General features: G+C 38.3%; 2 protein-coding genes and 1 long non-coding RNA gene across 3 annotated transcripts; all 3 read right to left on the bottom strand.

Moving 5' to 3' along the window:
• Window positions 1-29,107: 29,107 nt before the first annotated feature.
• LOC128526388 (uncharacterized) lies at window positions 29,108-32,336 on the bottom strand. Its single transcript, XM_053498192.1, is given in 3 exon segments — window positions 29,108-30,650; window positions 30,804-31,854; window positions 32,276-32,336. Coding segments are annotated over 3 exon segments (2,655 nt in total).
• Window positions 32,337-46,309: 13,973 nt separating this feature from the next.
• On the bottom strand, window positions 46,310-49,071 carry LOC128526387 (putative protein TPRXL; the record flags this gene model as incomplete). Its single annotated transcript, XM_053498191.1, has 3 exons — window positions 49,011-49,071; window positions 47,765-47,866; window positions 46,310-46,362 (listed from the first exon to the last, which is right to left on the bottom strand). Coding segments are annotated over exons 1-3 (216 nt in total), but the record flags the coding sequence as incomplete, so codon positions are not given.
• Window positions 49,072-54,262: 5,191 nt separating this feature from the next.
• Window positions 54,263-58,362, bottom strand: LOC128526915 (uncharacterized). The gene is made up of 4 exons (XR_008360824.1): window positions 58,099-58,362; window positions 57,882-57,986; window positions 56,824-56,876; window positions 54,263-56,728 (listed from the first exon to the last, which is right to left on the bottom strand). It is a non-coding gene; the product is annotated as an uncharacterized LOC128526915 (long non-coding RNA).
• Between the last annotated feature and the right edge of the window lie 13,727 nt (window positions 58,363-72,089).

Raw genomic sequence — 72,089 nt, 5'->3', positions numbered from 1 at the left:
CTGTTATCACCCAAATGAGGATGGGTTCCCTGTTGAGTCTGGTTCCTCTCATGGTTTCTTCCTATTGCCATCTCAGAAAGTTTTTCCTTGCCACTGTCGCCGTCACCTTGCCTTGCTCATCAAAGAGATTTCATTAATTCATCTCATTATTATCTAGACACATTTTTCTCACACATACACAGGGGCAGTGGTGGCTCAGTGTGTTAACACTAGAAGCGCCGAGCAGCGGTCATTTGACCGCAAGGGGGTAAAAAAAAAAAAAAATACTTCACACTCGATCAAATTCCAGGACCCTCCTTCCATGACTTTTCCTAGTTCTGTGAGCTTAATCACCCTGTATGCTTACATTTTTAAAATCGCACCAGTAAAAGCCAGTATAAAGCTATTTTGCTCTTATTTACGTGAAATCGCTGACAGCTGCGCGCCGGTCATGCCGTTTCCTGCCTTTTCCAACCTGCGATTCTCATTTCTCTCAGCAGATGGCACAAGGAATCGCGCATACTATCTATGCGTCATTCAGTGCGTATATGTAACTGTCTCAGGTTTCATTCCATATATGCAGTTTATTATATATATATATGCTTCCATGAAATATCGACAATTCACCATTAATTCTGGCGTTGATATTTTATCAACGATATCAGCGATATTTTATAAGGACATTTAGGGGATTTCGCTTTACTTAATTTTATAACGTTTTGAGAAATTTCATTAGTCTGTTTATTCTGTTAGAAGGCTCCGTGAAATTATCTCTAAAACAATATTGTTTTACTTATTACATAAGTAATGACCTCTCCTGAGGATATAAAGCCTCATTATTAAATTTGAATAAATCAGATCTACCACAGCAGATAATAAACTATGCTATGTCATAACCGAAGCAAACACCACGATTATGCCTCCTTTCGTTCAGTGTTGCTAGGCAACAGACCACGCGCCTAATCGGCGGGAACACTTTGCCGCGGTGTATTATAAACCTGCGAATTGTTTCACTGCTTATGCTTATGTAATAAAAGCGAGGGAATGTGGAAGTGATGTGTGGCCACTGAATAAGAGCTAAATCAAGGATTTTGGTAACTACACTGAGTGTAACATCTGCATAGTGACACTAAACAGCTGAACAACTTCACTTTTCCATTTACCTCTGAGAAAAAAAAAGCTGTATTTTGTTTGTTTATATTTAGAATGTTTATAAAAGTACACGAAGTAGGCGCGCACGCGCACACACACACACCTCCCCTGAGCCCTCGGTCAACATCTAATTACCGTCGGTATGCAAATGAGTCAAGACGTAGCCTAACGTGGTGTCGTGTCGGATTTCAGCGGTCACGGAGTGGAAAGACTTTGAAGCAGTTGCGGCTTTTTTTTCAGTTACAACAAGCACAGCGATGAGTCCACGTTGTTTCACTGTTTATGACATATTGACACTAAACAGCTGAACAACTTCACTTTTCGTTTACCTCTGAAAAAAAAAAGCTGTATTTTGTTGGTTTATATCCAGAGTAACACCTTCCAACCACCTCTCATAGTCTATTGTTAGTTTTAATGATTTGGCAGAAACTAATCACTACATAAGTACCCCAACACCATTGATCATGAGTTTCAGCTGAAACTAATTCTATACATGCAACAGAAAATGTAGATGCAGATTCCAAATGTATAAAGATGCACTCTCTCTCTCTCTCTCTCTCTCTCTCTATATATATATATATATATATATATATATGGTCTGTATTAGCAATCACGGAGTAAAAAGACTTTGAAGCAGTTTATATATTAATCTAAGCTTGAACTTATCAACATTGTTTCGTTTAGATTCCGCTTCAGTGTGTTTCCGATTTTATTTGGATATATATATTTCCAAATAAAATCGCTATTAATTGACCCTGAAGTTTAGTTTAGCACACAAAAAACTGCATATGTAGTTTATTTACAGCAATTCATTAAAAATGAATATATATATTGTATAGTACAAGGTAAACACGAGAAAGATTACAAAATAAAAAAACAAACAGTGTCTTCTTTATAAACAGCTTATACTGTGCGTCGAGATGCTGAAATCCCTTGCATGTTGCCCCTCAATTTTGTGCTTCCATTTCAAGTGAAGAGATATTTGACCGACAGCTTAGAACAAAAGAACTGTAGGTGTGATCACAACCCCCTCCGAACGACCGTGCCATAAATCACTGACCACCTCAGAAGTTCCCTCCAATGTATGCTGATGTTTTGCAAGTATTTTTGCAAAAATATGGCACTCTCTTGAGAGGTGGTTGGAATGTGTTATTCATTTATTTATTCTATACAAGGGCACTAACTACACAGACCAAACTGTTATTGTATTCTTATACTCATCGCTGTGCTTGTTGTAACTGAAAAACGCTGCAACTGCTTCAGGGGAGGTGTGTGTGTGTGTGTGTGTGCGCGGGCGCTGCAGCCTGTAAATGAATACGCACAGCCGAGAACAGAGACATGAGGGACATCTAATACCGTATCGTGTAGTGTCCCTTTTTCAGCTGATTTTTCTGCTACCGCAGATCAGTTTATCAACTTGTAATATATTAATTTTAGGAATATATTAACATGTGCAGACATTTAGTTGAGAGGGGGGTTCCCCTCTTGCCCCTGAATAGAGCCAGCCTCGATCACACACACACAGACACACATATATATAGCATGCATCTTTATACATTTGGAATCTGCATCTACATTTTCTGTTGCATGTATAGAATTAGTTTTAGCTGAAACTCATGATCAATGGTGTTGGGGTACTTACGTAGTGATAATTAGTTTCTGCCAAATCGACTATGAGAGGTGGTTGGAAGGTGTTACTCTGAATATAAACCAACAAAATACAGTTGTTTTTTTCAGAGGTAAACGAAAAGTGAAGTTGTTCAGCTGTTTAGTGTCACTATGTCATAAACAGTGAAACAACGTGGACTCATCGCTGTGCTTGTTGTAACTAAAAAAACGCTGCAACTGCTTCAAAGTCTTTCCACTCCGTGACCGCTGAAATCCGACACGACACCACGTTAGGCTACGTCTTGACTCATTTGCATACCGACGGTAATTAGATGTTGACCGAGGGCTCAGGGGAGGTGTGTGCGTGTGCGCGCCTACTTCGTGTACTTATATAAACATTCTAAATATGAACAAACAAAATACAGCTTTTTTTTCTCAGAGGTAAATGGAAAAGTGAAGTTGTTCAGCTGTTTAGTGTCACTATGCAGATGTTACACTCAGTGTAGTTACCAAAATCCTTGATTTAGCTCTTATTCAGTGGCCACACATCACTTCCACATTCCCTCGCTTTTATTACATAAGCATAAGCAGTGAAACAATTCGCAAGTTTATAATACACCGCGGCAAAGTGTTCCCGCCGATTAGGCTCGTGGTCTGTTGCCTAGCAACACTGAACGAAAGGAGGCATAATCGTGGTGTTTGCTTCGGTTATGACATAGCATAGTTTATTATCTGCTGTGGTAGATCTGATTTATTCAAATTGAATATTGTTTTAGCGATAATTTCACGGAAGCGAGTTCAGAACTAAATCGCTGCTCCGAGACGTTCAGAAGCTTCGAATAGAATGAACAAACTAATAATTTTTCTTCATACGATATAAAATTAAGTAGAGCTTTCCTTTTTGTTATAGTACGAAGCCCCTAGATGGACAAAGGAGGAGAAAAAACAGCAGAAAAATGTCATGCCAAAAACTTTGGGTTATAATGCAAAACATGACTTTATTTTGTTCTGCCATTTTTCCCCTTTTCCTTTGTCCCCTTAGAGACTCTGTAGTAGGTTTTCTCAGTTGAATATGAAAAAAGATACCGCTGATTATCCACGCGGGAATGAATGGCGCATTGTCCAAGTGCAAGTTGATCTTGAAGCTAAAATATTTGCTTTGGGTGAAAGCGCCATCTAGCGATCATTGTGTGTCAGCAGCAGCTTCCCATTCAAAACAATAGGCGGTCATATGACCGCTGAACCGCGTTATTAGTAGGTGACACTGGCGCGGCGCTTCTAGTGTTAAGGCTCTGAGTTACGGATCGGAAGATCTGCGGTTCGAGCCCCAGCTCTGCCAGGTTGCCGCTGTTGGGCCCTTGAGCAAGGCCCTTAACCCTGTCTGCTCCAGGGGTGCCGTAAAAATGGCTGACCCTGCGCTCTGACCTCTGCCTACTTAAGAAGCTGGGATATGTGAAGAATAAAGAATTTTACTGTGCAGTAATGTATGTGTGACGAATAAAGGCTTAACTTAAAAAAAAAACTTAACTTAAACTTAACTTATTATTATTTTTATTTATTTATTTTTTTAATTTTATTATTTTTTTATGAATTTCTTTCATTTTTGTGAAGCAGCTTTGAGACAATGACCAAGCGCTATATAAATAAAATTGAATTGAATTGATCACTTTATAGTCAAGTAGAAATGTAATTGAAGGACTTGTGCATTTACTTGAGTAATATTTTACTTATGTACAGGATATATGTACAGTGGAACCTTGGGTTACAAGCATAATTTGTTCTGGAAGCGGGCTCGTTTAAAACACACATAAAACCAAATTTAATTTTCCCATAAGAAATAATAGAAACTCAAATTATTCATTCCACAGCCCACCCAAAAAATAAATACATAAAAATAATTAACACAACATAAAAAGTAAAAATAAAACAAATTAACCTGCACTTTACCTTTTTTACATTTACCTACCTTCTTGTCTTACACAGACCCTTCCTCCACTCTTTTTACCCACACAATGGAAACACTGTTTTATCGAGAAAAATAAACAAGAAGTCTCTCTAATGACACTTAATTGAGCAACACACAAACAGAATCACTGCTGTAAAGTAAAAATAAATTAACCTGCACTTTACCTTGGAAAAGAATCGCGAAAGAGCAGTGTTTCTGTGTAGAGCAGAGAGAAAGAGAGAGTGTGTGTGTGTGTGTGTGTGTGGCACGGTGTCCACAGACACACAGAGCAGGCAAAGAGCAGGCTGAGCCTTAAACAGAAAGAGAAAATTGATTTTTAACCTCTCTAATGAGACTTGCTTTTGCTTTGAATAGTAAACAGTACAGGTGTACATGAATGTTGATTATACCAGTAAGAGATGCGCACTAAGACCCAGCAGGGGAGACAATTACCCACAATTCCGCACCGCAAGAGAGAGAAAAACCGTTGGCTCAGTTGTGTTCAGGTGACGCTCAGCATCAAAACAAGAAGAGCATGCGTGATACAGTGGTTACTCATGCGGTAGTCTGGTTTTACCGCCACGCCTCACGGTGGCGACATTTGGGTTTGTGTGTTTGCTAGCTTTTACCACTGACTACAGACTGACGCCTCGGACATCAGTCAATTCTCTCAATAATGAGTCGCGCTCCTTTAGAGCGGCACGTAGTAGCGAATAAAATCAAGTGAAACATTGTAGTTAAATAAATTTATAATCACAGTGCTTAAATTACAGTACAAATGTAAAATTCAAATTAAATTAAATCTTATTATGATCGAATTTAAGCCACAGGTGTTGTCAGATTAATGGGCAAAAATTCTATAATAAAACTATATAAGATACATAGCCTTTATAAGACTCTACTTTTATTTGAGTACACGCACAATGAAGACACAACGTTGTGATGTAAAATAATGAAAGCAAACAGGAATACAGCGCTATTCTGTATCGGTTTCGGTGAACTTGAGCGCGTCAGAAAATGAACCGAAACTCCACATCAATTAATTATTAAAATGGCCAGAGTAAGTTTCCTTGATGTTTTCCCCGACACATTCATAACTTCTGCCGATGCGGTGTTTCTTAGCCTCACCCCCGTTAAAACGGCGTATGCAGGGGCTCGCCCACGAGAGGTTGTGCGCGCGGTCCACTTCAAAAGCGTGTTAGTATATCCTGCACAGCGCCGCGAAGACGGCACTTATTTAACGCGTATAAAATTTGTTATAATGGATATTATTGTGTTTGTTGTATTTCTGGGAAAGAGAAATCTCTTATAACTCTCTCCTATCGACGCGTGCTTTCATCTGACTTTAGATCAAAACTCGGCAAAGTGAAAGAGCGCACACGCGCCGCGGGTTTACGCGAACATTTTACATTCACTAAAAGGTTTATTCACAACCACATTTCAGCCATTCACACACATGCATTGTGCTATGTTGTTGGTACACACTTCATCTATCATAAATCTATCACTAAATCTATCATAAAGAGAGGCGACATATACTTGCTGATTAAACACTGCATTTTTAAAAGTGAATGCGAGAAGTGAAAGCGCGCGATGTGAGCAGCTTTAGGCACCATAAGTATTATTTTTTTGATTATTAATTTTATGTTCTTTTGATGTTTGGTCTCAGCATTGAATGATTATTTGAAACTGAAGCGCTTTGTAATTAATGCCAAGAGTCATTTTATCATATAAAGATTATTACGTTGTGTTTGGGCCACTGGGCTTCTGCAGATTCCAAAATTGACAAAATTTTTACCGTAAAAAAAAATATGTTTTTACAAGTTCTTGAGCTGTTCTTTGTGCTGTTTTCTTTAATAATAACAATAGACAGATAGAAACAGAGTCTGTCTAAACAAAATAAATTGCAGCCGTTTTGCAAATGTCCCTTTGCGCCACCTGGCGGTCATTTTACAAATTACTTTAAATTGCAACTGATTTATTTTGGCTGTTGCCGTTTGGCACTGATACTCGGTACTTGTAAACCAAGACTTGTTCGTTTTCCAAGTCAAACTTTATTAAAGATCTTTGCTCGTCTTGCGGAACACAAACCGTGTTACTCGCAATCCGATGTTTCACTGTATTATTATTATTATTATTATTATTTCTCCTTTGCATAACTGATCAGATATTATCTCAGACATTGCTTGCAGGTTTCCAGCATTTAGCTTATTTGGTCTGTTGCAGTAGGAAGTAGGAAAAAAGAGAATTTAAACATTATTTTGGTTTGACCCTGTTCCTGTTCTCATTGCTCTAGTTCTACTAAGCCTGTGATATGTTTAGTTACACCACACACTTGAATGATGTTGCTGAAGATGGTGATGGTGGTGATGACAATGATGATGAGGGTGTTAAGGATAGTGGTGATGAAGTGGGTAATGATGATATTTATTAAGTGACAAATGCCTCAACTTATTATATAACAGATAGCAGATGGGATGCAAATTCAAATGTGAGTAATTCAGAAATACTTAATGCTTTTAAAACATCTGATAAATCTCGGAAAACTTTAGTATGGGAAGAAGAGAAAAAAACATGAATCACACTCTAAAAAAATCTGGAAACACTAATCAGCCTTTACTGCATGTCTTTGGACTATAGAGGAAGTACCTGGAGGACAAGCACAACAAGGAATGTGTTTCCATGTTCTCCCTGTGCCTCCAAGCACAGAGAAAAGTGCAACCGCTACTGCTTTGTCATTGCAGTATTTTAACGGGTTCGACCCTATGTGCACGGGCGGCGCCATGAAGCACGGACACGAAATTACTTACTCACAGGTCTGGGGTTCCATGGCCCTTTTATAGGAAGTGTGAGACAGAAGAATGGTGAGCAATAATCAGCATCCAGGCCAGGTGAGTTAGGGCGCCCCTTTCAGCACTCACAGAAGCCCCTGAATGTGCTGAATGCTGTAGGTGCCCTGGTTGTAGGGTTCAAGCGTGGAGTTGTCTGATGCATGAAGGCACTGCCTTTTAGCCCGCCATCACAACAGTTAGGAAACTTATCATAAATAGGATAAAACATTTTTAGCCATTATCTCAACGTTTGTGTTTTGTGTATATTTTGTATCAAACTTGTACTTAAGTAACCTCACAAGTACTGAAATGACTGAAGGAAATACTTTGCATTTTTACACCTGCTAATAATGCTAGAGCTTTGGGAAAACAATCAGAAGGCAGTAGCTAAAGACCCACATTTTGTTACCTTGAGTGTTCAACTGCCTGAACTCAAACAGAGTGCTACAGTGTGCTTTTAGTGTTACTTCCCAAACTCATCAGATCCTAATATGATTAAGCACAAAAAAAAAAGTATGTTAAGTATATTAAATCCTAGCATGCCAAAGCATACTTAAATGTACTTGCAGCCAGACTAATGACTAGTAAACTTGAAGTTTGCTATTTTGGAACAACTAATTTTGTACTAAGTGTATTTAAGTTGTAATTAAATTGTACAAAAGCACAATTTTAAGTGTATTAAGTATACTTTTGTGTGGTAAACTGGAACAACTTTAAGTATACTTAGTACACTTAAAGTATATGGCTGTGTGTGTACTAACGTACATACCTGACAGTAATTAATGAAATGTAAGTATATATTTAATGCATTACAGCTATTTTTACTGTGTTACAAATACATGATTAATATACTATGAGTATATTCTTATTGCAGCAGTAGCATGCTGTTATACTTCTGGTCAATTACAAATACTAAAAATGTACACTTCGTGGTTAATACAAATATACTTTATTATATCATACACTACACACAACCTTCTATACTACAGTATTGCAAATGTGTTACCAGTACACTAAAAGTGTTCATATAGTGTTTTGTTACACTATAACATGTTTTTGAAAAGCATTACGTCAGTAATTAGGAGGCAGATTTTATTCATGAGTTCAACAGATTTAATTTGCACAAGGTTACAAAAAAGCACTACTATAGTTTAGTCAAGTTGTCTTACAAACACACAACCTAAAATATAAACTGTAGTCTCTACACTGACAGACATTAGTATTAAAGTATACAGGTACAGTATTAGTTCAAACCTGGTGTGTTGATTCTAGCTGTTACACAGAGACTGAAAACAGGTTGAGAGCTACTGAGCCATTATACCACAAGCAAAGTACATAAGATTTAGCAACAACACATTAGACAATACATTCTATAGTTTAAACTATGTACTTAATTAAAAATTACTTAACAAAAAACATGAAATTTACCTTATGATGATGAAAATAATATAATAACAATACGAACTAACGCACGCAATGACGCAGCTTCCAGTTGTTAATTCAAACTAGAAACAGTCCGAATCTACCCGCCTTCAGTTTCTGACTGGCTGGTGTCGCGCCGATTCTAGTCTCTGGTTGGCAGGAATAGTTGCAGACTTATAACGCTGCTGCAGTTTGTGCAAGTTTAGCTTTATGACAGTGAGCGGACATAAGAGTGAGAAAGTGCAAACATAATTTATCTTGAACGGGCAAAAGTGATTTTCAGCACGCAAAAACAAGTTTAGGAGCACGTGCGCACGCGAGAGAGAGATTCAGCATGTAAAAACGAGTCTAAAAGCGTGCGGTCACGAGAGAGTAGTGCACTAAATATAAGTACATATGAATAAGTACATTTAAATTTAACTGATAATATACAGAGACTACCGTATATTAAAATTGTATTTTAATGTATACTTCCTGTACATTTCTACAATGATTATTTCAAGCATATATATTTTTCGAGCATATATATTTTTTTAATATACCAAAAATACATTTAAACAAAGTTTAAATAAGTATACTTTGGAAATTAGACTAACCTTTCACTTAAAGTATATTATCCAATAATATATTTTTGGAGTGTACTAAAATACAATTCTTTGGAAGTATATTTAAAGTTTAATTCCAAAATTTGGTAAAAGCATGATGTTAGTATACTTTTAATATATTTACTGATGGTACAATTTTTTGTTAGTATATTTGCAATGTACTATTGAAGATTTCAATATATTTGTAATACAATAATGTGTTCCAGCCCCCCCCCCCCAGCTGTAAAAAGTGTTAACAACCCAAACCACATGGAATCTGATCTTTTTTTATTTTTAATCAGACACATATCACATTTTTTGCAATGTGACCTGAGTCTGAACAGTCAAAATAAGAATTCATGTTATCATACTATCAATACAATTCAATTCAATTTCAATTTTATTTATATAGCGCTTTTAACAATGGTCATTGTCTCAAAGCAGCTTCACAAAGATGAAAGAAATTCACAAAAAAAAAAAAATAATAATAATAATAATAATAAATTGTGTATGTGTGAGAAAAGTGTCTCTAGATAATAACGAGATAAATGAATGAAATTTCTCTGATGAGCAAGCCAACGGTGACGGCGACAGTGGCAAGGAAAAACTCCCTGAGATGGCAATAGGAAGAAACCTTGAGAGGAACCAGACTCAACAGGGAACCCATCCTCATCTGGGTGATAACAGATAGAGATACTATAACACCATGTGTGTTATGCAGCTGAGAGTACAATATAAACAGAAATTATTTAAATTAGAGAGCACAGGAGCAGGATGTGTAGCTCCAATCATAATAAGGCAGAATTCAGCTGGAGCTGGTCCTTCTCTGGATGCCTCAGGATCCTCACAGGTTTGGCCTTTATCTACTGAAGCTGGTACAATCTCCAGAAACTGATGTCATGAATGCATGAACTAGCTTTTTTGCATCAGATACGGATAGGATACTCCTAAGTTTGGCAATATTTCTAAGATGGAAAAAGGCTGTTTTTGTGATATTGGAAATATGATTTTCAAAGGACAAGTTACTGTCTAATATTACGCCCAGGTCTTTTACTGTTGAGCTAGTAGTAACAGTACATCATTCTAAACGCAGTCTGAATTGTGAAAGCTGTTGTGTGCGGGTTTTTGGGCCGATGAGTAATATCTCTGTCTTGTCTGAGTTTAGTAAAAGGAACACGATACTTAACACAATCACAAAAGAAATCAGATTTGGTCAGTAAATTGGATATGGGCAACTTTTGCCTGTAGTGTGAATGTAATTTAAGATTCATAAATCATGAACAATATCTCATAATCCGAATCTAAGTCAGCACTACAGTAGGAAGTACATGCTTGAACCGTTTGTAACAATGAGCAGTCAAATGGTGATGCTATATCACGACTGTAAATCTGATAGAGATATCTTTACTGAGTATGTTCAGGCCGTGATTCAGTGATTGCTCCATGTAGTGTGTGGATGTACAGAGGTGGAGGAGAAAAATATGAGTGAGAAAGACTACACAAACACAGTTGACAAACTTGTGATGCAAGTTGTGAGTCTTGCTGATGATAATCTAGAAATCATTCCTTATCAATGATTATCTTTGGGACTGTAGAATTCGAGCTGGTGGCTTTAGTGCTGGATCTCACTGCTGCATAAACAGGACCTGTAACAGATTCTCCACCTGACTGCTGAGCAGCACTGACTGAGGACGCTGGGAGATCTGTAGGTAACTGAGCTGTGGTGCTGATGTCCTGATCAAGGAGGATTGTGGGAAATTCAGCATTATGATAAACAGTGGAAACACAGGGGCTTGTGGGTAACAGTGTGTTGTCATAAACATTTTGAGAAGCATCAGAGGTGGTTGTAGGTTGTTGCGCAGGGGAAATGGTGAAAATATCAACATCTGATGCACAAAGTCGCCTGGTGTCTTTATTCTCTTCATTCTTACAGGGAAGAAAGCGTAAAAAGAAATACAAAATAATGTAAATGTTTATTAGCTTTTTCTCCTAAAAACACATACACACACTCGTGAAGGTAGTTACCTCCTGGTTGTTTCCTGAGCACTGGACACAACACTTGCCAACAGAAGCCATACCTGCTGAAATAAATAGACAGAATGATTGATTGTGTCCATCCAAGTAAATAAAACAGTGCAGGTGGACAATTGTTCATGAATCATTTGTTCATTAATCTATCTGTTATGTAGAGTAGCTAGACAACGGGAAAGCCTATTACCGCTGTGCTCACCGCCGGTGGCAAAACAACAGCAGACAAAATAAAACAGCCGTATTTCAAAGTCATTCGTGAAATTACCACCAGGTGGTGCAAAGTGACATTTTCATTCTCCAGTTTTACATATCATCCTTAAAAAGTCATAATATGTTGTATCAAAGAAATACTACAGTGATGATAATTTCCACATCATGTACTTTATACAACAAACATGAAAAATCAGTACAATATACAATATTATATTGTATAATATAATATATATTGTACAAATACAGTACAATAATGAGTTAAAAAACAAACATTGGTTAAAAGTTGTTCAGACAGATGATCAAGTTCACTAGCTGACATTTTTATTTGTACTAAAACAAACTGTTATATAGCCTATCTCTGTTTGTATATTTTTATTGTTATTGTTTAAAAAATATTACATTTAAAAACATCAAACTTAAATTACAGGAATAACTGGACAAATAGACTTTCAGAATTGAACATTAAAATAACTAAAAGAATACACTCTAAAAAATTCTATGTTATTTTTGTAAACACATTGTAAGGTTGTTCATGCTGGATCAAAATTCTGGGTTATTTTCGGTCCTTTAAACACTCAAAAGCTCAAAATCTTTATCGTTTATTAAAGATAGCCTGTATTTAAAAAATGCCCCAACTTTGTGTAGATTTAAGGTTCAGGAAATCCCCAGCCGCCCCCTCTATTAAAATAAATAGTTAAGATGGCGAATGTTTGATGTCATGTGGGCATTATAAGATTTGTATTGAAACTTCTAAATAAAAAGTGGCCTAAAATAGATGCAGCCTAATTAATTGTGGGCTATTGTTGTTGTTTTTTTGTTTTTTTTTTTACAATATTTGTTAAGTTAATTTAAATGAGGGTTGGGCTCGGGGTGTTGAGCTCTTTAATTTCCTACGTAGTCTAATCAGCGCTCAACCACACACAAAGTTTTCCAGAGTGCAAAAGAATTTTATTGTACTAAATAATATTTATTCAGTATAATCAGGGCCTCTTATTCTTATTTATTGTGGGTTGTTGTTGTTTTACTGTTACTGTGTGTGTTTTACAATGTCAGACAACATTTAAATGCAAATAATTCACCCTCCCCAGTGAATCAGCTGTTCTCACCTTTACATTCAGAGAAACTGAAATGCACCTCTCCACACTTTAAGAGCCTTTTGGATCTGAAGTCTTTCTGAAGACCTCTTTTTAAATTTGTGTAAATTTCATCTTCTGGATTCTCAAATCTAAAATTGACAAATCTAAAATTTTTAATCCCTGGATTGGAAGAAATTGAGATTTTTCTTATCAAAACATAAATTGTATTGTTGTTAATCACTCTATACACAAAACATTTTCTTAGGTATTTTTGTAGAATATAAAAATTTTATATATAATAAATAAACCGAAGAAAATAAATGAACCAAAGAAAATTTTTATTTTAAATTGTATTGGCGACACAGAGGTGTAGTGGTAAGCACTGTCGCCTTGCATCTCCAGGGTCCGGGTTTGATTCCCGGACAGGTCCGATTCCCGTTTCTGTGTGCATGGAGTTTGCATGTTCTCCCAGTGCTTGGTGGGTTTTCACTGGGTACTCCGGTTTCCTCACACAGTCCAAAGACATGTAGGTTAGGTTAATTGGCATACTCTGCTCTAAGACTCCTGGGATCGACTCCAACCCCCCCGTGACCCCGAATACAGGGTTAAGCAGTTTAGAAAATAAGTGACAGTGTAAATTGTATTTGGAAATTAGCATAACAATCATGGGTTGTGTATAGAGTAATTAAAAACAATACAATGAATGTTATGATTAGTAAATGGGTTTATCCATCTTTTCCATTCCAGTGATTGAAAAACAATAACAATGTCAATTTTGAAATCCGCAGAAGCTCAGTCGTCCACGAACAACCTCTTGTGGGCGAGCCTTTCTCTAAATATGCCATTTTCACGGGGTTGGGGCTAAGAAACACGCATCTCGGTCTATTAATTCTCAAGCTGATTTTTATTAATCCTCATGCCCAGTTTAGGTTTAGTGTTTAGTTTGTTCGGTTGGTATATTTGTTATGCTACAACTATTATAACATTTAGAAAAAACTTTTATTTGGAATAAAGTGACTGATGTGCTGTAGGAAATATTTAATTCTTAGTGTGTTTCATGATATTCTGTGTGCGTGAGAACAGATTGTCTTTTCTTTACCATGACACAAGCTGCACTTTCAATAAACAGATTCTATAGTAGTTTATGTTAAAGGTCGTAAAACTGTTGAACGCTCGTAAATGCAGAGCTACTCCTAAATTTATGTTCTTCCTTACCTTATCTTTTAAAAGCATTCCAGACTGGATGTAAACATTCCCACATTCACCTTTTCTTTGGTTCTTTGTGTGTGTGCGTATATATACTCCTGTCTCCCACAATAAACTTTGAACGTCTCACTGAACACTGACTTGTGTGCTTCATTGAGGGGTTCCCTGAGCTCAGGCGGGACAGCAGAATACAGGCGGAGCACTGAGTAGACCAAAGGGGGTCTACCAAAATTCAAGAAATCCTTACAATTTGGGGGCTCTGTCCGGGATACCTCTAATCAGGTGAGTGCTGCTTTAAGATTTTTTTCTCTATAAGCATAGAGCAAGCACACTTCCTGGGTTTTTGGTATCTGGACCATATACAGTACGGGGGATGATTGTCTTGGGGCTTTTACGCCTGTTTAGCGCGCGCTCGCTTCTGAAAGGTTCCTTGAACTGAAGCATAAGTGTGGAAGCTGTATTCTGTTGCCTGCTACTTGTCTTTGTGTGTTGTTTGTTGAAGATATTGGTTGTTTCTGTCGCGGGTTAATTCACATTTATAAAATGGGTAATAAGACCACAACTATTTATCTGAAATCCTTTTGTGAGTTGCTCATCTGTGCCTGTCTTCCCCGTACCCACAAAACCGTGCTCACCTTCGTCGGAAGTGTGTGCCTCAGGAAAGGGAAAGACTCCCAAGAAGGTGTCAGGACGAACTTCTGACAGCCCTCTATCGGATGATCCCGAGGATACTGATTGTGAGGATGATGATAATTTGGACGATGAAGGTCCGGATAAGAGGTCTCGCCCCAAACCTCGACAAGAAAGCACTGCGTTTGTTTTCTCTATGGGACCAAAGGGTCCAAAAAATCCTTCCACCATCCGTAAGCACGCTGAAGGACATTATTAAGATGCTCCCTTCTCCCAACAAAGCTTTGAATTTTGTTGATATGCTGATAAAGGCTTCTAGGCACTGTCAGCCCGTGGGTGTGGATTATCGCTTTATTTTGCAATCGGTTTTGGGAGATGGGTACGATGAGGCTGATTTGATAAAAATGGTAAAATGCTTAGACTCTAAAACAGACAAATTGGCTGTAGTGGAAAAATAATGAATTTGACTTTCTTTGAGGTAATTTTAATGAGGCTATGAAACTCTTAAAAGATGAGCTAACTACTTATCTTCTTGCATGTCAGCAAGCTAGTCAAGATCTGTCACAGGTAACTAATTGTAGACAAGAAAAGAAAAAGTTTCTTGAGAGGTATTGAGAGACCTGGACGCTTTTGGGTGGTATGCCCCTGCCTGAAGCAAACTCTAACTCACTTTTCCTTACCACCTTCTTGAATAATTGTCGACCAGAAATCATGAAAATTTTAAAGTTTCAATTGTCAGATGGTTCTACAATGTATATTAAAAAAATTAGGTGAGCATGTGAGAACAAATAAAGGAGATGGTATTTTAGAAAATAAACATGTTTGTCTGTGGAGAGTGAAGGATACAGAGGTAGAGGAGGTCTGCAGGGTCAGAGTACACCCCGTAGGTCTGGTAATTTTTATTATTGTCATAAATAAGGTCATTGGGCTTGTGAATGTCGCATGAAGGCCTGAGATAAGGAACGTAGTGGACAAAATATGTATATTCGATTGAATGATGGTCAGTGGCATGATGCTAATGAGGTGTTTTCTCCTAATCCTTCCCAGCAGCCGCCATAGAGAGTGCAAAAACAACAGCAATATAGACCCAATCCCTTCTCAGGGATGCAGGTAGGAGCATATGATGCATAGGGATGCCCTCAGAGTTCCAGCCCCGCGATGTTACTTCGTACTTTCGAGTTACCTCAGGAATAGATAAAATTTTAAGCTCACTGCTCAAGCAGGGTGTTGTTAAACCATGTGTAAGTTCTTATAACACACCTGTTAATCCAGTACTGAAACCTGATGGTACGTGGAGATTTACAAAAGATCTGAGAAAAATAAATGGCATAATTATCCTTGTTGCACCTGTTGTGCCTGATGTGCTGTCCATTGTTTTCTCTAGACCTTGTCATCATTTGCATTTTTCTGTTATTAACCTTTGTTCTGCCTTCTTCAGTGTTCCTGTGGAAGGGCAGACACAGCCATTGTTCGCCTTCACCCACAGGGGGCGTCAGTTCACCTGGTCTCGTCTTCTGCAGGGTTAATTGACTACCCAAATGTTTTTTCGGCTGTAGTAAGAGATGCACTTGGTGATCTAGCTCTCCCCACTGATTCTGTTGTCCTATTGCATGCAGATGTTTTACTGGTGTCCGCCGCTGCGAAGAAGCCACCACTTGTCTCCTGAAACACCTGGCAAAGAAGGGTTTCAAGGTATCTAAGACTAAATTACAGTTTTGCAGAGACATTGTAAAATACCTGGGCTTTGAACTCTCCCAAGGTCAAAGAAGGCTCTTAAAGGAACGAATTCAGCTTATCATCGACACTAAACGTCCGAGCACTAAACATGCTTTCATGGCTTTTCTGGGACTGGTCAACTACTGTCGTCAGTGGATTCCTGACTGCTCATTCTACGATAAATGCATCAGGAGAGTCATCTCACACAACGATCCGCTCCAACAGCCTCTGACATGGACTGCTGAACTGGAAAAGGCCCTATGTTCTGCTCCAGCGCTGGGCCTGCCTAACTATCAAAAACCGTTCCATCTAAAGGTCTGTGAGCACGGGGCACCGCTATTGCTGTATTGGCACAGGAACATGGGGGGGAGTGAGACCATGTGCTTTCTTATCTAAAACTTTAGATGCTGTGGCACAAGATTTGCCTGCCTGTCTCAGGGCTGTGGCCACCTGTGGGGTGATGGTACAAGATGCTGAGAAGATTGATCTCTCTCGTCCTTTAATTTTGTATTCTCTATATCAGGTTAAACAAGTGCTACAGAACCTTCAAACACAACATATGAAGGCTTGGGTCTGGGTATGAGATTATCCTTTGTCCTACAAGTAACTTAGAGATAAAATCCACCTCTTCTTTTGACACCCTCAGATATGCTCTTACACGCTTGATCAATGCACAGGATGGCAGGCTAGTAGAAAGAGATCATGACTGCTGCTTAGAGATTGTTCACTCCACTAGTATACGTCCTGATATGTCTTCTACATCAACAACTGGTGAATCTATGGACGTCCAAGGTAATACGCTAGCTTATAGTGTTGTTAAAGAAGCAGCCTGAAAAGAGATTTTCTTTCCTGACTCTGGTTCTGATTTGATCAATACATCCTTTCTTGCTAGCTCTTTGATTCCAGATGTAGATTTATTTTCTTTACAAGCTTCAGAATGATTCCTCTTTTTGGCAAGCTCAAGGTGCCTACGTTGCTTCTGATAGTTTATGGTATTGTGCTGATGGTCGTTTGTGCCTGCCGTCTCATTGTCTTCCGTTCCTCGTGCGTGAGTTCCATGGTGTTACACATCGCGCGCGAAGGGGGGTTAAAGAAGATATGAAAGAACTCTTTTACATAGCTAACATGCTTGAAACAATTGATTCATTAATATCTAGATGCTTGGTGTGTGCTCAGAATACGTTTAAATATCTTCTGGTTTGGGTAGACAAGTTTTCTAGGTGGGTGGAAGCTTTTCCGTGTGCTCGAGAGAAGGCAAAGGTGGAGTCCTAGTGAAAGAAATAATATCTCGTTATGGCGTGCTTTATGCTATTGACTCAGATAAAGGAACACGTTTTACATCACAGGTAACACAGAATTTGTGTAAATATCTTTCACTGTCCTGGCATTTTCACATTCCTTATCATCCACAGTGATCAGGTATAGTAGAAAGAACAAATAGGACACTAGAAAGAAAAATTGACTAAAGCAATGCAAACTATGGGGAGTAAAAACTGGGTTGATCTGTTACCTGCTGTTCTAGCTGAAATAAGAATGACACCATTAAAAGACGTGCACATGTCACCATATGAAATTATATTTGGCAGACCCTTTCCCGTGCCATGGAGGAAAGGTAAACCTGCGATAGGAACAACTGATCTTGATGTACATATTGCTGAATATTCTGCTGCTCTAATAGATACTCTAACTAAACATTATGAACAAATTGCTGATGTGACTTTAATACCCTCAACAAAACCCACACATCCTTTTAATGTGGGAGATACTGTTCTGGTAAAATCTTTGACCCCAAGAAAACTGGGAGATTGTAAATATGACGGACCAGCAGAAATAATCGCAATTACTCGTATTGCTATCCTAACTGATCTTTTTCCACAGTGGATCCATGCTACTAGGCTGAAGAGATGTCCTGTCGGCGTGAGACCAAAAGATGAATAAATGCATGTGTATTATTATCTTTCTGTCTCTGTGATTTTTGTTTCCTAGACTAAAGACGTGCTGCAGTGATGTCCAACCCATGACATGACCTTGATGGAGTGACGTGACACAGAGGGATCGCCTTGGATTGCCACGGGTCGACTTTTTACTTTTGCTATTAGTGTACCATTCCTGGTGGTGTCTTAGCGCCTCGTGAGGTGGGACGAGTGCAGATTGGGCGTGCCCGCACTCTGAGCACTGTAGCGTCAAGAAAGGCAATAGTTCACCACTAGTAGTTATTTATGAGTTTGACATTGTGAACAAGGTTTTTGACACACACGAGTTTGCACTCAACCTGTCATGTTTCTGTGTATTTTTCGCTGTGTGCAAAATTCTTTGTATGAGTATGTTTCAGGGTATGTTCCTGCGCCGTGTCCGATGGCCTATTGTCTGCCGGCGACTTCTTAAAAGCTCTGAGTTTTATTCAATGATGTTTCTTATGAATAAAAGGGGGGAATTGTAGGAAATATTTAATTCTTAGTGTGTTTCATGATATTCTGTGTGCTGAGAACAGATTGTCTTTTCTTTACCATGACACAAGCTGCACTTTCAATAAACAGATTCTATAGTAGTTTATGTTAAAGGTCGTAAAACTGTTGAACGCTCGTAAATGCAGAGCTACTCCTAAATTTATGTTCTTCCTTACCTTATCTTTTAAAAGCATTCCAGACTGGATGTAAACATTCCCACATTCACCTTTTCTTTGGTTCTTTGTGTGTGTGCGTATATATACTCCTGTCTCCCACAATAAACTTTGAACGTCTCACTGAACACTGACTTGTGTGCTTCATTGAGGGGTTCCCTGAGCTCAGGCGGGACAGCAGAATACAGGCGGAGCACTGAGTAGACCAAAGGGGGTCTACCAAAATTCAAGAAATCCTTACATGTGCCTAACTTTTTTCAGCAGAGCCTCTGTTTTTATATAAAATATATATTTTGTTCAGTATATTTTTATTTTATTTTATTTTATTTTACTTGCACAGTATATTTTACTAGTTAATTGCATTTTTAAGGTCACTGGTAGTCCAAAAAGCATTTCACTGCATATCGTACTGTGTATGACTGTGTACGTGACAAATAAAATTTGAATTTGTTTCAATGAATAATTCATGACATTTTATGAATATTTAAGACGTTTTAACACCGCACACACACACACACGCACACGCACACACAAGATCAACAGAAGCAGACCAAACGTCATCAGCACGTCCCTCCCCCCAAACAGCGCAGCAATGAGCATTTACTTACATCTGAACAGAGTCTGTTAAATCACTGATCAATAGCTCATGATACATACATTTAAACAATTTTATTCATATAGATGTACCTGTTTAAATGTGAATTTACTGGCTTGTTACTGAATAATTTACCCTGACAAAGAGGCGTATAACACAACTGGCAGCTGGCACACCTAAAATATGTGCAGGATTATTATTTATAATTTAAATAAAAATGTTCTTCTAAACATGGACTATTGTTGTTTACTTACAATATTTGTAAATTACATTTAAATGAGGTTTGGGCTCAGAATTTTGAGCCGGCATCGCGATTCTTTATCTTCCTACGTAGTTTAATCGGCGCTCAGTTTTTCAGAGCGCACTGGCATGGAGCTTATGCCAGTGAGGCATATTATTATTATTATTTATAATAATAATAATAATAATAATAATAACAACAACAACTAGATGCTATTTCACACAGCACTAGCATTTCTTTGGAAGTTGCTCATGTAAAACAGTAACCCAATTTGGTTCAGGACTCAGGACTGAACACCCAGAACACCTTGTTGGGAGAATCAGCCATGAATAATTTTTTATTTAATATAAACATGTATTGTGGGAGCTTAGAAATGCAAAACTCTAACCTGAGCTGAGTAGTGTTTTACCTGTGCCACTGTACTGCCTGAACCAACCAGTTACAGTGGAACCTTGGATTATGAGCATAATTTGTTCCAGAAGTGGCTTGTATTACAAAACACTCGTAAACCAAATCGAATCCTCCCATGAGAAATAATGGATTAAATTATTCATTCCACAGCCCGAAAACATAAATACAAAAAATAATTAACACAAAATATGAAGTAAAAATAAAACAAATTAACCTGCACTTTATATTAAAGGGGTCATACGGGCCTACATGCACTTTTTTAAGCTGTTTGGACTGAACTGTGTGTTAGGAGAGTGCGTACACAACCACTTTACGATGATAAAGAGCCGCCCAGTGATTTTCTTTTCATTTATTAAAATAACATTTCTGAAATCAGGTCAATCTCAAATGCCTTGCAATGTGACGCCACACCAAAAGAGGCCGCTCCTACTATAGTTGATTGACACTGGTGTTTTAGCAAAGACCCGCCCCGAGTGAGAAGAAGCTGTGGGCCATTGTTTTTCGCCGCTGGAGCAAAATGTCGCCTAAGCAAGTGTGGTGTACAGTTGTTGGGTGTAATAGCGAACACAGCAGTCGTCATTCACTACCGACATCTGAGCCACTGAAGACGCAATTTAAATTACATTTAAATGAGGTTTGGGCTCAGAATTTTGAGCCGGCATCGCGATTCTTTAACTTCCTACGTAGTTTAATCGGCGCTCAGTTTTTCAGAGCGCACTGGCATGGAGCTTATGCCAGTGAGGCATATTATTATTATTATTTATAATAATAATAATAATAATAATAACAACAACAACAACTAGATGCTATTTCACACAGCACTAGCATTTCTTTGGAAGTTGCTCATGTAAAACAGTAACCCAATTTGGTTCAGGACTCAGGACTGAACACCCAGAACACCTTGTTGGGAGAATCAGCCATGAATAATTTGTTTATTTAAACAATCTCAAATGCCTTGCAATGTGACGCCACACCAAAAGAGGCCGCTCCTACTATAGTTGATTGACACTGGTGTTTTAGCAAAGACCCGCCCCGAGTGAGAAGAAGCTGTGGGCCATTGTTTTTCGCCGCTGGAGCAAAATGTCGCCTAAGCAAGTGTGGTGTACAGTTGTTGGGTGTAATAGCGAACACAGCAGTCGTCATTCACTACCGACATCTGAGCCATTGAAGACGCAGTGGCTGAATTTAGTTTTTGAAGCTAACGTCCCCGCCGATTTACCTAAATGCGTTTATGTTTGCGCTAATCATTTTTTACCAGACTGCTTTATAAACGCGGGTCAATATAAAGCATTGCTACGAAGCTGCTCCTAAAAAATGGATCTGTACTAACGCTTCATGTTCCTGCTTTATCTTCACCAGGCTCAGTGAGTGTAATTTCTTTTTCTATGAATCTATGCAGATCGCCTTTTCTAATAATTACGATGAATGCGGAGTGTAAGTTAACTTATACTCTCATAGGACATGGTTATGGCTTCTTCTCTATGTACATCTGTCTCTATGTAATTCTTAATCGCCCGTTTATATGAACAAACAATGCATTAAGGTGATTGTCTAGTTGCAAACTGTGTACGTAGTCGGAAAATTATGCTTACCTTTGTAAAGCTAGATGGTAAATAACAATGTCTGTCGAGGATTAAGAAGTCATGTAAACACATCAGTAAACACATCGCATTCGTATCTCTCTCAGTAAGCTTCTCCGCTTTTGTTGTTGTTGCTCGCGGCAGCGCAACAGCCCGTTAATTCATGCCTATGCAGTAATGAGAAAGACAAATCGAGTCGATGCGTGTCCATTCTTTTAGTTTTTGCGTTGTCAGGCGATATTACAAACTTCTGCGTAGGTTCTGTACTTAAATCAAACCAAAAACTACCTAAGAAAACAGGCTCAGGCTCTATATTCCAGCGTTTTTCAGTTTGGACTGCATTACCCACAAAGCATTGCCCGCACTGCGTTGTGAGCAATGCTTTGTGGGTAATGCAGTCCAAAGCATTGCCCGCACTGGACTACACTCCCGTGGCTTTACCCCAAGTGTGTTGTGAAGACACGCCCCACAGAACTGGGGGGGCGGGCTCAGCAGAGATTATAAGCATTTAAAGGAACATGCACTGAAACAGGTTGCTGAGAACAGAGCTAGTTTTTACCAGTTAAAAGTAATGTTTTTTTACACAACCATTGAGAAATTTTTATTAAATATATTAGAAACTTTTCATTAGGACCCTAAAGATCATATTAACATTTAATGAAAAATGTGTCTGGATGACCCCTTTTAAAAAAAGTAACAATAAATCTCTACAGATTTATTTATTCCGTTTGTGCACGCAGGTGCTGTGTGTAAATCTAAAGTAAGCTCCCCTTTCCCCCTTCTCATCTTGCACAGTTACACTTCCTCCTCTCCTCTCACACAAACGCACGTACACAACGGAAACACTGTTTTATCGGAAAAATAAACAAGAAATTTCTCTAATGACACTTGATTGAGCGACACACTAACAAAATCACTGCTGTAAAGTAAAAATAAAACAAATTAACCTGCAATTTACCTTTGAAAAGAATTGCCACAGAGCAGTGTTTCCAGTACAGCAGAGAGAAAGTGTGTGTGTGTATGTGTGTGTGTGTGTGTGGGCAGGCTGAGTCTTGAGCAGAGAGAGAAAATGGATTTTTAACGTCTCTAATGAGACTTGCTTTTGCTTTACACATGCGCTGTACACACAGGCATACAAACACAAAATAAAAAATATTTATTATAACGTGGTCACAGTGTTATAGCAAACAGTACACGCGTGCACGGATGTTGATTATACCAGTAAGAGACCAGCATTAAGACCCAGCAGGGAAGACGCTTACCCACAATTCCGCAGCACAAGACAGAGAAAAACCATTGGCTAAGCTGTGATCACTTGACGCTTGGCGTCAAAACAAGAAGCGCATGCGTAATACATGATACTCGGTACTCGTAAACCAAGACTTGTTCGTTTTCCAAGTCAAAATTTATTAAAAATTTTTAGAGGTCCCACTGTACATTAAATTTACCATATTAATCATTTTGTCATGTGTGGTGTGTGTATGGGTACCTTTCACTCTGCATCTCTTTTGCAGAATCACAATAAGGAATATGAATGCAATCAGAAGCAGCAGTGGAATCACAGACACAGTGATCAAAATAGAAGCTGGAAATTCTGGAAAAGAATCAGACACTTTAACCTTCATTCTGATCATGAATAAGGGAATGGTTTAATCAAAGTTATATGGTTTGACTGATGGGGAAATGTGTGTCTGAGCAAAATCACCTGCTGGGGGAGAAGTTGATGATGATAAAGGTTGTGTTGTTTTTGATGTTGAAACTAAAACACATAAAGGTACTGTAGAGCAGTAAAGGTTTGGTTAGATAATTAATGACATTAAGAGAGTTAATCTAGTGTATGACTGATAGCAGAACATATTCAACACAATAGTATACAATCTCTATGTGTACAACTTTAGAAATACAGACAACTGTGCATTCAGTACATCTTATAAATCACAAAACACTGCTGTTTCTTAACATCATTTAACCTGAAAGGACAGAACTCAGGAGCCTGACAAATAATATTATCTACATCATTCTGACTCTGTGTTTCACACAAAACAGCTGTAATGACAAAATAGTTAATGCAATACTTAATGTCTCTACAAACTCACCAGTAACTGTCAGGTTGATCTGTGTGAAATAAACCTTGTATCCATCATCAGATTTCCAGGAATCTTCAGCTCCACACCAGTATTCACCAGAGTCTCGCTCAGTTACATTTCTAATACTCACACTCAAGTTTTTTTTTGCTCTGTCATCATACAGGGAGAATTTCCTTTTGTGTATGTTTTTTTCACTTGCATTAACAGATATTTTATAAGAACAAGCTGAAACTTGAAAACTTGTCTTGCAGAGAAACTTGGTTTTATTCGTGAGGGATTCTGGGTATTTACAGCTGACATTTAAATCTTCTCCTACATTGACAGTTTTACTGAAGGACTTATTATAGGACAGATCTGCAAAACAGAACCAATTAGACCAGTGTATATGTGTTTGTGTCCTAACTCTGTTTAACAACACTCCTAAACTTATAGAGTATATTTATATATAAATATGATCGCAACACATTTTTCTGTCTACCCACAGTCAGCAGTAGACTTGGCAGAGTGTCATTAAAAAAAAAAAAAAAAAAACAGGCGAACTATCAGGCAAACAAAATTCAGGAAAATTATACATGCAAAAAGTAAAATAGATACAATTAATAAATAAATATTGATTTGCAGAAAAACTACCTAAAGGGCTTAGTGAGCCATTAAGCAAATTCATAAATGAGTGTTGACAGGTGAGTTTGTAAGTATGTAAAAGGACAAAATAAAAATGTAAATGTAAACGTCCCCTAAAGTGATACCTAAGTGTAGCATCATTAAGGAAGTGGTGGGGGACTCACTTTTAACATTCAGCTTCACTTGTGTGTAATTGTGCATCCCTAAATCCGTCTCAACTCCACAGTGGTACATCCCGTTGTCCTGTACAGTGAGCTCTCTGATCATCACCCTGAACTCTGCTGATTCGGTGTCATCATACAGTGAGAATCTTCCTAAGTTTATCCACTGGTTTTCAGGTTCTGTCCTTATTTGGTCAGAACAGCGCTGTGTTGAACCATTACAGAAATATTTAGGGTCTTGTGTGTATTCTGTATCATACTTGCACTTGATGAGGACTTTTCCTCCTGAATATCCTGTTACTTCCTTGGAATCTCCTCCATCTAACAAAACACCAAACATCCATCTGAGCAAAACCTTCCTTCATGTAACACTGCTGCTGAGAGTGAGGATTATTCTGAAGTGCATTTCTTTACCTGAGATCAGACAGAGGGTGAAGATGAGGAGGAGGATCTTCATCCTGAGTTCACACTCACACATCTCCACACCAACTCCACTTCAGAAAGATATTAAAACTCCTGTTCTGTTACACACTCTTACTGTCTCTGTCCTGCTCTGTGAATGTGCTCTGTGTCTTTATACTCATTTTATCCAGAATCTGACGCAATAACTTCCTCTTTTGTCTTCATTAGAAAGAGCTGTACAATAAGTGGAACATATGTAAACTATATCAGCACGATGCAAAACGCTTTCAAATTTCAAACACAATAATGATGTGTCTGGTCAGGTACAGTGTGTAAACATTCTAAAAAAAAAGGCATATGAGTGTTTTAGTATTAGAATTCCTCATGTGAGTTATTTTTCCACAATTAACCTTACGGATGTCAGTGCTGCTCTCTAGAGCACAAGGTAAGTAACTATGTGTCACCTACACTGAAAAAACTAATCCTTTGAATTTACTTGATTTTAATGTGTACATTGGTCCCACATCATCAAAATGTGGTCAAATTACACAAATATTGCCTGCTAAACCAAAGTATTTCATTTATGTTAAACTGGTGTAAAAGAATCATGTTGACTTAACATAATCTTTATTATTTACTGTAATAGCAATTGATTGTGCAATTGTAATGTAATTGAATTATGTCTATGATGATACTCACATATTTACATTGAAAAGGCTAACAACTTCTTAGTGCTTACATTATTCAAATGTTTAACGTAATGTTAATTAAAAAAGTAATTAGTCTAATCAATTTTATTAAATTAATTTAACTTATTTAATACAGCTGCGAAATAAATGAATAGGGTTGGTAAAAGAAATTTTTCATTTAAATTAAGTTGATCCAACTCAAGTAAATTTAAATTTCAAGCCCTGGTCAACAGAATTCTGTGAAGGAAGAAGCATATGACAAGTGCGATAAAACGGATATTTTTATTTTATATTTAATGAAAACCCTGTTTTACACCAGCAGCAACTTACAAATGAGGTCTCAATTTGAAAAGATGTACAAAACATAAAACACAACAAATAAGTATTAATCATAGAAAAAAAGTACAAAAGTCATACACAGTACGAAATGTAGTGAAATGCTTATACGACGGCAAGTGACCTTAAAAGAGAATTAAAGCTTATAATAGGAAATAAATATAAATAAAAGAAATACGATAGAAAAATTATAACATGTTTTCGAAAAGCATTACATCAGTAATTAGGAGGCAGATTTTATTCATGAGTTCAACAGATTTAATTTGCACAAGGTTACAAAAAAGCTACTTATATACTATAGTTTATTTGTGTTCAACCAAAGTCAGGTTGTCTTACAAACACACAAACTAAAATATAAACTGTTGTCTGAACACAGACAGACATTAGTATTAAAGTATACAGGTACAGTATTAGTTTAAACCTGGTGTGTTGATTCTAGCTGTTACACAGAGACTGAAAACAGGCCGGGAGCTATAAAGCATTATACCACAAGCAAAGTACATAAGGCTTAACAATAACACATTAAACAATTCATTCTATAGCTTAAACAATGTACTTAATTTTAAACAACTAAACAAAAACCACAAAATTTACCTTATGTCGATGAAAATGCACGCAACGATACAGCTTCAAACGTTATTTCAAACTAGAAGCAGAGGCCTGGGGAGCCAATCAGACAGTCCGAATATGTCCGCCTCCCGCTTCTGATTGGCTGGTGTCACGCTGATTCTAGTCCCTGGTTGGCTGGAATAGTTGAAGAGCTATAACACTGCTGCAGTTTGGGCAAGTGTCGCTTTATGACAGTGAGTGCATAGAAGAAGGTTTAAACACAAATTATCTTGAACGTGCAAAAGTGATTTTCAGCGCACAAAAACTAATTTGAGAGGGCACGCGCGGGAGAGCGCTTCAGCGTGCAAAAACGAGTCTAAATGCGTCAAAAACTCACGCGGAGGGAGAGTGGTGCACTAAATATAAGTACATATAAATAAGTATATTTCAATTTAACTGATAATATACCGAGACAACCGTATATTAAAAATCTGATTTTAATGTGTACTTTCTGTACATTTGTACAATGAGTATTTTGAGCATATTTTTTAAAAATATACCAAAAATACATCGAAAAACAAGTTTAAATAAGTATACTTGGGAAATTAAACAAACCTTTTACTTAAAGTATATTTTCCAATAATATATTTTGGAAAGTGTACTATAATACAATTATTTTAAAGTATATTTAATGTATAATTCCAAAATTTGTTAAAAGCATGATATTAGTATATATATTAACTGATGGTACAACTTTTTGTTAGTATATTTGCAATGTACTATCGAGGATTTTAATATATTTGTAGTACACTAAATTGTGTATATATATATATATATATATATATATATATATATATATATATATATATATATATAACTACTGGGGTAGTTTCACTCTAAACTTGAAACAAAAGCAAATTTCACATTTATGGTAAAAAGAAATATTCAAATGCAGAGAATAAAATTGTTGTACATCAAAAGATTTCTGAATACAACAGCTTGATTCATGTTCACAGTTATTAGAGTAAACAGACTATTTTGCTTTAATTAAAACAAAGTAAAAAATAGGTGTATATAATTCTTCAATTTTTATAAATGGTCAGCCTTTTAGTTAGCGTGTCAGTTCCATAAAATTTAACATAGTAAACATTTTATCATGTGTTGTGTACCATTTACAATTGTGTCTGTATTGGTACCTTTGAACCTACAACCTGGGGGCTACGAGGGGATTGTCTTAACGATTATGCATCTGTACCACCATAAATTAAAATATTAAACAAAGTAAAAAAAATAATAATTTATTATGGATTAATCCAGTTTCTGATTGCGCTTCTTAACCCTATGATGTGTGCACATTACATGATGTTCAAATTTTTAAAATAACTTTATGTCTTTACTAGAACGTTTCCGGCATGTTTTTATGATCACACCACACAATTGGTGCCCTAATTATGCTAAACTAGCTACATTACATAGCATGACTAATTGAAGCATAATCACATGAGACCTCACACTCCTTAACAATTATATTTGGAACTGCATCATTAGAGCTTGTGGAGTTGGCATGAAAAGTGATTACTGCGTACAGTAATTAAGACGAATCTTCATCAGATTCGTTAGCCAAATGTTGAGCAGCACCGACTGAGGAAGCAGAGAGACCTGTGGATGTGTAAGCTGTGGCATAGATGTTGGAATAAACAGTCTCAGAACGATTGCAGGAAGCTAAAGAATCCTGAAAGAAAGAGAAACAAACAAGCATTTAATAAATAGTCTTCCTTGTTTAAAACTAGAAACCATTTCAGGCACCCTGTCCATGTTTCAGCGTGTTTATAGACCCTCGAACATGCAATACAGTAGCCAGAACTCGGGACTAGTAACTGGAAACTAAAGCTGTATGCTGGTGCAGTGGTGAGAGCTGCTGACTCACTCTACCCACGTCAGTCATATGTGGTAATGTGGTAAAACATTTTGTTGAGAACATCATGTGTTGTGTCTGATGGGTACCTTTAATCCTGCGTCTTTTTTCCAGAATCACAATAAGGAATGTGATTCCAATCAGAAGCAGCAGCAGCGGACTTACAGACACAGTAATCACAGTGAATGCTGGAAATCCTAAAAGAGAAACAGACAAACACTTTAACCTACATGCTGATTATTCATAAGAGGTTAGATTCATTAAAATTATGCAGTTAAAATGTGGGTGCGATGAGAGGAATCACCTGCTCGTGGAGAAGGTGATGCGAACCCAGATGATGATGATGATGATGATGATGGTGGAGGTGGTGGGGACAATGATGATAAGCTTGATGTGGAGGGTGATGGTGATCGTGGTAATGATGATGTTAAGGAAGATGGTGGTTGATGAAGATGGTGGTGGTGATGATGTTCTTTATGTGGAGGATGATAATGGTAATGGTGGAAATCATGAGGAGGAGGATGATGGTGGTTGTGATGCAAATGATGCAGATGATGATGATGATGATGATGATGATGGTCACAATGATGATGATGATGGTCACAATGATGATGATGATGGTGGTGTTGACAATGATGATGGTCTTGATGATGATGATGATGATGATTATGATGGTAGTAGTGACAATAAGGATAATCTGATTGTGGAGGATGATGATAAGGATGATGGTGGTTTTGATGCAAATGATGGTGGTGGTGATGATGATGATGATGGTGGTGACAATGATGATGATGATGATGATGGTGGTGACGATAATGATGATGATGGTGGTGGTGGTGGTGACAATGATGGTCTTGATGATGATGATGATGGTAACAATGATGATTGTCTTGATGTGGAGGATGATGGTGGTTGTGATGATGATGATGATGATGATGGTGACAATGATGATAGCCTTAATGTGAAGGATGATGGTAATGATGATGATGATGAGGATAATGATAATGATGGTGGTGGTAATAATGATGATGGTCTTGATGTGGAGGATGATAATTGTGATGGTGGTAATGATGATGATAAAGATTTTGATGGTTGTGATGCAAATTATGGTGGTGGTGATGGTGATGATGATGGTGGTGATGATGATGATGATGATGATGATGATGATAGTAACAATGATGATGGTCTTGATGTGGAGGATGATGGTAATGATGAGGATGATGGTGGTTGTGATGATGATGATGGTGAAAATGATGATAGTCTTGATGTGGAGGATGATGGTAATAATGATGATAAGGGAAATGGTGGTGGTGGTGATGACGATGATGATGGTGGTGCTAATGGCAATGGTAATGATGGTCTTGATGTGGAAGATGATGGTAATGATGTTGATGAGGATGATGGTGGTGGCGCTGATGAGGATGATGGTGTGGATGACGATGATGATGGTCTTGATGTGAAGGATGATTGTGATGATGATGATGAGGATGATGGTGGTTGTGATGATGATGATGATGATGATGGTGGTGGTGGTGGTAGTTGTGATGATGATGGTGGTGGTATTTGTGATGATGATGGTGGTGGTGACAATGATGATAGTCTTGATGTGGAGGATGATGATAATGATGAGGAGGAGGATAATGATGATGGTGCTGGTGACATTGATGATGGTCTTGATGTGGAGGATAATGATGATGGTGGCAATGATGGTGGTGATGATGGTGGTGGTGACGACGATGATGATGGTGATGATGATAATGATGATGATGATGATGATGTTGGTACTGGTCTTGATGTAGAAAATGATGGTAATGATGTTAATAAGAATGATGGTAATGGCGCTGATGAGGATGATGGTGTGGATGACAATAATGATGATGGTCTTGATGTGAAGGATGATAGTGATGATGATGATGATGATGGTGATGGTGTTAGTTGTGATGATGATGGTAGTGGTGACAATGATGATGGTCTTGATGTGGAGGATGATGGTAATGATGATGATGATGAGGATAATGATAATGATGGTGGTGGTAATAATGATGATGGTCTTGATGTGGAGGATGATAATTGTGATGGTGGTAATGATGATGATAAAGATTTTGATGGTTGTGATGCAAATTATGGTGGTGGTGATGGTGATGATGATGATAAGGATGATGGTGGTTGTGATGCAAATGATGGTGGTGATGGTGGTGGTGACGACGACGACGATAATGATAGTGATGGTCTTGATGTAGAAGATGATGATGAGGATGATGGTGGTTGTGATGCAAATGATGGTGCTGGTGGTGATGATGATGATGGTGGTGGTAACAATGATGATGGTCTTGATGTGGAGGATAATGATGATGATAAGGATGATGGTTGTGATGCAAATGATGGTGGTGATGACGGTGGTGATGACGACGACGATGATGATGATGGTGTTGGTACTGGTCTTGATGTAGAAGATGATGGTAATGATGGTAATAAGGATGATGGTAATGGCGCTGATGAGGATGATGGTAATGGCGCTGATGAGGATGATGGTGTGGATGACAATAATGATGATGGTCTTGATGTGAAGGATGATGATGATAATGATGATGTTAGTTGTGATGATGATGGTGGTGGTGACAATGATGATGGTCTTGATGTGGAGGATGATGGTAATGATGATGATGAGAATAATGATGATGGTGGTGGTGACATTGATGATGATGATGATATGGATGATGGTGGTTGTGATGCAAATGATGGTGGTGACGATGATGACGATAATGATAGTGATGGTCTTGATGTAGAAGAAGATGGTAATGATGATGAGGATGATGGTGGTTGTGATGCAAATGATGGTGCTGGTGGTGATGATGATGATAATGATGATGATGATGGTGGTGGTAACAATGATGATGGTCTTGATGTGGAGGATAATGATGATGATAAGGATGATGGTGGTTGTGATGCAAATGATGGTGGTGATGATGATGGTGGTGGTGACGACGACGAGGATAATGATAATGATGAGGATGAGGATGATGGTGGTTGTAATGATGATGTTGGTGACAATGATGATGGCCTTGATGTGGAGGATGATGGTGGTGGTGTTGATGGTGCTGATGACAATGATGATGATGGTCTTGATTTGGAGGATGATGGTAATGATGATGATGAGGATGATGGTGTTTGTAATGATGATGATGGTCTTGACGTGGAGGATGATGGTAATGATGATTGTAATGAGGACACTGATGATGTTGTTGATGATGATGCTGTGGATTAATTTATTTGATTTGAAATTTATAATGTTTAATTATAAAAAAAAAACACACACATTGTTGGCAAGACTAAACCTTGTAAAGACCTATTATAAAGAAACCGAAGTAACGAGGAAGTAAAAGTGGGTTAACAGGAAATAGGCAGGTGCAAAAATGGCCATTGGATTTGTTTGATATTTAAATCAATATTGTTAAAATCTGCATAAATTGTATTTCCTCAGCCATTGAAAAGAAAAGAACATCTTAAATAATCATCTTAAATTGTGTTTTGTGTGCATTTTGTATCAAACTTATACTTGGTAAAATGTTCTTCACAAGTTTGTAGTTTCTACATCTGCTAATGTAAAAAACTAAAGGCAAAACCTTCCTTTACTGCTGCTAAGAGGGAGGATTATTCTAAAGTGCAATTCTTTACCTGAGATCAGCCACAGGGTGAAGATGAGGAGGATCTTCATCTTGAGTTCAAGCTCAGACATCTCCACACCAACTCCACTTGACTCAAAATGATATTAAAGCTACTGTTCCTTTACACACTGTTACCGTCCTTGTCCTGCTCCGTAAATGTGCTCTGTGTTTTTATTTGCATCCCAACCAGGAGGTTGTGACACAATAACTTCCTACTTTACCTTTATTAGAAAGAACTGTCTGGTAAAAGAAACGAGTAAACTGCTGTACATCACCGCAATGCCAATTTTTTATTACTTTTGAGACATAATAATTAGCCTCAGGTGCAGTGTGGAAATGAACACATAAAGGTATATGGGTGTTTGATATTAGTACTGTTCACGTAAGTTACAATTTTTTCAGTCAGGGATACATTTTAACTTTACTAGAGATACTTATTACTTAATGTCAGTGTATACCGCTCTACAGCCCTTGTAACAGAAACCTGAACTACATTTTGTTTGTTTGTTTGTTTTTTACAGTTTTATAAAGTATATCATGAACTCTACAGTATCATAAGTGTGATTCTAAACAGAAAATGAGAAGAATAGTTTGTCTCTGCATTAAAGGATCACACATCTATACTGCTCTATTCTGTATACAGGGTCACGAGGGTCGGGAGCCTATGCATCACAGGGCACACACATACACACACTCACACACTATTTTGGAAGCACACAATTTGGGAACACCATTGTCATTGGACTGTGGAAGGAAACCAAAGGAATCCCACCAAGTACGGGAAGAACATCCAAACTCCATGCACACAGACCCGAGGCAGGAATCGAACCTGGAACCTGGAGGTGCAGGGTGACAGTGTTAACCACCATGCCACTACTGCAGTAAAGCTGCTCAGCATATATATATATTTTTTATCTGCTTCACGTTATACAACCCTGACATTTTGAGGTCACCTTAATGTTAGTGCTTAATGTTAGTTTGCTGTCAATCCAACATCAGACTAATGTTAAAATGTTTAACATGAACTGCGTTTTTGTACACAACTGCTTTAAACGTGCATGTTCTGTTTCAACATACTTGCACAGGACACAACGAGATATTCTCTATAATCAAAATCAATTAGAAACTAATCAGACATTCATTTATATGCCTTTTATCATTCTGTCTAATGTGTTATTGAAGATTACAGGATCACTCAGCTCATTCAATCTAACAGAAATTTTACAATTGTCTTTCTGTTTACTCAGTCTGTATTTTGAGGTGTTGCCAAAGGTGGCAAGGAAAGAAGCACAACTACCCCATTACTGTATTTAAGTATTTTTTGTTTATTTTTACTTTATTCAAGTATTTTCTGTGCGTGATACTTTTTACTTCTACTCACTGGTGAAAAAAAATATATCATGCCTGTGCTACATTCCAAGTAGGAAGGACAGAAACAATACAATTCCACCATTCCAAGCACCCCAACTATAAGTATGAGCTGGGAACTCTTATGCATTTGGTTTGTGTTTCATGCCAATAACAATTCTGTTTTTTATAACTGGCTAAAATTATTAAGTTTTGTTTGTCTTATTGTATTTTGTATGCTTGCAGCATACCCATGTTACAGTATACCTAACTGTGTGGAGGTGATGGTCTTTCGGCTGCAGGGGTGAGAGGTCACTACAGTGAACCAGTTTCTTTGGGGTACTTGAAGTACATTTTAAAACATGAATATTGTACTTCAATATGGGTTAAAATGTGAAGTGGCACTTCTTGTAGTTGGATGTGTTTTTAGGCTGGTACAGGTACCTGTACTTTTACTCAAGTGTTGAGTATTCTGCCAGTGTATCTTATAGGGATAAATAATATTTTTTTTTCTATCAGTTATAAAAGGGTTACTAGACTGCCTATAAATATATACAGTACAATGTCATGGCTGAAGATTGGATCCACTGATAAAATCTCAAACAAAAGATTTGTTGTGTGGTGCAGGTTTACATACCTCACTCTCATTTCCTTACACCTTCAGTGTTAGCATGGTTATAATGCAAAGTTTAATCAAACATAACCGTGAAATGGGAGTTGGAAAAAAACTGGCCACACTATAGCTGTTTAGCCCTGTCTATATATGGCCTTAGTTTCAGTTATATTGTATTGTAAGATTTTTATTGTTTTAGTTATGGCTTTGTCTATAATTGTCATGGTGCTGGTTCTGGTTATGATTCCTGCATGATACCCAGCTGTAAGCAAGGGAGCTTGCTATTCAGATGAACACTTTCCATGCTGCACTTCCAGGACAGTATGTGGTGGGTGGATGCAAGACCTTCAAGAATGAGCAGCAATTCTCAACATACAATTAAGTCATGCAGAGAGGAATATCAATGGGGAGACCTCCACTGCCAGATCTCCAAAATTTTCTGCTGTCAACCTTGGTACAGTAGTTGTCACGGTTAGCCCCTAGAGAGAGCTATGCGTCTGGACTCCATTTTGTTTTCATTTTGTGTGTGTGTGAGTTTGAACTGCATTTTCCAGAGTGCACCTCAGTTAGGTGATGCGAGTGCTCACCTGAACCAAGGTAGCTAATTAGTTTTGTTACAAATAGTCTTTCTAAGTTCACCTTTTTTGTCTGGCATATGTTTATTTAGGTTGTTGTAAATCTTCTATATTTCTGTGGCATTCTGTCATGTTCTGTCTTGTTAAAACTCCGGGTTTGTAAAGTTCATGTTTTGTTGTGTTAATGTACTGTTTGGTTAATCTTCTGTGAATTCATGTTTCAGCGTCATGCCATTTTTCCTAGCTCTATAGCCATGTTTAGCTCATAGCCCGGGGGTATTCCAGAAAGCAGGTTATGTGACATAAGTTTAAGAGTAAGTTAGTGAATAACCTCACCTTTTTGGGTATGTAACCATAGCAACATACTCTCTGGCCTCACTGGCTGAAAAGAACAATGAGGACTCTCAAAATCCAAACGCCGTCTTTTAGAAAGACCAGGTTTGGAATCACCTTTCTTAAAATAGGTGAACCCTTTGTCTCGTAGATAATGCATCAAAGATCCAGCTCGAACAGGACTCACGGAGGCCTGATTCATAACAGGTTCAGTCGGGTTGTAGTCCTCAGAAGGAACACGATCTGGACTGCTCTGGATGTCCGAGTCATCCAAAGGGATAAAGTCACCAATGGAGAAGTTGCAGTTAGCTATGAAATTGAACAAAATGTATAAGAAACATTGAAATGGGTAAAATAAGGCAAATAAGTAAAATAGTGCAAAGGAGATGCTTACCCATGGCTGGTCTCTTGAGAAATTAAGAACAAACCAAAGAAAAACGAGGAAAAAGCCTTGAAAATAAGCGTTACCCTATATTTTTTATAAAAAGATACGAAAAGTGTAAAGATAATAGAAAATAAATATTAAAGAAAACGATATATAATGAAAAATTGATAAGCGTAGGAGGAGTCAGATAAGCGCAGGGAGGAGTCAAAAATAACGAGGTGTAATTATAATGGAAAAATTAATTGATAGAAACTGGATTATAATGAAATAAAATTTTGATGTGGTCAACCGAGGTGAATGTACAGGGGAGCAGACTGGAGATCCCCCCTCTCAGAAACTGTATAAAAGAGCGTGCTTTTGACTGTGAAGGTAGTCCGATTTTGGCACTGCTTGGGATTTGATCCAGAGCATTGCTAGTCTGGCTCATCTGGGTTCTTATTGCTGCAATAAAAGCTCGACTTACTTCATCTAGCTCTGCGTGGCGTAATCTTCTTTAATTCTTCTTTAATTCTCTTTGTAAGTGACTTGTTAACTGAAAGATATTTTAAACTAACAGCAACATCAACAGGTGGAAGGATTTTTTCCCACAGTGCATAGCACAGTGCACAACAATTTTTTTGCATCAGGTCATTTTTTTTGTACAATGTGGGGTATTTGATGCAAAGCATATGGGAAAGGCAACTGTATGTCTGGCACTTAAACACTTCTTACACACATGTGTGCAGTTCCCTGGACATAAACCTCTGTGTGTTATTAAAGAGGAATACCACAGAGTGGCAGGTTTGTCCTTTGTAGTAAAATTGATGATGCATATTTAATATGTAGTCATACTATGTATATACATGTCTTCATCCTGCATACACATAATTAATCCTGATCCTTCCATGACTTTCTATTTCAGGGTTTCCAAATGTAATTGGGTGCATTGATGGCACCCACTTTCCTATTAAAGCTCCTTCAATACATGAGGGAGACTAATAGGAAATCTATTTATGGTAATAATGTACAGGAAACAACTTTTTGTGTCCTTAATTTTTTGCCTTGTTAAAATCATTAAAAAAACTTTTTTCCACTAACTACAGTACAGGTAATATGTGAGGCAACCCACAGCATTACTAATAATAAGGCAAAATGGCCAGGATTTGTGCATAATGCCAGAATATTCCACGAGTCATTATTATGCCAGACATTTTCAGCGGGGTATGTTTTGCTTTATACAATGTTTTTTTTTTCTTTTTACTATATTTGTATTGTACACTTGAACCATTACAGGGCAGTACAATGGGTACTTGCTGGGGGACAGAGGATACCCTTCTCTGCCCTATTTATTGACACCCTACCCTGAACCTGATCCTGGACCACAGACACGTTTAACCTGGTTCACAGCCGAACACTGGCCACGGTGGAGATGACCATAGGGATCCTCAAGTCTAGGTTTTAGTGTCTGCTTGGGCTCTGGGTCAGTCCAGAGAGTGCATGCAACATCATAGTGACTTGCGTTGTGCTTCACAACATTGCCACTATAAGAGGAGAAAGCCACCCTCCTTATATTGAAGAAGATGGCCCAGAGGAACCACTACAGATTTTTGCACAGAACAGAGATGGAATACTCTTGAGAGACAGGCTTTGTCAAAATTACTTTTATTAAATAGTTTGCACTGGTCTGCTGTGTAGTTCTTTTTTTTTTGTATTTCCTGAAAAACAATGAAAGTAAAATGAAATAAAAATTTTTTTTAATGACATTGCTTTATATACACAACACTTTTAACATGCAACGCGCAAGTTCTCACCTTAAGGCGATGCTCCAGTAATTCAATTTGTAGTGTTGCTTTTTTAATAGATAGCCTTTTCTTTTCCATTTGAAGCTGTATAAGGTCCATATCCATGTCACTTTTTCTTACTTGTTTTTGAAGATGTACCTCATACAGCTCCTTTGCTGGCAACTAGGAAGGTAACTTGGAATTATTATTAAAAAAATAATTAAATACATGAGATTCTGTCAGACAATAAAATTTAAATATGGACAACTGCACACAAATTCTTACATTGCTTAGATGTGCACTGCAGTTAAAGGACCTTCATCCAGGGAGAAATCCCCAGGTATGCACTGTAAAAGAACAATGACAGTTTGTTACTCTAATGTAAAAAGGGGGCATGCATTATAATGGTATGCATCCTTCCTCAGTGGATCTATACCAGTATTGTCCACTTCTGTCACAGCAGATGTGGTCTCTTCATCTTCATCCTTCAGTGGAAATATGCAAGTATACGTTATCTGGCAAAAAGAAAAAAGAAAAACCTAAAAGCAACTAAAGGTACCTGACAACAAAACACTTACAACTGTGACAGACTGTGTTCTTTCTGTAGGGTCCAATAATACAATCCCTCTATCAGTACAGTATCTATAAGAAAATACAACCCATACAATTCTCAATATTATCAAAGAAAAAAAACAATAAAGCAGGAAAAAACATGTCAAAGTAATACAACTAAGATCACAGTAGCCTATACATCGTATGCAGTTAAATACAGTAAGCCTGCATAAAAACAGTAAGCATGTTTAAAAAGCCTTTAAGTGTCAGAGATAGTAATTAATTAAGTCATATAATAAAAAACCAATCATAGTGGTTAACTTACTGTACATTTCACCATGTTAGTGTCAGTAGTGGCCCTTAATTAAGGGACAGAGCCAGCTAGTAATTGCGACGTAGAACACTCTCCGAAACCCTCGTCTCAGAACATTCCCCCCGTGCAGTCTTCCGGACTCTCCAGTGGTGATCAGCCGCCCGAGCCAGCGTGCAGCCAAGTTACTGCGTCGTCTAAGGCATTGCCCATAGTCGCTTTGCCTCTGCCACAACTGGACTGGGATCAGCTTGTTGCCGAGCAGGAAAAAGATCCGGTTCTGCATAAGGTACCGGGTTGGGTTAAAGTGGGCCTAAAACCGGATTACACCGCAATTGCTCATCTAGGGCTAGAAGTAAAAGCTCTCCACTTCCAGTTTACGCACCTGGCGTTGCATGAAGGTTTACTCTACCACCAGTGGGAACGGCCGTGTGGCACGGACGAATTCTTTCAGCTGCTAGTAATTCTGGTTCGGGACACTTCGGGGTGACTAAAACGCTGCGGCGGTTGCGCGCTCGGTTCTACTGGTCGGGCTTTTATACGGACAGTAAACTCTTTGTCCACCGATGCGACCTCTGCACGGCAAAGAAGGGCCCCACCCAGCGTTCGCGGGCACCGCCGCAAGACTTTCGGGTGGGGGCACCTATGGAGCATACTGTATGAGCTTGGACATTCTCGGGCCGTTTCCCTTTTCCGATCACGGGAACCGTTATGTGCTGGTGGCCATGGATTATTTCATGAAATGGCCGAAGGCTTTTGCTGTTTCTGACCAGAGCGCTTCCACCACGGCTCGAGTCCTAGTGGATGAAGTGTTTAGCCGATTCAGCGCCCCGGAGCAGTTACACAACGATCAGGGGCGCAACTTCGAGGCGGTGGTGTTTGCGGAGGTGTGCGAGCACCTCGGGGTAAAAAAAGACCCGCACCAAGCCCCTTCATCCGCAAAGTGACGGCCTCGTGGAACGGTTCAATCGGACGCTCACCACACAACTCGCCATGCTTACCAGCGATCGGCAGAATGATTGAGACGAGCATTTGCCTCTCGTGCTCTGGGCATATCGCACAGCAGTGCAGGAATCCTCACAGCTGACGCCAGCTGCTTCAATGTTCGGCCGCGAGCTGCGCACTACTGTGGACCTGGTGTTCGGACCACCTCCCCAAATGGACTTACCCACGAAGCCTGGGTTGGATTATTTTTGTTCATTAAAAGACAAACTGTTCTGTGTTCACGGGTTGGCACAGAAACACTTGGCGGTGTCAACAAATCTGTATTTTTGCACGGCTCTGTGCCTCGAGAGACCCGCATGGTTATATGATGTCTTTGAACTCTTTATTAAGCAAATTAGTTAGCTGTTTCTTTTCGATAAAGGAAAACATGTTTCATACTGAACACATATGAGCACTGGTGAAGGCAGTTACCTCCTGATTGTTTCCTGAGCACTGGACACAACACTTTCCAACAAAAGCGATACCTGCTGAAATAGACAGCATTTGTTTTTATTTTCATGGGATTCTTTGATGGTTTGAAATTCTGGAGTATATATATTCATTTGTATTGTGTAATCAGTTGACTTCTGTGTTCCTTGGTACCAAATGTCACTTTTTCTACTAATAAACATTTACAGCAATTTACTGACACACTCATGCGCACACAAAAAACACCGTAAAGTTTAAACCAAAAAGCATTCAATCCAATCACTTAAACAGAGTGAACAATTTATTCATCCATACATTAATCAGTAATTTATACCATTTATCCTGTGTAGGGTTGTGGGAAGCCCAGAGCTTATGCCAGGGAATTCAGGGCACGAGGCAAGAGCACAAGGACGTGCTGCTGTGGACGTACATATACCAACTTACAGTAAAACCACAAAAGATAGTTTCAACTAACATGAAACTGTCATGTTCGGGTGGTAATTGGCTGTTATTAATGCCGTGGGCAGTAAAGGGCAGGCACAGAGGGGTGTTTTTAAACAAAAGATTCTTTAATTTGGATATAACAAAACTGGAATCACAAAGAAACACAAACAAAGAAACGAACACTCAAATTATACAACCCATAACTGACCAATACCCAGGCTATAGGACCATACACAAAACATAAGCATTATGCTGAAATACATGCTTAACTGACAAGACAGACTCTAATACACCAAATACAAGCACTTTGTTGAAACACAGGCTTTAGGACGAACACAGACTCAAGCTAAGTATGGAGCTGAAAACGGTGACAAGACGAGAGACTCGGAGAGACTAGGGACATGGGGAGATTAGAGACAGGACTAAGGCTAAAGACATGGCAATTAGCTAAACATCAGGGGTGTGGCAAGCTTTTCCAAAGTGTGGGGGATGAATGTGGTTTGTTTGTTAAGAATAAAAATAATGAATACAATGACAGAAGAGTACAAAAGGTATTAACATACAAGATATAAAAAGCTTTCAATTTAAATGAGTGATACTAAAAACACACTCAGAACACACTTGCTAAAGATTTAGAATCAGAAATGCTTTAATAATCTCAGGGAGAAATTATTTTGTTACTTCAAATATACAGACAACATTTCATACAAACATACTGTATATTCAGATAAAAATAATATATGACCAACTATATCTCTCATTTAAAAGAACCAAAAGTGCTCTTATCAAAACTGTTTAGCAACCTTTTTTTTCTGTTTCCCCTGTCCATCTTGCCTTTATGTACACGGCACACAGCAACACTGTTGAGGCGAGTTTGGGTCAGTGAATATTGAAAAGTAATACAATGAAATAAATGCAAACAGCATCTAATGGTAATAGACTACTGTTGTTTAATGTCAACATTTTTCAACTTTCATCTCTCAACTTCACTTACAGGATTTCTCTTGAAAAAGGTGTCAATCTTCTCCTGCCTCTTTCTTTTCTGCATCTTAATGATACTGTGTGACAAAAGGACAGTGGGAAGCTTGATAGTGGCATGGGTCTGACAGGACTGGGACTGCTACATGGGTCTGACAGGACTGGGACTGCTACATTTATATCAAATATCAGATATAAGATATAAAACAAAAAAGTCCTCACAAAAAGCTTTTTTCTAAATAATAATATAAACAAAAGTATAATAATATAAATAATAGTATAAATGATTTAACAATTTACTGTTTTTAAACATTAAAATAATATACACATTAAAATAATATTCTTCCATAATCAACAGGTATGCAAACTGACACTCCAATCAAACACAACAGGAAAGTCAGCTAATGAACAAACAATGCTCAAAATATCAAAATCAATTGCACTGGCAATAATCCCATAAATACATTGCTTAACATTGTCAATTTGTCCCTCCTCATCAATTTCCTGCCTTCTTCATCAGTTACTTTATGCATTGTATGCCACAGATAACCGAATTTAGCCAGGTTAGCTACTGAACACTATCCCAATTAGCAATTACTATTAGTTTAAAAAACGAAATATAATACAGAAAAAACATTCGACATGTCAACATAATCATAAACAGACCATCTTCCCAAACATATATCAAGCTTATTTAAAAACCTTAAAAGCATAAACATTCAAAAGTACCTGGAAAACAGAGATGTAAATAATCATAACCATAAGCAGTGTTGCCAACTTGTCGGTAAGAAAAGTAGCTATTGGCTGCCGTAGAAGTCGCTAGAAGTCGCTAGATGACATAATCACATAATTTGCATAATGCACGCTGCACAGTGTGAAAAAGCACCTGCTTCTCCAATGTGATCACATGCCAGCATAGAACAGTGTTCAACGATAACTAATGCCATGGTGACTTCAGCTTTTTTTGAAGTCATTTTTTTTTTTTACCATAAATGGCCGTTTGTTTTGTGTGAAACTATTGTAAGGCTTTGCCTTTTGTGTATGTTTCTGAGTTGACATGTGTTTTTTTATATCGCAAAGTTTGGCATAAAAATCAGCAGTATGCCCGTGTATTATCCTAAATAAAAGGCTTCAACCATCCGTTGAATTCAGAATTTGATTCCCACTCCTTTCTGAATTCCTGAGAGTATAGTTTTGACTGAGACATGATAAACTAGCGGGCTATATGTTTATGCTAAAGTCACAGAGAAGCACACACAGTGGATGAGGTAAGTAATAAGGCTGTTTAAGTAAAATGCAGTGATTTATTCTTGTGTAGCAATTTGTTTTAGACAAAGAACATTTTTTTATATGCATCGGAACAGGATACTTTTTATTTACATCCCGCTTACAAGCCAGGGCGGGATCACTTAACGGCGGATTCGCGCATGGGCAATTCATTTGCAGTCGAGACTCGTAGGAGTGAGCATCTCCTGATGTAACTGCAGCTGGGGGGCGGGGGGACTCCTGCGAGAGGACAGGCCTGTCTGTGAGTGCTTTGGGACGGGGGAGGGGCCGGCGGCGGCAGCTGCTGTGGCAAGAAGAGTCAGTACAGACACATCAGAGTCTCCAAAAGTCTCCAGTAACACAAGAAAAAGTCGCCAGATTTGTCGCTAGTTGCTTTTTTAAAAAATTGTCGCTAGAGGGATTTGAAAAGTCGCTAAATATAGCGACAAAGTAGCTAAGTTGGCAACACTGACCATAAGTTCCCGCCTCCTCTGCACGAGCTGACCGATAAATCTAACACACCACGAGAGGCGGGACTTTAGGCAGAACAGCCAATCATCAGCCGGTGTCATGTTTGAGAGGGAGGGGAGAGCTGAAGCGAGCGTAGACACAGAGCGGCCAGAGAAACAGAGGAGCGAAGGCGTTTGTTTAAAACTGCAGGAAAACTGTAGAAAAAGTGTGGGTGTTAAACCCTCTCACGGGAAAAGTGTGGGTGTTAAAACACCCACATCCCCCACGGGTGCGACACCCCTGCTAAACATACATCTAGCTAAACATCTCTTTAGCCTAACATGCTAAAGCTTGGCCACACTTACCAAATAGCTACCACAATACTAGAGGCTAGGGACGCACAGAGCTAACTACTTACCTAGTCTCTAACACACAACACAACATGACTCAACACTGAATCAGCTCCACACACACTAGAACACCATAAACACATTTAGCCTGGGAACATGCTTAGTAGTTATGGGATAGCATGAACTACAACATAATATAAAATAAAGAAAAACAAAACAAAAATGCCCACTTAACTAACAGTACATACAAACGTTCAATGCTCGACCCAGTTTCCCAGACTAATCAGCAATTTATCGATGATTTAACGACCTATCACGCATCACCTGACCGAGGTGCCTTCTGGGAAACTAAGTCTGCAAAACAAAAACTACAACAGACAAAACGGTGCCCTCTAGTGGCGATTCCTTACAGAAACAAATGCAAATTTTACATCTATGGTCAAAATATATTCAAATCCAGAGAATAAAACTGTTGTACATCTTTAGATCTCTGTATACAACAGCATGATCCATGTTCACAGTTATTAAATTAAACAGACTACTTTGCTTTAGTTAAAACAAAGCAAAAAATATAATTCTCCTATTTTCTTAGAACTGGGTCTTAAATAAATGGTCAGCCTTTTAGTTAGTGGGTCAGTTCCATAAAATTTAACATAGTAAACATTTTATCATGTGTTGTGTGTGTGTGTATTGGTACCTTCAAACCTTTAACCTTGGGGCTACGAGGGGATTGTCTTAACGATTATGCATCTGTACCACCATAAATTAAAATATTAAACAAAGTGAAAAAATATAATTTTATTATGGATTAATCCAGTTCCTGATCTCATTGCGCATCTTAACCCTATGATGTGTGCACATTACATGATATTTAAAATTTTTAAATAACGGTATGTCTTTACTAGAACTTTTCCGGCATGTTTTTATTATCACACCACACAATTGGTGCCCTAATTATGCTAAACTAGCTACATTACATAGCATGAGTAATTGAAGCATAATCACATGAGACCTCACACTCCTTAACAATTATATTTGGAACTGCATCATTAGAGCTTGTGGAGTTGGCATGAAAAGTGATTACTGCGTAATTCAGATCTTCATCAGATTCGTTAGCCAAATGTTCAGCAGCACTGCAGGAAGCAGAGAGACCTGTGGATGTGTAAGCTGTGGCATAGATGTTATGATCAGGAGGGATTGTAGGAAGTTGATCAGTAGCATAAATTGCAGAATTACAAGTGGTTGTAGAAAACACAGTGTTGGAATAAACAGTCTCAGAAGGATTGCAGGAAGCAAAAGAATCCTGAAAGAAAAAGAAACAAACAAGCATTTAATAAATATACTACATTTTGGTACTGAAGAAACACCTGCAGTGATAAAGACAATTACCTTTTTGTTGCTTCCTGTGCTTTGAACAAAAGGTCTACCAAACGAAGCTTTACCTGCTGAAATACACACATACACGCGCGCACACACACACACACACTTCACTTCACTTGCTAGAAACCATTTTAGGCACCCTGTCCATGTTTCAGCGTGTTTATAGACCCTCGAACATGCAATACAGTAACCAGAACTCAGGACTAGTAAATGGAAACTAAAGCTGTATGCTGGTGCAGTGGTGAGAGCTGCTGACTCACTCTACCCCTGTCAGTCATATGTGGTAATGTGATAAAACATTTTGTTGAGAACATCATGTGTTGTGTCTGATGGGTACCTTTAATCCTGCGTCTTTTTTCCAGAATCACAATAAGGAATGTGATTCCAATCAGGAGCAGCAGCAGCAGACTTACAGATACAGTAATCACAGTGGATGCTGGAAATCCTAAAGGAGAAACAGACAGACACTTTAGCCTACATGTTGATTATTTATAAGAGATCAGATTCATTAAAGTCATGCAGTTAGAATGTGGGTGCGATAAGAAGAATCACCTGCTCCTGGAAAAGGTGATGCAAGCTTAGATGATGATGATGATAATTGTGGTGGTGGTGACAATGATGATGGTCTTGATGTGGAGGATGATGATGGTGATGGTGTTTTATATGTGGAGGATGATGGTGATGAGGATGGTGGTGGTGGTGGTGCTGCTGCTGCTGCTGATGAGGATGATGGTGGTTGTGATGATGATGATGATGATAAGGATGATGATGAGGATGATGGTGATTGTGCTGCTGCTGCTGATGATGATGATGATGAGCATGATGGTGGTGCTGACGACAATGATGATGATGGTTTTGATGTGGAGGATGATGGTGATAATGATGATGGTGTTGGTGATGATGATGATAATAATGATGAGGATGAGGATGATGGGCTTGATGTAAAGGATGATGGTGATGATGATGAGGATGATGGTGGTTGTGATGATGATAATAATGATGAGGATGATGGTGGTTGTGATGATGATGTTGAGGAGGAGGAGGATGGTGGTTGTGCTGCTGCTGCTGATGATGATGAGTATAATAGTAGTGGTGCTGATGACAGTAATGATGATGGTCTTGATGTGGAGGATGATGTTGAGGATGATGGTGGTTTTTTTGCTGCTGCTGATGATGATAATGAGGATAAGGATGATGGGCTTGATGTAAAGGATGATGGTGATGATGATGAGGATGATGGTGGTGGTGGTGATGATGATGATAATGATGAGGATGATGATGATGGTCGTTGTAATGATGATGATGTTGAGGAGGATGATGATGGTGGTTGTGCTGCTGCTGCTGATGATGATGATGATGAGTATAATGGTGGTGGTGCTGATGACGATGATGCTGGTGCTGATGACAGTGATGATGATGGTCTTGATGTGGAGGATAATGTTGAGGATGATGGTGGTTTTGTTGCTGCTGCTGATGATGATAATGAGGATGATGGTAGTTGTGCTGCTGCTGCTGCTGATGATGATGATGATGAGTATAACGGTGGGGATGCCGATGCCGATGATGATGCTGGTGCTGATGACACTGACGATGATGGTCTTGATGTGGAGGATGGTGGTTGTGCTGCTGCTGCTGATGATGATGATGATGATGAGTATGCTGCTGTTGATGATGATGAAAATAATGATGATGATGATGATGATGATGAGTATGCTGATGATGGTCTTGATGTGAAGGATGATGGTGATGATGATGGTGGTTGTGATGATGATGATGATGCTGGTGCTGATGACAGTGATGATGATCTTGATGTGGAGGATGGTGATGATGAGGATGATGGTGGTTGTGATGATGATGATGATGATGATGATGATGATGATGGTCTTGATGTGGAGAATGATGGTCTTGATGTGGAGGATGATGGTAATGATGATGATGATGATGGTCGTGGTTGTGCTGCTGCTGCTGCTGCTGATGATGATGATGAGTATAATGGTGGTGGTGCTGATGACGATGATGCTGGTGCTGATGACAGTGATGATGATGGTCTTGATGTGGAGGATAATGTTGAGGATGATGGTGGTTTTGTTGCTGCTGCTGCTGATGATAATTCAATTCAATTCAATTCAATTTTATTTGTATAGCGCTTTTAGCAATTTTCATTGCCGCAAAGCAGCTTTACATAGTCAAAAGAATTATTTAGGTTTGTATGAAATGTGAATTTGTATGAATCAAAATGGTCAGTTTGTCCCTGGTGAGCAAGCCGAGGGCGACAGTGGCAAGGAAAAACTCCCTGAGATGGTAAGAGGAAGAAACCTTGAGAGGAACCAGACTCAACAGGGAACCCATCCTCATTTGGGTGAAACAAAAAGCAGTAAATGATCTGCATTTATACAGTGTGTAGGGTGGGAGGCAGTTCAGCTATAATAGCTGATGTTAATTGATGTTAATATGGAGTCCAGGTAGTTATTGAAGACCCAGGTAGACTTGTAAGAAGTTCCAGTCATGAACTATCGAACTGTCAAGTCCCCAGAGAAACAGTTGCCAACACCAGTCAAGGCCAGAACCATTTTCTAGGTAGAGAGAATCATTCCCAGACACCAGACGCATCCCAGAGAGACACACGGGGCATCCATGTGACGAGATCTTCAGCCAGAAGCGGGGCACCAGGATGGGTCAGACAGGTCCGGAGGGCAGAGGGAGTCTGGATCACTGGCAGCTCAGGAACGACATAATGAGGATGATGGTAGTTGTGCTGCTGCTGCTGCTGCTGCTGATGATGATGAGTATAACGGTGGGGATGCCGATGCCGATGATGATGCTGGTGCTGATGACACTGACGATGATGGTCTTGATGTGGAGGATGGTGGTTGTGCTGCTGCTGATGATGATGATGATGATGAGTATGCTGCTGTTGATGATGATGATGATGATGATGAGTATGCTGATGATGGTCTTGATGTGAAGGATGATGGTGATGATGATGGTGGTTGTGATGATGATGATGATGCTGGTGCTGATGACAGTGATGATGATCTTGATGTGGAGGATGGTGATGATGAGGATGATGGTGGTTGTGATGATGATGATGATGATGATGATGGTCTTGATGTGGAGAATGATGGTCTTGATGTGGAGGATGATGGTAATGATGATGATGATGATGGTCGTGGTTGTGCTGCTGCTGCTGCTGATGATGATAATGAGTATGATGGTGGTGGTGGTGCTGATGATGACGCTGGTGCTGATGACAGTGATGATGATGGTCTTGATGTGGAGGATGGTGATGATGATGAGGATGATGGTGGTTGTGATGACGATGATGATGATGACGATGATGGACTTGATGTGGAGGATGGTAAGGGTGATGATGAGGATGATGGTGTTTGTGATGATGATGATGATGATGGGCTTGATGTAAAGGATGATGGTGATGATGATGAGGATGATGGTGGTGGTGATGATGATGATAATGATGAGGATGATGATGATGGTCGTTGTAATGATGATGATGTTGAGGAGGAGGATGATGGTGGTTGTGCTGCTGCTGCTGATGATGATGATGAGTATAATGGTGGTGGTGCTGATGACGATGATGCTGGTGCTGATGACAGTGATGATGATGGTCTTGTTGTGGAGGATGATGTTGAGGATGATGGTGGTTTTGTTGCTGCTGCTGATGATGATAATGAGGATGATGGTGGTTGTGCTGCTGCTGCTGCTGATGATGATGATGATAAGTATAACGGTGGGGATGCCGATGATGATGCTGGTGCTGATGACACTGACGATGATGGTCTTGATGTGGACGATGGTGGTTGTGCTGCTGCTGATGATGATAATGATGCTGCTGTTGATGATGATGATGATAATGATGATGATGATGATGATGAGTATGCTGATGATGGTCTTGATGTGAAGGATGATGGTGATGATGATGGTGGTTGTGATGATGATGATGATGATGATGATGATGACGATGATGATGCTGGTGCTGATGACAGTGATGATGATCTTGATGTGGAGGATGGTGATGATGATGAGGATGATGGTGGTTGTGATGATGATGATGACGATGATGGTCTTGATGTGGAGGATGATGGTCTTGATGTGGAGGATGATAATCCTAATGGTGATGATGGTAATGGTGATGATGATGATGGTCGTGGTTGTGCTGCTGCTGCTGATGATGATGATAATGAGTATGATGGTGGTGGTGCTGATGATGATGCTGGTGCTGATGACAGTGATGATGATGGTCTTGATGTGGAGGATGGTGATGATGATGAGGATGATGACGATGATGGTCTTGATGTGGAGGATGGTAAGGGTGATGATGAGGATGAATCAACATATTTTTCCCTTAAAATGATACATTTTCTCAGTTTAAACTTTTGTTCTGTGATTTATGTTCTATTCTGAATAAAATATTAGAAGTTGGCACCTCCACATCATTGCATTCAGTTTTTATTCACGATTTGTATAGTGTCCCAACTTTTTTGGAATCCGGTTTGTACAAAACTAACAGAAGGCAAACCTTCCTTTACTGCTGCTGAGAGTGAGGATTATTCTAAAATGCAATTCTTTACCTGAGATCAGCCACAGGATGAAGATGAGGAGGATCTTCATCTTGAGTTTAAGCTCAGACATCTCCACACCAACTCCACTTGACTCAAAATGATATCAAAGCTACCGTTCTGTTACACACTGTTACCGTCCTTGTCCTGCTCTGTGAATGTGCTTTGTGTTTTTATTTGCATCCCAACCAGGAGGTTGTGACACAATAACTTCCTACTTTACCTTTATTAGAAAGAACTGTCTGGTAAAAGAAACGAGTAAACTACTGTACATCACTGCAATGCCAATTTTTTATTACTTTTGAGACATAATAATTAGCCTCAGGTGCAGTGTGGAAATGAACACATAAAGGTATATGGGTGTTTGATATTAGTACTGTTCACGTAAGTTACAATTTTTTCAGTCAGGGATACATTTTAACTTTACTAGAGATACTTATTACTTAATGTCAGTGTATACCGCTCTACAGCCCTTGTGACACAAACCTGAACTACAGTTTGTTTGTTTGTTTGTTTTTTACAGTTTTATAAAGTATATCATGAACTTTACAGTATCATAAGTGTGATTCTAAACAGAAAATGAGAAGAATAGTTTGTCTCTGCATTAAAGGATCACACATCTATACTGCTCTATTCTGTATACAGGGTCACGAGGGTCGGGAGCCTATCCATCACAGGGCACACACATACACACTATTTTGGGAACACCATTGTCATTGGACTGTGGAAGGAAACCAGAGGAATCCCACCAAGTATGGGAAGAACTTCGAAACTCCATGCACACAGACCCGAGGCAGGAATTGAACCTGGAACCTGAAGGTGCAAGGTGACAGTGTTAACCACCATGCCACTACTGCAGTAAAGCTGCTCAGCATATTCATATTTTTTTATCTGCTTCTCGTTATACAACCCTGACATTTTGAGGTCACCTTAATGTTAGTGCTTAATGTTAATCCAACCTCAAAATGTTTAACATGAACTGTGTTTTTGTACACAACTGTTTTAAAGGTGCATGTTCTGATTCAACACACCTGCACAGAACACAACGAGATATTCTCTATAATCAAAATCAATTAGAAACTAATCAGACATTCATTTATATGCCTTTTATCATTCTGTCTAATGTGGTATTGAAAATTACAGGATCACTCAGCTCATTCAATCTAACAGAAATTTTACAATTGTCTTTCTGTTTACTCAGTCTGTATTTTGAGGTGTTGCCAAAGGTGGCAAGGAAAGAAGCACAACTACCCCATTACTGTATTTAAGTATTTTTTGTTTATTTTTACTTTATTCAAGTATTTTCTGTGCGTGATACTTTTTACTTCTACTCACTGGTGAAAAAAAATATATATCATGCCTTTGCTACATTCCATGTAGGAAGGACAGGAATAATACAATTCCACCATTCCAAGCACCCCAACTACTGTATAAGTATAAGCTGTGAACTCTTATGCATTTGATTTGTGTTTCATGCCAATAACAATTCTGTTTTTTATAACTGGCTAAAATTATTAAGTTTTGTTTATCTTATTGTATTTTGTATGCTTGCAGCATACCCATGTTACATTACAGTATACCTAACTGTGTGGAGGTGATGGTCTTTCGGCTGCAGGAGTGAGGGGTCACTACAGTGAACCAGTTTTTTTGGGGTACTTGAAGTACATTTTAAAACATGAATATTGTACTTCAATATGGGTTAAAATGTGAAGTGGCACTTCTTGTAGTTGGATGTGTTTTTAGGCTGGTACAGGTACCTGTACTTTTACTTAAGTGTTGAGTATTCTGCCAGTGTATCTTATAGGGCTAGATGATTTTTTTTTCCTATCAGTTATAAAAGGGTTACTAGACTGCCTATAGATATATACAGTACAATGTCATGGCTGAAGATTGGATCCACTGATAAAATTTCAAACAAAAGATTTGTTGTCTGGTGCAGGTTTACATACCTCGCTCTCATTACTTTACACCTTCAGTGTTAGCATGGTTATTATGCAAAGTTTAATCAAACATAACCGTGAAATGGGAGTTTAAAAAAAAAAAAGGTTGTTGTGAATCTTCTATATTTTTGCATCATGCTGTCATGTTCTGTCAGGTTCTGTCTTGTTAAAACTCCAGGTTGGTAAAGTTTATGTTCTGTTGTGTGAATTCTCTATGCCTCTGTGTCATACCATTTTTTCTAGCTCTCTAGCCATGTTTAGCTCATAGCCAGGTTTACCTCCTTGTCTTGTTTTGCTCCTTGTCTTGCTTAGCTCCTTAGCTTGTGTAACATCTTTCCCATGTTATGTTTAGCTCTATGTTATGCTTAGTTTTGTTAGGTTTAGCTCTATGCTATGCTTAGCTTTATTGTTATGTTAGACTTCAAGGTGGTTCTGTTCTGTTTTACTTTGCTTGTTGTTGAGTATCCTTATTAAAGACTTTCTAAATTATTCCCATCTAATTGTATGCCTTACCTAAAGCCCACGCACAGTACCCGTAACAGTAGTCCTTTTAACCCTGCAAAAAATGTTTTTGAATCTCTTTATGCTTCCTGATTGCCCTGGTAACCCCTTTAAGATTCCTGAGAGTCCAGTTATTGTCCCTGATAATCCTGTTAACAATTTGTTAGTTTATTTAAAGTTATGTTGCCTGAAAGTCCAGTTACTTTTCCTGAAAGTTCATTTAGGGTTCCTGAAAGTCTAGTTATCATATCTGAGAACCCTAATATGCTTCCAGAGAGCTACCTGAGCACTGATATGCTTCCTGTTGGTCCTGTAGATGCCGAGACACCCCCTCTCAGCCCTGTACCCGAGCTACGCCCTGCACCACCTGAGCCATCCACTTCCCTATCTCAGTCAGGCACTGCACCATCTCCAATTAGCCTAGCAGTGTCTTCTGGTGCTAAGGACATACTGCTTTTTCCACCAGCTGAGATAACAGGAATTGATCTGCAGTCATACTGTGTGTTAGGAGGCTGGTAGTGTTTAAGTTAATATACAGTAGTTACCCAATCGGAATGGTTATTACCGTCGCGCTCACCGCCGTGTAAAAAACGTTAGCGGCCAAAATAAATCAGTTGCATTTCAAAGTCATTTGTAAAGTGGCCGGCAGGTGGCGCAAAAAGTGACATTTTCGCTTGTTGCAGTAAATACAATAGTGACTGTTATATAGGGTATCTCTGTATCTGTTTATTGTTATTTAAGTTCTGGATTATTTCAGGTACCTTAAACACTTTGTTGTGTTGCTCATGTTGGCTCATATGAGATGTAGTTTACAAATAAACACCTGTTTGGGTTATTTTGACCCAACAATTGGTTTATTCATTATTCTTCCGTTTCTCCAAATGTCAGCCTGCAAAATGTTGCACATGTACAACCATTCTTTTCATTCTCCTTCCTTTAACACTTTCCTTCCTCATTTTACCTAAATAAATTACCCTTTTCCCTATAAGACCTCGCCTTGTGTCCGAGGTTACGGGGCTGAATGACCGACATCAGCTGACGCAGTAGAACGTCCTGACAATGTTATAATTTTATGGTCATTTATTTTAGTTAATAAATTTAAAGAACACAAGATATAAGACGACACAAAACCCTACACGCGTCTTTTCTAATTACACATGATAAAATCTAAAGACTTACTGTGTTAACATTTATTTTGTTAAAATTTTATCCTAATAAGATTTAATTTAATTTGAATTCTACATTTGTACTGTAATTTTAGTTCTGTGATTATGAATTTGTTTAACTACAATGTTTTACTTGATTTTATCCGCTACTACGTGCAGTTCTAAAGCAGCGTGTCTCATTAATCCAGCAGAGAATGAACTAAGGCATGAGGCGTCAGTCTGTAGTTAAATAGCGCCACTCAGCAATAAAAGCCAGCAAACGCACAAAGCCGAATGCTACCGCCGAGCGCCGTGACGGTAGAACCAACATTCCGATTAGGTAACCACTGTGGAGGCTCAGGTAGACTGTAGATCTTGATCTCAGTCCTTGTTTAAAGCTCCATCTCTGTCTTTACAACACTTGAACACGCCTCATGTTCGAGCTCAGCCCAGCTCTCATATCTTCAGTTTTTTCTGCAGGTATGCAGTGACTTCATACTCCATCCATTCACATGAAGGTCAAAATGGTGTGTCTACAAGACCAACATTGTATGTTATGTGTTCTAAGGCTTTAATAAGGTTACTGTTACAGGTCGTAGACTCAATACTGCCACATAAAGGTTCACTTTTAGTGAAATACCCTAAAGCTGAGCACTGAGACTGATTTCCCTTTGACATCAGGTTGTAGTCTTTGCTTGTAATACATTTTGCTACATCTTAACAATGCACAGTAGCTAATTTAGCCTGAAAAAGCCACAAGAAATCAGTCTTATTTATAGCTTTATTGAACTTTCAGAATAAAAAGAAAGAACATTTTATTAAAAAGAATAGAATATAATTTATATAACTATGTAAATTATAACATTTAGCGGCTGAACAAAATAATGTACATTTACACCTCTCAACCAAAATTACAGCCTGTGTGCTGTCCTTTATTTATTTATTTATTTTTTTAATAAGAGCCAGTCCAGTGTGATCTGTTATTTTGACTCAAACCTGTGATAGAAACTGAACAATGTCTCAGTCTCACTAGCTCACATACAGTACTACATTAACATTAAGAAATGTTTAGACTTAACAAAAAAAATTAACGCAACGTTTTGCATTAGTCTTTTTGAGTTATGACAACTTCATTTGAAATTATTTTGAACCAACAAGCTTTTTTGCGTTGGGGGAATTAGCTTTTCCTCTTCAGTCAAAGACTATTTTAATTACCCCTTACTTATTAACTGTTAGACAAAAGGCAAGTTTTTAAGTTGATAACTCGTATAAATTATGTTGCTTCAAATGGCTTTACCATATTGTTTTAAAGAAATTTTATATGTTGTTTAATTACTATGATAATTTATACAAAATTTCAAATAGCAACCATTTAAAAAATTAAGTGACTCCAAATAGATTTTTTTTTCAGGTTTCTTTTTATGTAAGGTTTTTTGGTTTTTGTTAATGTAGTATATATAAAGAAAGACATTAGTTCAACCATTATTTTTGTGCAATTAGCTTTTATTTTCAACTGCAGTTGAGTATGTGAACAAATTATATATAAACTCAATATATATATATATAATAAAAAAATAAAAAAAATAAAAAAAAATATATATATATATATATATATATATATATATATATATATATATATATATATATATATATAAACTCAAAATTCAACTGGCCCTCATTAAGAATAACTAAGCATAATAAATTATGCTATCACAACAAAGTTAGGCAAATCTCAATAAATATTACAGTCAAAAGCCAAGTAGCATGTCATAGAACATTCCAAAAGACTAAGCTCTGAATGACACCAGTCATTTCCAATGAGAGAGATACATTTACAGTTTGCACTTACAGCCCATTTTTTAAAACAATATTGTCAAACTTAACAACACACTAATCTATTTAGATTGATAATGTCTATTGAATAACTATTGATGCAAAATATTAATTTCAGGTGGACACATACACCTGAGTGATACTGTCAGAATCACAATGCCAACATTTTACATACCCTTTAATGTTATGAAAAATACCACAAAACCCAGACAAATATTAACTTTGAATTGTATTACAAAAGTAACTAAAATACAAGCAAACTAAAATAAAAGAAACACTCTGCTTTTACTTCTTTGCTACTACAATTTGTCTACAGTGGAAGCACACAGCCATCTATGTGAATGAACAAAAGACTTTTAAAAACTGTGGCTGTGACTGAAATTAGTTAACATTATGTAGCTTACAGTCAAATGGTCAAATTAGCAAAACTTGAATAATGTTTTTCCAAACAGCTCTCTTGCTGAGCAGATATCTCAATGAAACAAGTGCAAATTCATTACTTTAGTAGAACTATTAGATGTAAATTGAAGTGTTACTCACCATGAAATTTTGTTTATATTGAGTTTGGTTAGCCTATAAGTCTGCTAACACACAATCTTACCACTGGAACACGTCCAGGCATAGGGGGTAGGATATAACTTTAAAAAATTTACTTATTATGCCAACTTTTTAAAGTTAAGACAACTTAAATTTTGTTTTCAACCCATTAACAATTAATGTTGAGTTTAAATTACATGCAAAATTAAGTTAATATAATTACCAGCATTATTATTTGATCACAACTTATAAAAATAAAGTTTGCAACTTAGAAAGTTCATCTAAATCAATTAATTAGAATGTTTAACTTGCATCCATGTATTAAATCAAGTAGTGGTAAAAGGTCCTCTGAGTTAGTTTTTAGAGTGTAGGACTGCTTCCATCTTACAGTATCACATCTCATCAGTCTGGCTCACATGTATAAATGAACACATAAAGGTAAAGTGTTTATTGTGACTGTGACTGATATTTAATACTTTCTGGAGATTATGGCTAGCTGACAGAGCTCCATCATATACCAAATGACACCACAGGACTGTTGAAATGTGACCAAACATGAACTGCACTTATCATCCTTAAAGAAGAAACAACAGGCTCCAGCATTAAAGTGGATATGAAACTAAAGGCCCAGCACACTGTAAACCCTAATGCTTAAAGTAATTAACCATATTGAGTAATGTTAACTTAAATAATTACAATTAGTTCAAATTAATAGAACTTTATGAGTATTTAGAACTTTTTGGTATTTATGAGTTTGTAGAAATGACACTTTTCAAGTTAGCTGAACCAATTTTATTTTAAGTATGTTTTAAGTAGTTAAGTAACGGTAACTGTCACCTTAAAGTTCCACCAACTTAAAATATTTCAGACTAGCGATTTTGTGTCTGACGTCATCAAGGCAATGGGGCACTGGTGGCTCAGTGGTAGGTGTTTCGCCCGCCATGTGAAAGGCCCGGGTTCGATTCCCAACAACTGGATGAAGTGCCTGTCTCAAGCCCAGATAAAATGGAAGGGTTGTGTCAGGAAGGGCATCTGGCATAAAACCTGTGCTCAGCTTGTGTGCGGGACGGATTGTCTGATGTAGCGACCGATTGCCGGGAGCAGCCGAAAGACCAACAACAATTTATTTGATTTGCAACAACTAAAAAAAAATTGTACAACAAACTCAAAAACTCATAGTTCCATTTACTTAAAACTGGAAAAATCATTACTTAAAAAAATTGATGTAATTGATTACCTAAAATTTTTTGAGTTTTGCCAACTTATTCGGGTTTACAGTGCAGTGATCAGATAATTTAGGCTAAAACTTTGGCCCTTTTTATCATGCAATAGCTGTGGGTTTAACCCAAAGCAAAATAAAATTGTAAAGAATAAGAATAAGGTTTCTTCAATGCATAATAATAAAAGAGAGGTATTTGTGTATGTTACTGAAATGGCAGTTGGTGAAAATGTTGTCCTGAGACAGATAGGGAGATTAATCAGATGAAGTAATGTGACTGACTGAAGTGTAGTCAGCGTAGTCTTCCCTAATCTTTGGAACTGCATCATTAGGGCTGGTGGCATTTGTGTGAAAACTCAGTGCTGCGTAAGTCAGACCTTCAGCAGATTTCTCAGCTGATTGACCTGTGGGTAACTGAGCTGTGAAGTAGATGTCCTGATCAGAGGGGATTGTGGGTAGTTGAACAGTAGAGTAAACTGCAGAAGTTTCACGCTCTGAGGCGTGAAGGCGTCTGGTGTCTTTAATCTCCTCATACTCACAAACAGTAAGAGGAACCTGAGAGCACAGAGAAACAACGAAATATTACAAATGATTTCCACTATTTAGTTTTTTTTTTAAATACATTTTGGCACTAATTACATTAGAATTACCTCTTGGTTATTTCCTGAGTTTAGGACAGAACACTGGACAGTAGAAGCTCTACCTGATAAAAAAAAAACAAAAAAAAAACAGCACATACAGTAGCCTTTAGTAAACAGTATATTACTGTTATTAGTTTTTAAATTTCAGTTACAATTACTTGATAAGTACTGCTTGGCAAATGTTCAGCTTTTTTTTAAGATTGTCTTGACAATTGTCTTGCATTTTTTATTTTCCATGTTTTTCATATACGAAATGACACCACAGGACTGTTGAAATGTGACCAAACATGAACTGCACTTATCACCCTTGAACAACAGGCTGCAGCATTAAAGTGGATATGAGGCTGAAGGCCCAGCAGTGATCAGATAATTTAGGCTAAAAATGTTGGCCCTTTTTTGTCATGCAAAAGCTGTGGGTTTAACCCAAAGCAAAATAATATAGATGGGTGCATATATTAATAAATCATACATAAAGTGAGTTGTGCACCATGTAAACACTGGTATGTAGCAGCAGCATTAGAGTCACGGCAGAGTGGAAGAGATTATAGAATAGGGGTTTCATCTTTAGTTGATGCTGGGGCTTTAATCAGGCAATCATGGCACGCAATAAAAAACCAAATCAACAAATCAATGTTTTCAGAAGAAGAAGATAAATGTTTTGGAATAAACCTTGGAAGTCATTCAAGTCAAACCAAGACTTTTGGTCGGGCATAAAAACACACTCGTGAGAGAAAATGTCTCTTTCTTTCACTACATAATAATCTTTATCATCTTTTATTTAGAGATCTTTATTGATATTATACATCTGTGGAATTATTTTAAGTTACTTTAAAGAGGAGATTCCTTACAGACATTAAGGGTCTGGAGCATTAAAGTAATTATAATATAATGTACATTTTTCTTTTTCTAAAGAATCATCTGAACAGGCTAGTTGAAAAATCAATCCTGAATATTTTTTATTTAGACATACAGTGCGTGCAGATGCAGTGCGTTCAACACATCTTACTATAAGCATGATCGTGTTAAATGTTTTAAGTGTGTGTGTGTGTGTGTGTATGTGTGGTTACCTTCAATTTTGCGTCTCTTTTGTAAAGTCAAAGTGATTAATGTAATTCCAATTAGAAGCAGCAGCACAATTAAAGACACAGTGATCACAGTGGAAGCTGAAAATCCTGGAGGAAAATAACAGAGACCCTTTAACTTACATACTGATTATTCATAAGCAGTCTGATTAATCATGGAGTTGGATAATGGGCGTGATGTGAAGAATCTGAGCAGAATGACCTGCTGATGGAGAAGCTGGTATAAACTGTGGATGATGATGATGATGATGATGATGATGAAGAAGGTGTTGCTGGTTTCAATGTTGAACCTGGCAGAAGTGTATGTAAAGCAATGAAAGTTTAGTTAGATAACAAATGACATTAAATGAGTGAATCTAGTGTATGACTGTTAGCAGAACAGATGCAACACAATACAGTGTACATTTAGCATGCGTGCAACTGACTGCCATTTATACTTCTGCTATCTCACAGGAAGTGTAGTGAAGCAAAAATACACAACTGCACAAGAAGAACAGGGAAATGACTTTTAGCCTAATATACACCTTAAAATTACATTGTTTAGTCTGTGGACAGAAGTCTGAACAATAATATCAGCTACATCACTTCAATTCCATGTGTTAACACACACACACACAAAAACCTTCAGTAGCGTTGAAATCGTTAATGTTATAAAGGTATAGCATTGGGTTATAAAGTAAAAAGGTAATAGTGTTTCTGTGTCTCTACAAACTCACCAGTAACTGTCAGGTTGATCTGTGTGATATAAACCTTGTATCCATCACCATATTTCCAGGAATCTTCAGCTCCACACCAGTATTCACCAGAGTCTCGCTCAGTTACATTTCTAATACTCACACTCAAGATTTGTCTTTCTCTGTCATCATACAGGAAAAATTCTCTTTTTGTTTTTTGTTTTTTTTTAAGTTTATTGACATTATTAACAGATACTTTATGAGAACAGGTTGCAGTTTGCAGTCTCTTGCAGAGAAACTTGGTCTTATTTGTGATCGATACTGGATATTTACAGCTGATGTTTAAATCTCCTCCTACATGGACAGTCTCACTGATGGACTTCCCATAGGACAGATCTGCAAATCACAACCAATCAGATCAGATTATTTCTATAGTGACCTGGGAAATACCATCACATGGGTAAAATTTGGACAGCTACAGGCTTTCTAGGACTGAAATCAGTTTCACTTGTACATTTCTTTATGGAATGATCTGATGGATACATTCACAGCTCCAGAGACATCAGATCAAGCGTAATGTTACAGTCTGTGTGGAGTTTTACATGCTCTTCCAGTGTGTAAACAGGTTTCATTTGGGTTCTCTGGGTTCCCCTCCCACTTCAATCAAATGCTGAATTGTCATTATACAAAAATCCTCCTGCATTGTAAACAGTGTTCATGTTCAGGATAAACTGCTTACTTAAGATGGCTGACTTGATGAATGGATCAATTGGTGGATCAATGAATTGATGAATTAGGCACAAGTAAAGTTATGTCATTTTTAAAATGCATTTGTATATATTTCTGGTACTCTCCAACAATTAAAATGCAAAAATGCATGTAAAGAATGCATTTTTCTAACCATAACAGTTTAGCATTTTGTATTTGTTTACAAACTGGTTAGGTATACATACACACACACACACACACTAACACACATAGTAACACAATACAGTGGAACCTCGGATTGCGAATAACCCGGTTTGCAAGCGTTCTGCAAGACAAGCAAAATTTTTTCATAAACTTTGTATTGAAAAACAAACGTGCCTTGATTACGAGTATCATTAAGTATCATGTATCACACGTGCGCTTCTTGTTTTGCCCCACCATCACGTTATCACAACTGAGACAACGTTTTTTTTCTCTCTCACGCTACGGAATTGTTGGTAATCATCTCCCCTGCTCGGTCTTGGTTCGCGTCCCTTACTCCTATAGTCACTATCTGTGCACGTGTGTACTGTTTACTATAACACTTTAAGTGTGCATGCATTTAAAGCAAAAGCAAGTCTCATTAGACCTGCGCGCACACACACACACACACACACACACACACACACATACACAAATACAAACAGAAGCATTTATCTGTCAGGATTTATTTTTACTTTTTTTAAAGGTTAAGGTTGCATGTTTTATTTTTACTTTTTATTTTGTATTAATTATTTTTATATTTTTTTGGGTTGTAAAACAAATAATCAGAGTTTTAATTTTTTTTCTTATGGGGGAAATTTGCATGCTTCTGGAATGAATTATGCTCATAATCCAAGGTTCCACTGTTCCATCATCTTCTGTCAATATAGTAATCACAGAGGAACATGATTAATTAACTTCCTTCTGCTGCTAATTAACTTCCTTCTGCTAAATCCGGATAAGACAGAAGTTCTAGTCATAGGACCGCATACAGCTAGGAGTAAAATTTTAGATCACACCGTAACTTTAGATGGCCTTTCTGTTCCATCAAATGCAACAGTGAAAGACCTTGGTGTGATTATTGATTCCAGCCTTTCATTTGAAGCACATGTAGATAATATTACCAGGATAGCATTCTTTCACATCAGAAATATTGCCAGAATAAGAAATTTATTGTCGCTAAACGACGCAGAAAAACTAGTTCATGCTTTTATCACCTCTAGGTTGGACTATTGTAATGCCTTACTGTCTGGTTGTTCAGCTAGATGCATAAATAAGCTTCAGCTAGTCCAGAATGCAGCAGCGAGAGTCCTCACCAGAACCAGAAGATATGAGCACATCACCCCTATCTTATCTTCACTCCATTGGCTCCCTGTGAAATTTCGCATTGATTTTAAAATACTACTCTTGACATATAAAGCATTAAATGGTCTCGCGCCGCAGTACCTGAGCGAAATGCTAGTGTCTTACGATCCGCCACGCCTACTTCGATCAAAGGATGCAGGCTGCTTGTCAGTACCGCGTATTATGAAAAATACAGCAGGGGGCAGAGCTTTTTCTTATAAAGCCCCAAAGTTATGGAATAGTCTTCCAAATAGTGTTCGGGACTCAGACACAGTCTCAGTGTTTAAGTCCAGGCTAAAAACCTATTTATTTAGCCAAGCATTTTTATAAATAGATTTGCCATAGGTAAAGGAGCAGATCTGGGGGACTCATGGACGTAGAGTATTATGGTGAACTGGTATGTTTGGATGCTGTCTTCCTCACTCTCATTGATCACTCAGGTTTGCTGACGGTGAGGTGATTGTTTGCTTTACATGTCAGGAAGCCCTCATGTTTGTGTTTCCTTCTGGCTCTCCCTTTTAGTTATGCTGTCATAGTTAGTCCTGCCGGAGTCTCTGCTTGCACTCTACAGTTAATATACATTCACATTATACATTGTGTGACTGTGACCATACCTAACTGCCATCTAACTGCCATCTCTCCTCTTCTTCTCTTTCCCCCCCTCTTTCTTTTTCCTCTCTCCTCCTGTCCCCCCCTTTCACTCTTTCTCTGTCTCTCTGTCGAGCTACACATGTCGTTCCTGAGCTGCCAGTGATCCAGACTCCCTCTGCCCTCCGGACCTGTCTGACCCATCCTGGTGCCCCGCTTCTGGCTGAAGATCTCGTCACATGGATGCCCCGTGTGTCTCTCTGGGATGCGTCTGGTGTCTGGGAATGATTCTCTCTACCTAGAAAATGGTTCTGGCCTTGACTGGTGTTGGCAACTGTTTCTCTGGGGACTTGACAGTTCGATAGTTCATGACTGGAACTTCTTACAAGTCTACCTGGGTCTTCAATAACTACCTGGACTCCATATTAACATCAATTAACATCAGCTATTATAGCTGAACTGCCTCCCACCCTACACACTGTATAAATGCAGATCATTTACTGCTTTCTGTTTCACCCAAATGAGGATGGGTTCCCTGTTGAGTCTGGTTCCTCTCAAGGTTTCTTCCTATTACCATCTCAGGGAGTTTTTCCTTGCCACTGTCGCCCTCGGCTTGCTCACCAGGGACAAACTGACCATTTTGATTCATACAAATTCACATTTCATACAAACTTAAATAATTCTTTTGACTATGTAAAGCTGCTTTGCGGCAATGAAAATTGCTAAAAGCGCTATACAAATAAAATTGAATTGAATTGAATTGAATTAATGATCACAGCTGAGTCTTTACAAGACAGTTTGCAGTTTAGCTTTACCTTTTACTCTTATAAACAGCAACTCAACAACTATTAAGTTAGTATATTTGCATATATCATTACAACATGTTTCTTCTGTTGAAAAAAACATAATTACAGTTACTCACCTTTTCTAACATCCAGCTTTACTACAGTGTAGGTCTGTATTTCATTAGACACAGCAACAGCACACATGTATGTTCCAGTGTCCTCCGTAACCAGCTCTCTGATAAACACCCTAAGGAGTCCTGCACTTCTGTTATCATGAACTGAGAATCTGCCATCATGTGACCATTCACTGATCAGTTGTGGTCGTTTATTATTAAAACACCACTGAACTGTTCCATTCTTACAGAAAGCTTTAGGTTTCTCTTTATATCCATCCTCATATTTGCACTTGATGTTGACTCTTCCACCTGCATATGCAGTCACTTCCCTGAAGCCCAGGGCTCCTGTTAAATGCAAGTTCAAATCATGTTAACTTATTTAAATAGAAGTAGCCAGTAAAAATTACATTATACTTCGTTATATTTATCGTGATCTCTTTTTAAAGATAATATTGTGCCGTTTGGATTCCAAGCCCAGCAGAATTAAGCTTACTTGTTTTTTATTTCTTTTTTGTTATAAATGTTCCAACGAAGCAATCCCTTATGCCTGGAAACCAACAGACCCTGATGTCCAACGACCAGCCAATACCAGTCAAAAGTTTGTACACCCCTTCTTCTTCCATGGGTTTTACAGATTTTTATTTTTTTTTTTACATTGAAAAAAACAATACTGAAGGCGACCAAAATACACAAGACTCTATTTTGAACTGTCGATATTGAGATGCTACTTATACTCTGTAAATCCTTTATAATGGCTCTAATCTGAGGTGCTGTTTGTTAGTTGGTGATTTCTAAAGCTGGTACCTCTAAATGAAGATAAATTTTGGTCTTCATGAGAGACAGTTTCATAATGATGCTTGATGGGTTTTGCAAACGCCCTTGACAATATTGTTCTTACAAGAACTATTTCAGAAAGGCTTACCATCACGTCTTAAAATAACAACTGACTGTTGTTGCTTATTTACCTAATGCCATATGTTATTGCCCTTACTTACTCATCATCTATACCACTTTATCCTGTGTACAGGGTCGCAGGAGGGCTGGTGTCTGTCCCAGGAAACTTAGCGCACAAGGCAGAGTACACCCAGGTGCCAATCGACTGCAGGGCACACATACACATTCTGTACTCACACACTCATTTGCACACTATGGGCAATTTAGGATCGCCAATCAGCCTAATCTGCATGTCTTTAAACTGTGAGAGTAAACCAGAGTACCCGGAGGTAACCCACTAAACACTGTGAGAACATGCAAACTCCATGCACACAGACCCAAGGCAGGAATCGATCCCCAACCTTGGAGGTGCAAGGTGACAGTGCTAAACTATGCTACCTACCCCCATGTCACTTCATTGTTTTAAGCAAATGAGTATTGTTCTAGAATGTAAAAAGTACAGTTAAACCTTGTATTGCAAGCACAATTCATTCCGGAAGTGTGCTTGTAATTCAAAGCACTTGTATTTCAAAACAAATTTCCCCTCAAGATATAACAGAAACTCTGATGATTTGTTCAACAATCAAAACATATTAAGATTAAAAATTTATATAAAATATAAAGTAAAAATAAATTACAAATTAACCTTCACTACCTTTAAAAAGAATAATGGCTGGTTTAAGACAGGAAGGAGGCTACTGTGCACACACACACACACACTCACTGCTCTCTGACAGAGAGTCTCTGTAGGCATACTGGAATCTCTAACAAGGAATATCTTTAATCACATTTGCTTTTGCCTCTTTTTTAACAATTTCACGCAAATGTGATGTTGCATAAATATACATATAAAAATAAAAAGCACTTGATAAGGACTCCTCCTCCTGAATATCCTGTTACTGCATTGGAATCTCCTCCATCTAACAAAACACCAAACATCCATCTGAGCAAAACCTTCCTTCATGTAACACTGCTGCTGAGAGTGAGGATTATTCTGAAGTGCATTTCTTTACCTGAGATCAGACAGAGGGTGAAGATGAGGAGGAGGATCTTCATCCTGAGTTCACACTCACACATCTCCACACCAACTCCACTTCAGAAAGATATTAAAGCTCCTGTTCTGTTACACACTCTTACTGTCTCTGTCCTGCTCTGTGAATGGAAAGTGTCTCTATATGTGTCTTAACCAGACATACTGTAAGGCAGCGCCCACTTCCTTTTCTAACAGTGACAAAAGTCTGTATGTGTAAACTAATAGTGCAGTGCAAGTGCTTTTAGATGAACAACACATAGTAATGAGCCTCTGCTCAGTTACAGTGTTTATATAATCATATGAAGGTGTATAAGTGTTTAGTATCAGCATTATGTATGTGAGTACAGTATCTTTCTCCATGTCAGGTATTTTCACTTTCAGTGCTCCAAGACTTCAATAAGAAATAGTTATTACTATCACTGCTTTACTGCCCTCTACATTACACAATGATTTTAATAAGATAGTAGGATTTTGTTTGAATTGTAGCAGTTTCTTGTGTGTTGTAGATCTGAAAAAACATTCACATCTTCTGTTCTCAGATCAGCTTCTTGGACAACATTAGACTTTACTGAGTAGAGTCATTATTCCATTATTAGAGTCACAGTCTACGTCTCCTGATCTACCCTTAGTATCTCTACTGCCCCCTAGAGCACATGGTGTGTAATAGCATCAGTTTGAACTGAAAATTAAAAGTAGTTGTTAAATAATAAAGATTTATAAGGGTTTATGAAAGCTTGTGATTGTTTGACATGGTTATTATGCAAACCTAATTGAAGAAAAATTGAAATGGTTTAGAAAAAAAGTGTTAATTCAGTGTAAAGGTCACAAATGTTCCCTATGTGACAGTCACAATGGTGTGTCTAAAAGGACATTATGTGTTATGTTTCCTCAGGCTTTCATGAGTTACTAGTAAAGGTTTGAGGATCAATACTCCCATCTAGAGGAGTTTTTAGTGAAAGTATAATTTTTTACAAGACAGGGGTAGCTGCAGCTCGGAGTAATGGGCGTGTCGAAAGGTTGGGGCGTGCCGAAAGGTACAGTAGGGGGCTTGCCGAAAGCTCTTCATGATTGGTTGCACAAGTTGCCTGTTTAAAGGCTATGTTATGACCTCTATCGGAATCATAACAGGCTAATATTAAACGCTATTGTTCTTTCTAATGCGTTTAAGTAATGCAGCCAACATAATCCTCCATTTTAAAATTCCATTATTTTCCTGTAAAATATCAATATTACAAATATTCCTTACTAAACATTCTACTGCGTTGCCACGGGTTACTGACGTCATCCTTGCGCGTTTGAGTCATGGTCGTGGCTAAAAGAGATATATAGCTCAGACTGGAAACTAACAATGAAATGAATTGTTATACCTATTGTATTATTTTTCACATCTAAAACTAATGCTTTCTGTAATACAAAAAGTTTTATTGTTGTATAGTGAGAGAGAAAAAAAAAACGTTAGATTGATGTGCGCATGCCCAATAGAGCTCGAGCTGTATTCCTTCTAGCCTTAACTGTATCAAACCCATAATCAAAATCAAATTACAATTATTTAAAAGAATATAGTACCACAAGCTGTTCATAAATTTTTTTATTTAATTTTAATATTTTTGGAATACTATTAACTTTGTATTGGTTAAACAAGACCAAAAAAAGTTACAGAATTAGTCATTCAAAATGTTTTAAACTGACAGTTGTTTTTCTGTAATTTTACTAAAACTGCATAAAAACTAAAAACATTCTTGTTTATACTGGTTTGTTCACCATTTTTATACTGTTTTATATTGCTCTTTAAAATGTCACTTTAATCAACTAAAATAAGCACACTTGCACTGTTCTTATTGCACTGTTCCGTTTTTCCCCATATCAGCCTTCTTTGTTGTAAACTGTCCCTTTTTGCAGAAAAGTAACTCAATTATCTTACCTCTGTTGTTCTCCAAGTTCTCCAGTGTTATTTAAGTTTTTTTTAGTGTTATTTGTGACAAGGGTTGGGAGAAATGTAATTTCAATTCTCTATATGTATGCACTGTACATGTAGCAGAATTGACAATAACGTTGACTTTGACATTGCCTGATAAGGACAAATATTAGATTAGATTAGATTAGATTAGATTAGATTAGATTCAACTTAATTGTCATTACACGTGTACAAGTGCAAGGCAACGAAATGCAGTTTAGGTCTAACTAGAAGTGCAATTAGTAGAAAGTGCAGGATAAAGGTATAAAGTCTTAGTACACTTAAGAGGGACATGTGCAGGGAGAAGCTATGGGTAACTATTACAGAAGGATATTATACAGATTGCTGGTAACTATACTTATAAATTTACAATGGATGAGCCGTATATACAGGTTGTTATTAACTGTAGTCAGAAATTTGCTAATAAATATGAACATAATGTGCAGGATATTATGTAAGCATAGTATACATATTGCAAGTAACTATAATTATAAATTTACAGTGGGTGGTCAATATATACAAGTTGTTATTAACTGTAGACAGGAATTTATAAATAGATATGAGCGTAATGTATAATGTAATAGTTCATAAAACACCACAATAAAGAGGAGGAGGAGTACAGTTTAGTGACGACCCATGTGTATGTCTCACCGTTGGATTAAACTGCTCCGCCTCCTAATTGGGTTGATCAAGGACACCTGTGGCTGGGTTCCTTTTTGGCTTTTTTAAAAGGCAGTATTACAACTGGCCAGGAACTTGGGAGCTGCTTGTGGGACTTGATTTTGTTTGGTCTTTGGTTACTTTTGCTTTACTTCATGCATCCAACACTTTTACAGTTCATTACATTTTCATGCATTCACCTAACTCTACACTGCTGATTCTTGACTGTCTCATTCCATATTGTTTTGTTTCTATTATGTTAATAAACTTTATGTAGTATTTGCACTTTCTCATGTGTCCCTGTTGTTGTTGCGCCCTTTTTGAGCCATGGGGTGTAACACCTTAGAAGTGGCACTTATTCAGTAAACAGTAAACAGACAATTTTAGCCAATAAAACATTTTATTTAGAAGCAGAGCTGCTCTGTTTAAGAGTGTACTCCACCCAACCTGTACACTTAATCTGCTCATTCATTCGTTTATGCTGTAGTAGCAGACCATGGAACAGAATCCTTCAAACTCTTGGTCAGAATAAAATGACGAGGCCTAAAACATTTCACGAGGCCTAAAAACATCTGTAGCGCAAAACTGACACCGATACAAACTGCCCACCCTTACTTCGAGGGAAAACCTGTCTGTGTTTCGTCTCACAGTAATATGTGTCTGTCGACAACAATTAAACAAACAATTAATTGACAAAAATTAAGAAAAAAAAAAAATTTTATATTGACTAACCACACCAAGCCTTACCGCCGCCATGTTCTTCCACTCTAAAATAAAGGTACTTACATATAAATAGGATTACCGCTGATTGGCCAACGCAGAAGTTCCTCTACTAATAAGAAAGCTTTCGACACGCCCCCTACCTTTCGGCACGCTGATTGGCCAACGCAGAATTCACCAATGAGAAACCTGTCCGCCCTACGCCCCTACCTTTCGACACGCCCCCTACATTTTTGACACGCCCCCTACCTTTCGGCACGCTGATTGGCCAACGCAAAAGCTCCATTCACCTACCAGTTTCTTTTGGCATGCCCTCTACCCTTCGGCACGCCCAGACCTTTTGGCACGCCTTATTGCTCCAGCCTGCAGTTATCCCTACTTGTTTTTTTACTGGGCATTATAACATTATTTAGTGTTTTAAACAAAGGCTGCCGATTTAAAATGAATAAATATAAAACCTTTACTAATTTCTTTGTTACTCTCTAAAAACAACCCGGTGGACATTTAATTCAACATCAGTATATAAATAATCTTACATCAGTTATATAAAATAATACAATAATATTATTAAGCATAATTTTTAGAATCAGTGTTTCTGGTAAGAAATAGAAAGTCTGGAGAAAAGCAGATACAGTATGAGCACACAGAGGTGTCAGTATCAGTCAGAGGGATCATTGCTAAAAAATGTAGTGATGACGAGCCACATTTCAGTTCCCTATAAATTCAGGGTGTACACTTTGCTCACAGGATTTTTTCATGCGTAAATAGTCATAAGAAATCAGATGGTGTCAGCTTAAATTGGAGATTCATTTAACCTTCTGAATCAGAACATGTTAAATAAAGTAACATGAAGGAATATTATTCTGGAGAAGGATAGAATGTAACTTCATCAAAATAAAAATGTATAGATTATTAATTCATCTTCTACACTGCTTATCCTGTGTACAGGGCCACAGAGGGCCTGGAGCCTATCCAAGGTGAACACACACACACACACACACACACACACACACACACAAACCCTACAGAAAATTAAGTTTAAGTTCAAGTAGGCTTTATTGTCACTTCAACCATATACAGTTAGTACACAGTAGAACGAAACAACGTTCCTCCAGGACCAAGGTGCTACATGCAACATAAATTAACATAAGAGCTAAAACTGGCTAGCTAAAAGGCCTAGTTAGCTGGCTAGCGGAGACAAGACAGATTGACCTGACAACACAAATTAACAACATAAATTAACAAAAACTAACTTGCTCAGAGAGGAAGACTATCTACGTTTTTATTGTTTGTTTTGTTTTTTTACAGACAACATAAAGTGAACGTGCAAATGTGCAAACAAGAGCACCAAAGTGACAGTGCGAATACAAACATGACATAACATACTGTAACATAACACTTTGTGGTGTTGAGGTGATGAGTTGAGGTAGTGGAGAACCAGTAAACGTTCCTTAACATAGCAGCAAAAATTAAGAAGTTGGGTCAGGGGTAGCTTAGTGGTTAAGGCATTGGACTACGGTTCAGAAGGTCCCAGGTTCAAACCCCACGACCACCAGGTTGTCACTGTTGGGCCCTTGAGCAAGGCCCTTAACCCTCAACTGCTCAGATGTATGAGAAAAAAATGTAAGTTGATCTGCCAAATGCCTAAATGTAAAAAGTAATCCAGTAATAAATATTGTGCAAAAGAGCATTTACAGGTTGGTGTGTTTGCGCTTGTGTTGATTAGTCAGTCCGGTCTCAATGTTTTGAGGTAGTTGATTTAAGCTGAGTGATAATGTTTGTGTGTGTGTGTCCCCGTGTGTGTTTATCAGTAAAGTCCCTTTTTGTTACGGAGACGGAAGTATTGTGTGTCTACTGAAATTCTTCATTTTCTTCTCTCCTTCAATGATGGTCCATCTTTGACTGCGCTTTCACCATTCAGTATTATAATTATTATTGGGAGTAGTGCTCCGAATTGATTATTGTTATTATTCTTAATATTATTGTAACTTACCCGCGCATGTGTGCAAAAAGACTCCAAAGATGTATGATATGTTAGCCTAAAACATTATTGTTTTATTGTGTTTATGCGCTTTAAATATACAATAAACAATAAACACTGCCTTATGCAAAGTGAAAGTGAGTTGTGCGTGCGGCTTTTTGATCAAAAGGCTGCCTTTTGTAAAGTGAAAGTACGAGACGCAGGTTTCCACACAGCAAAGAACAGCTTTATTTATTTCAGTCATAAATTAATATCAAATATATGATATGGTAGTATATACTGTATGCAATGAAAAAGCTATTTACACATGAATGTTCAAATGTAAAGCAAACGCAATTATTAATTTATTGTGTATATTTAACTTCATTCAGCCGTTTAAGGTATAGGAAAAATAACGTTCCTACCAGCCCACTATTATTTTCTGTTCAAATTTAAAGATGACCGAGTGTGTCTGCAAATAGACGGATTTTTACAAAGAATACAAAAGTGTATAATCTTTAACAAAGTTAGCCTGATGCAATATTGGAATCCAAGATGGCGGCGCGTGTACATGCTGCGGCTTCGCTCTCCCCCAACACAACTGTGTTTTCGTGTTTTTTGTCTTGTAAGTCGCAGTGTTTTTGTATGTCTTTAACTCGTCCACCTGACTTAAAATGCACATAAAGTCGAGAATTTCTGTTTTTAAGTTTAACTCGGCGTACGTGGATGAGCTGCAGGACATCGGTCTGCTCCGGAGGCCTCCGCCATCACCGACCACTACTCCGGCATCCCGCCCAGAGTGGAGGCGCCACAGGCAGCGGTAAAGGAAGCAGAAGAGGGGAAAGCGCGGAGGTATGCGTGCTAGGTTATCGGCTAACCCACACAAGCCGGCTATTCCTACCATCCTACTGACTAACGTACGCTCTTTGGACAATCAACTGGACCACATTCAACTTCTTCGCACAACCCTAAGGACTGTAAGAGACTGTTGTGTTTTTGTATTTACTGAAACATGGCTTAACAATAGCATTCCGGATAGCGCCATTCAGCTCGTCCAGCTAACATGCTACCGTGCGAACAGAGCTCTCGCTGAGAGCGGTAAAACCCGTGGCGGTGGACTTTGTGTTTACATCAGTGATGCGTGGTGCTGCGACGCAGTGGTGGTCTGTAAGTACTGCTCTTCTCTGGTGCAGGTTATGATCATTAAGTGTCGACCGTTCTATCTACCGAGGGAATATTCAGCCATTTTAATTGGGGCTGTTTATGTACCCCCCAACTCCAATAACAACAGGAGTGAGGCACTAAATGAACTGTACCAGCTCATCAGTGAGCAGCAGACAGCTCACCCAGATGCTTTTCTCATCTTGGCTGGGGATTTAAATCATGCAGATCTAAAAGTGTGTTGCCAAAAATACAACAGCACATAGACTTTCCCACACGAGGAAACAATACACTGGATCTTGTTTACACTACTAAGAGAGGAGCTTACAAGGCCCTTCCCCTCCCCCACCTCGGTGCCTCAGACAACATCACTGTCATGCTATTGCCTGTATACAGACCACTGGTTAAAGTCACCAAACCAGTCTGCAAACAGATACAAGTGTGGCCAGAAGGGTCTTCTTTAGTTGCCCATCGCTTCAGTGACAGCAGAGACACAGAGTCTGTGGCACAGGGTACAGACCCTCACTGATTACAAGCCCCCACAGCAGACATGTGACAACTCTATCTCTCTGCTGAATGAGCTGAATGCATTCTTTGCCTGTTTCAACACTCACAACAGCACCACGACACAGAAACACCCACCTCAGCTGGACCCCTTCCAGTTTGCTTATCGGTCCAATCGCTCAACCGATGATGCCATTGCTACTGCACAGTGGGGTGCTGATTCGGCTGGGGATCGGCACAGTGGGGTGCTGATTCGGCTGGGGATCGGCACCCCACTGTGCAACTGGCTGCTGGCTTTCCTGACTGGCAGACCTCAGGTGGTACGGGTCGCCAATAACACTTCCAGCACCATTATGCTGAGCACTGGGGCTCCCCAAGGATGTGTGCTGAGTCCCCTCCTCTTTATGCTGTTGACCCATGATTGCATACCAGCACACAACTCCAACCTCTTTATCAAGTTTGCGGACGACACGACTGTGGTGGGTCTCATTAGCAACAATAATGAGACTAACTACAGGAGTAAGGTGAGCTGCCTGGCCGGACGATGCACGGACAACAAATTCTCCCTGAACGTGGAAAAGACAAAGGAGATTGTGGTCGTTTACAGGAAAACATACACCCAACACTCTCCGCTGTCCATCAATAGTGCGATCGTGGAGAGGGTAAGAAGCACCAAGTTCCTGGGTGTGCACATTACGGAAGATCTCTCCTGGTCCACCAACACTGCAGGTGTCTCTCTCCCCTCCCTCCTGGACATTTAAAACACCCGCCTCACACAAAACACTCTCAGCACTCTTGTGCTCTCAACATCGCCTGTGACCCTACCCACCCGACTCAGAGCTTCTTTAGTCTGCTACCATCAGGGAGGAGACTAAGGAGTCTCCAAGCCAGGACAAGCAGACTGAAGGACAGCTTCATCCATCAGGCGATCAGGAAGCTCAACTCCCTTCCAGCTCTGCCTCTCCTGTGCTCTTCGGCCTCTCCCACCGTCATACTCTGACTCCTTCATTTCACACACACGGACACACTCAT

The sequence above is a fragment of the Clarias gariepinus genome, chromosome 6 (genome assembly GCF_024256425.1).
Source record: "Clarias gariepinus isolate MV-2021 ecotype Netherlands chromosome 6, CGAR_prim_01v2, whole genome shotgun sequence".
Classification (NCBI taxonomy): domain Eukaryota; kingdom Metazoa; phylum Chordata; class Actinopteri; order Siluriformes; family Clariidae; genus Clarias; species Clarias gariepinus.
This window is presented reverse-complemented; position numbering and strand designations above follow the sequence as displayed.